This window comes from Juglans microcarpa x Juglans regia, chromosome 6D (genome assembly GCF_004785595.1).
Source record: "Juglans microcarpa x Juglans regia isolate MS1-56 chromosome 6D, Jm3101_v1.0, whole genome shotgun sequence".
NCBI lineage: Eukaryota > Viridiplantae > Streptophyta > Magnoliopsida > Fagales > Juglandaceae > Juglans > Juglans microcarpa x Juglans regia.
The window spans coordinates 33,161,785-33,233,873 of NC_054604.1; the positions used below are offsets into that span (position 1 = coordinate 33,161,785).

The window sequence follows — 72,089 nt, forward strand, 5'->3', positions numbered from 1 at the left end:
ATATAGTGATTTCCCCATTGGCTTGAACCTTGAACTAATATCAGATCAGCTGATCTCAGAGTAATTACCAAGATAGATCTGAAAAGTCCAACCATCCAGGATTTCACCTGGTGGTTGGATATATTTTCAAGCATGCAGCGTAACTGCATCAAGAAAATATACGAGGCAGCCATCCTCAGCTCCCAGGTTGAGCTAAGTGCAGTTCGGGGGCGGGGGAGATACTGTGTGAATTTGACCGCCTGAAATTTATATATTTCAAAACTTTATCTGGGTTTAAATACCAACAAGAGGGCGATCAAAGTTTAAGCATATTATTATGATCCATGGATGGTGGAACTAATGAACAAGAAAAGGATATATGTTTGGTCGCTTGAACTTAATTTGACCTTGGAGGCCGATCTTCTTACTTGGGTTGAAGTCACGCTTGAAAATCCCTTTTACGCAATGAGAACTAAGTTGGGGACATAACAATAATTGGGCGTGCTCTCATGAACTCATAATGCATCCACTCTTACTTGGGGAGAGAGAGAGAGAGAGAGAGGACTTCTCATAGAAAAAAGGTAGAGGAAGTCATAAATGCTTCTTTCTCACCAAGTTTGACATGCAATTCTACGCATGCTTTCTTCTTGCGCCACTTGCGATTGAAGGAATCTAAAAAACGGCTTCGATTATATGCCAGAAGCAAGGGATCAGGAGAGACAGGTGGATTCACACTGTCCCAGCAAAGCCCAGAACAAGCAGACCATGCGTATTGATGCGGTATGGGGGTGAATAATTAGGTTATATATATTAATAATATCGTTCGCAGACCAAGTAAGCAATATTGATAAACTTGCCCTAAAATAAAAGATAATCAATAATGACCAGGCATGTGAAACAGCTGCATGTGAGGCAGCATCATTCACGTGCTTCCTAATAAGCTCCTCATATATAATATTCCCGTCTCAACAGTTTCCGGTGTCCCGCGATTTCATGTTTTTCTTATCATTATATATATGCTGTCTCGTTTTCTTATCTGAAATCAATTTCTAAATGGGACATCTGAGTGCATGCTGCGATTCAAAAATCTTCATGATAGAATATAAAATCTCAAGTCAATCCTTTCCATATATATATACTTTTTATTTTCTTTCTTTTCACTACATGATTCCGTATGCCGACGAGTTGGGGTGGTTGTGCAAAACACATAAATCAACAATTGCAAACAAATGAAAGCAAACAACAATCAAAATCACACGACACACAACTTACATAGTTTGGCAACTTACATACGTTTACAGAACTGTATAAATCTTATTAATCCAGAAGAAATTACAATAGCTCAATCTTAACTCATTCGCTCTAGGACTTTTGCTTCCTCACACAATATGCACTCACACTTAACTTTTGTTCACTCTAAAACTACTGAAGAATCATACACAATAAGTCAAATATTATAAATTTATAGAAAATGGTGTTGAAACCTTAATTTGACAAAAATACGTTCTTCGCTTGAGCGAACAGCCAATGATCATTGGCTCAAGTGGGATGTCGAACGTAACTCGAGTGAATACTCGAGTTTGTGTCTCATTCGAGCTCATTGTCGAGCGACAATTGAGCGAACTCTTTGTTTCTTGATTTCCTGATCACATACCAGTCTTCATATGCAACCCAACAAGCGTTTTTGTAGACTAAAAGTAGTACTTCTTGATCTCACCTGCTGTAATATATATTATATCAACGTACAGAATTTATTTGTCTAAGTGAGAACACTATACAAGCGAACGGAAAACTAGCTAGTGATATTTGCGCTCTATTGCTTATAAAGGTGAATTGCATATATCTAGTGCGAAACCAAATGCAACGCCTTCGTACGTAGACTAGTCCATCCATTAATATGACAATTAACACGTCTTTTAACATCAGTTTTACATCCATGATCTACACTGGCTAGCTGCAAATGGCGTAATTAGGTTCACTGACATCTAGCTTTTTTTTGTAATTATTTTCTCCCCTGATCTGTGCAGAACATTTGATTGTTAGTTTCCGGCCTCTGTGTCGAGAGTGTTTTAGCGGGCAGGGCTTGACAGGGTACTGACAAGGAGGATAAGGGAGGAAAGAGAATTGACGGGCAAAGAGGGTACATTCCCTGATGGGAAACAGTACTGTAGGTAAGCATAAAAGGAGACAACGGATTCTTTGCTTGTTGATTGATGTCTCAATACCTTTGTTGTTAATTGAGTGCTTGTGCTTGTTGGTCCACTTTCAATAAAGGAGAAAAGTAAAGGCTAAGCAACTTTTGATTGATCATTTCTTCAATGTCTGGTTTCAATTAAACTTATCTTCGGAGTAGTACTGGGGATAGGGTCCACAATTTGTTTGTGGGCTTTCATATTGAGAGTACTCCACTTGCAAAGGCTGTATACTGCTCTTTTACCACCCTCTCTTAATTTGTACTTCCGACTTCTTTTTAGTTAGTTGACCAGAAGCAATTATGTGATCGATGTCCTTTAATTTGTTGCTCTGAAGTTACTGTATAGTAGCGTTGATATTTAAGTTCTAGCACCAATATTTCCGGTTAATAAATTCTAAATTACTTTAAAATCATATATAAACGGATTTACTATATATCGACTATTATTCACTCTTACATCTTATATCTATAATTTTTTATAAGGTGTGTAGATATTTTTTATAGATAAGATGATATTTTTCATAATATGTGAAGTGTGAGGTGGTGAATAATGGCCGATGAGAAGAATTTTTCATATATATATAGTTTTTTTTTTTTTTTTTAAAAAAAAAGAGGATGGTACCCCAAATTTATTGATAGCCTTCACTTGTGCCGGAAGAAAACCGTGGTTACAGGCAGACACCTAAGAGTTACAAATAATCATAAAGCTGGACCAAAATCTAGGCATCAAAAGAACCTAACATAAAGCAACAATAGACAGATATCCAAGGGTTACAAGTCAATCAACATTAGAGCAAACCTTAAAAAACTAAAAAGAAAGACAATCCTACAGATAAACGTCAGCTCACACTAAGAAGAATAATAACAAAGAAAAACAGGTGCAAAGTAACAAATACCTCACTACATAGTTTGCAAATAAGGAATTTCAATTCTGTCCATGCGAAGAAGATCCCTCAACTTACTGGGAAAAAGAATATATATATATATATATATAGCTTAATTTAGAACTTTTGTATATACCAACTGGTAGCTATTTTTTCACCAATATGTATTATAAACTATAATACCTCGGATTGATGATAATGGGGATGTGAATAGAAATACCCCAACAGTGTCTGAAAGATCAAGTCAAGCTCTTGCACCTTATAATAATTTCAAAGGACTTCATGAATTTTAATCTTAGTTGATACTTTTGAAGTATAATTAAGTCCAAATATAATTTGAATTTTCCTTGCATCGTTACATAAACAATCACTTAATTTAAAAGTAGTGTAAATTGATCTATGATGACTCGAAACTCTAAAAGATCTAGTCTAATAAATAAATAAATTAATTTTATTTTGGCAATTCACAAACTCTGAAGCATATATATGTGTATATGTATATTCATTGATCATAAAATTTAGAGGAGTGCTACTACTCATGAGTATGCTAGCTTCTAATTAATCTAGAATTGTAATTAACCGACCAATATATATTATTATAACCAAAAGCATTACTATCAAAAAGTGTGTACGTGGCAAAAAGAAAATTTTCTGCTCTGCTAGGTTTTGAACCAAACTTGCGATGGCCGCCGAGGACCCCCTTATAGCCTGCTGGTCCCCGCTCCTTTGCAGAGCTACTGCAAGCTCCCTAGCCACTCCCAGAAGTGGAGATAGCGATGAGACCCCTGAAAATCATAGATGGAGAGTTTTGTTTCCTCTTCTCTTGGGAGGAAATCGACAAAGCTGCTTCATCATTCAGGTTTTCCATGGTCATCAAGTTCCTGCGCAAGAGGCCTTCTTTAGACAGGATATGAGCTTTCACCAGAGCTAGATGGGGCCTCTCTGGTACGTGTCTGGTCTCCTCGATGAGGAAATTTCAAAATGTCTTTGTGAGTAGGAGTGTAACGGGTCCAGTTTTGGACAAAATTTAGAACCGAACCGGTATGTACCAGTTTTTCATTTTTCAAAACCGATTACCCCCAGCTACCCTCCTAAACTGGTACATCCGGTTTTACCGGTTTCCGGTCCGGTCCGGTCCAGTTTTTTGATTTTTTTAAAATGTAAAAAATATATAATAAATTATTACTTCTTATAATAAAATGTTATTAATAATTTAATATATATATATATACGTTTAAAGCATATGATCAATTAAATTTTCATCTTTAAGATTAAACTTTTATTTTATAAATTATAATAAAATTATCTTATATATAATTATATTAATAACATATGATCAAAAAAATTACAAATGTTCATATTTAAGATTAACATTTTATGTTATAATTTATAAATTATAATATGAAATTATTTCATATATGATATATAATTATATATTATATATAAAACTTATATATATAAATATTTTGTATAATATACAAAATTAATTTTTATATATGTATTTTTTCCAACCGGTCCGGTCTGGTTCCGGAAACTACGGAACCGAAACCGGACCGGTTCCGACCGATTTTCATAATATAGGAACCGGTTCCGGACCGGACCGGTTCAAAACCGGACCAACCGGTCTGGTCCGGTTCGGTCCGGTCCGGTTTCCCGATTTAAATTTACACCCCTATTTGTGAGAATGACAAACGAAGAAGATTTCAATAAGGCATTTTCGAGAGAATCTTGTGAGATGGATGGGGTTCCCTACCATGCGTTTCAATGGTCTCCTGACTTTAACGAGGAGTCCGAATCTCATTTGGTCCCTGTTTGGGTATTTCTACCAGGATTACTGCCGCACTTCTATCACAAATCAATGCTCAAAATTCTTACGGCAAGGATCAATAAATTTATCAGACGAGATAGCTCCACTAAATGCATCACACGCACGGACGGAGCTAGAATCTATGTGGAAATGGATGCCTCCAAAACACCACTCAAATCCTTTTGGATTGGTCATCCAGGAATACACTCAAGTCGATTACAAGAAGTGGTTTATGAGACCTTGCTCACTTACTGCACAATATGTAACCAACAGGGCCACAACCACAACACTTGTAGGCAAAACAGAAAAAAAAAAAAAAAAATCACAACAGAGGATGGGGAATCACGGAAACGCACCCGGCAGAAGTACTGTGTCAAATAGCCTATCATTTTGCCAGAGGAAGAGCTCGGTGAACGAGAGACCCAGCGGGAGGGACATCCTACCAAAGACGAAGGGGCCTTGGTGAAGTTCTTGGAGGAGGCACGGGATTTGGCAGCCAAGATCAAAGTTAACGAAGAGGGAATTTCAAACTCGGGAGCGACCCATGAAATCGAGAGAACTACTGAAGATCTAGAACAGGCCCATGAACTACCAGGAAATGTTTCTTCCACTTCAATGGTGGAAACCGAACCATCCCTAGTCGAAGATACAAGGGAGAAGCTACAAGAGCAAGACGAGGAGGGTCTGCAGCTTGTAAAATCGACTTACCCAGTGCTAACCCAGTCTGTAGATAATCATGAATTAATAAATGTGGTTGTAGAGGAAGAATCAAGTGAGGATTGGGAAAGTCCCTTGAGAACTCTGAGGAAGAAATTGAAGAAACACAAATCACAGAGGAGCTTGGGGAACTTCGATTCTGAAAAGAGAATGGAGAAGCAAAAGGAAGTTGGGGTTCGAAATGAAGAAGGAGGAGATTTGGCAACATTGAGTTTCGAAATGTTGAAGGAGGAGATGCGAAGAGGAGGGTTGGGGGTTCCCCTGCACATTGCCCACGAAATGCAAAAAATAAATGAGAGTGGAGAAGATGGGTGGGTTAGTGTCGGCAAGGGAAAAGAAAGGGGTCTTGATGGGGTCTCCTGCGTTAGAGATGGTACACGTGGTTCACTATCAGATCAAGAAAATGGAAGAGATAAGCTCAAGGAGGACATGCGTAAGAACTACCTTACAGAGGCTGAGGAACCCAGGAAACTTCAGAAAAGAAGCTCTATCAGGGTGGTAACTCGACCTACTAAATTTAATTTATGATAAAACCTGTTATTTTTTGGAATATTAGAGGAGTTGGCACGTCTAATACGAGGCTGAGGAAAATCATTAAAAATTTTACTCCTAATATTTTAGCTTTGGCTGAACCTTTTTTGTTAGAGGATAGAATCCTGTCCCTTTTGGTTAAATTCAAATGCAATTCCTTTGTTACTAATGAGGTGCATGGTGGCAAAATTTGGCTGCTGTGGAATTCAGAAGTCTCGATACAATGGGTGGCAGTTTCAAATCAGTACATTACTGTGAAGGTTGAGGATAATGGCCAGGTTTTTCTTCTCCCTATCATATATGCGAAGTGTAGTCAAATGGAAAGGAGAGCGCTTTGGGCGGACTTGGAGTCTATGGGGAATACGGCTCTCCCGTGGCTTCACTGTGGGGATTTCAATATTATCAAAGACGACTCAGAAAGAAGAGGCGGCCGGCCACAGCCTTTCTCAGCCATGGAAGAATTCAATCAGTGTGTCCAATCCTGTGGTCTAATAGATATGCAATCCAAAGGCGCAAAAATGACATGGTGCAATGGTCAAGGCGGATTAGCTCGGAGCTGGGCTAGGTTAGACAGATGTTTTCTTAATACTAACTTTCTTAATCTTTTCCCTAATGTCTTTTACCAGGTACTGGCGCGCACTACTTCAGATCACTCTCCTCTGATTATCAAGATGGGAGCGGACCTCTTCAGGTATGGCCCTAGCCCTTTTCATTTTTAGTATATGTGGACTGATCACTCTGACTTCTATAGTTTTGTGGAAAGGGTTTGGAAAAGTGAGGGGTTTGGTTATGGGTTAGTAAATCTCTCCTTTAAGTTGAAAAAGGCCAAGGTGGCTCTTAAAGAGTGGAATAAAAGGGTCTTTGGTAAGACCAACTCTATTATCAAAGAATTAGAGGACCATATTGAGACCCTCGATAACCGTCTTCAAGTTTCCTTTAATGATGAGGATGATAAGGACCTCTTAAAATCCAAGTTGGATCTAATAACTTGGAGGGAGAGAGAGGATACTAGGCTTGCTCACCTGACCAAAAAGAGCTGGCTTAAAGATGGGGACCAAAATTTCAAAATTTTTCATGCTTTCCTGAATGCCAAAAACCATAAAAGAGTGCAGAATATGAGCTTGTCTGATGGGTCCCTTTTAACTACCCCTGCTGAAATTCATAGATCTGCAGTTGACTATTTTCAAAAATTTTTGGGTCAATCTGCCAACTGTGTTCTATCGGACCTGAATGACTTGGTCTCCCCTATTATTACTAATGAGGAGAACCTGGCCATTGGCAGAGACCCTACCATAGAGGATGTTAAGGATGCCCTCTTTACCATTCCCATTGAAAGTAGTCCCAGCCCTGATGGCTTCGGCTCTGGTACTTTAGAGGACGAAACTATCAAGTTGTCCGAGAAAGATGGGGTTAAGATGCTGAAAATTATATACAATTCCTTCTTGAAGAAGAACATTAGCAACTCGAAGCTTCCCTTCATTTTTTGGAACAAAAGTTACAAGAATTGGTAAACTGGACCATTGATGCTTATGAAATTAACAATTTGAATTTTGAGTAACACGACTAGTGCTAATGAGCATAGCATGCAGAAAGAGGTGAAGATAAAGCTATGGCCTTGAGACAGTTTGTTGCTTCTTAGAGTTGCTAATTTGGTAGAGGTTCTTGATATGGCTTATTTGGTTACATGGAATTTAGTAAGAAATTAGTTAAGCAATGTTAATGGTCATTGGTTGTAATAAGATTCTCTCTTGCTATAAATACATCAATGTAGATCATCACTGATTAATTCCATTCATCCAATACAATTTCAAGATTTCTTCTCTTTCTTTTACTGCTTTCATTCTTTTGTTTCCAAAAGCTTCCAATAAAAAATCCATGGCAGAATTTAGATTTTGTCATGGTATCAACAAAATCTAGAAAACAACCAAATTATTTGCAAGAAAATCATTGTCAACAAGTTTTTCATCAATCTCTCCAATCGGCTTTCGTGGCAGATACTTCTTCAGCTACATCTTATCCTCTCTCTCATTTTCTTTCTTGTCATAAACTCTCACCTTCTCACAAACATTTTGTTCTATCTATTTCTTCTCATATTGAACCCAAATCTTTCAATCAAGCCATTAAAATTCCTGAATGACAAAAAGCTATGCATGCTGAAATTAAAGCTCTTGACGAAAATAAAACATGGACTCTTACTTCTTTACTTGTAGGAAAGAAACCTATAGGTTGTAAGTGGGTAGATCATATCAAATAAAGGGCTGGTGGTAGTATCGAAAGGTATAATGCTCAATTGGTTGCAAGTGGTTACGCATAAGTGGAAGGTTTAGATTTTTAGGAGACTTCTACTCATGTTACCAAGTTAACCATAGTTCGATGTATATTAGCCTTAGTTGTTGCTAAAATGTTGCATTTACATCAATTGGATGTTAATAATGCCTTCTTACACGGGGAACTGAATGAGGAGGTTTATATGGATATACCACCAAGGTTTGCTAAGAAGGGTGATTCTCGTGTATGTAAACTTTCCAGATCCCTTTATGGGTTAAGACAAGCTTCGTGCCAATAGTTCTCTAAGCTTTCTACTGCTATTCTTGACTATGGCTTTACTCAATCCTCTTCTGACCATTCACTTTTCATTAAGTCTAATACTTCTTCATTCATTGTTTTGTTAGTTTATGTTGATGGCATAATACTAGCAAGCAATGACCTTGATTCTATTACTGATTTGAAGCTCTTCTTAGAAAACATATTTAAAATCAAGGGTATAGGTGTTTTAAAATATTTTCTGGGTTTGGAAGTAGCTCGATCCTCCAAAGGCATTAGTTTATGTCAGCATAAATATGCTTTGGACATTCTTCAAGACTAGGTTTCTTAGCAGCAAAACCTGTTCAGTTTCCTATGGAGCATAATATTAAACTTTCTTCTTCTTATGGTGATCTAGTTGTTGATCCTTCCAACTATCGTAGGTTGATTGGCAGGTTAATATAACTTACCATTTCTCTTCCAAACTTACCTATGCAATACAAGTTCTCAGTCAATATATGGACAAACCACATCAAGTACCTCATCTAGATGCAGTTCACAGAGACTTGAGGTGTTTAAAAGGTACACCTGGGCAAGACCTTTTCTTTCTTGCACAATCAAATTTTCATTTAAAAGCCTTTTGTGACACGGATTGGACGGGTTGTGTTGATACTCGAAAGTCAATCACTGGATTTTGTGTTTTTCTTGGTGATTTCTTGATATCTTAGAAGTCTAAGAAGCAATAAACTGTCTTAAGGTCTTCAGCTGAAACAAAATATAAAGCGATGGCCTCTACTACCTGTAACACCCCGCATTTTAGTGTATTTTTACTAAAGGATTATTTTTATTTATTTAAATTTTATTCTCGTATTTTAAAATTGGTTGGATTTTTAATGAGTTTATTTCTATGATTTTAATTGGTGAAAATTAATTTTTATGTGCTTTCTTAATATTTATTTATTGTTGTGCATTTAAATTATTTTTCATATTTAATTAATTACTGTGGGATTTAATTATTTCAATTTGACTTTACCATCACGTTTAAATTATTTTATTTAACTTGAGGTTTTGAAATCGTTTCCGTTGGATCATTTTTGTGACCCAAGTTATGAAGATTAGACCTCATTTCTTTTCCCTCCATTTTTCTTTCCTCTCCTTTTCTTTTCTTTCTTTTCTTTTTTTCTTTTTTTTCCTCCTTATTTCCCCTCCCCGCGCGCGGACCCAACTCCCTCTCCCTCCCTCTCTCTTCCGTCTGTTCCTTCTTCACCACCCAGCGCCGCCGTGCGTCGGCTGTGGTCGACACCGCCCAGCCCGCTAGCTTCCCCAGCCACCGGCGACGCTACCCCTCGATTTCCAGCTCCTCCATCGCCGCCGTTAACCACCACGAACCCATTGAAGCCGCGGCGTTCCATGCACCACTGCGCCGCCGTTGCGCCACCTCCGGCCACCATATTCACACCACTTCATCCTCGACTTCTTGGCAACCTATTAGACCCAACCCCAGCTCCGATTCGCCACCGGTGAAGCTCCACCATCTACATTTCTGATTTGGGTATTTTGGTCTTCTACCGCCCATTGCGCCGCCACCCACGGCAAACCACCACTACCACTAGCTTCACCGACCTCCCTAGGCTCTACCCTATCAATCTTGGGTCTTCGTTTGCCTCCGTTTGAAAGTTGGTATTTGTGACCCACGGCCACAGTGTATTTTACACTGTGGTGTTGATCAAACGTCGCCTTTTTCAACTTCGTGATCCTTCGAAAATTGTTATATTGCACTGTAAGTATTTCTCCAAAGAACTTTCGTAATTTAAATGTATTTTTGCACTAACCTATTTCACTGTATTTTTGACATGCCGGACTGAGTCCGAGGAGTTCGGGGGTCGGATGGATTTGTGATTGGAGTTGTTTGGTTGGTTTGGTTTATTTGGTTTGGTTGTTGATGAGTTGTTTTGATTGGATTTGTTGGGACCGATTATTGATGGACGTTGGATTGGTGTTGGTACATGTGCATTTCATTATTTCATGCATGATCATGTTTGTAAAGAAAACTGGGTTTTCGTGTATTGCATTCATGTTCATGTGTTTATGAAAACTGAGTTTTCATATGAGAATGGATTTTGGGTGCGTGTGTATCACGACCCCAAGCCGAGATGGGGTATTAACTCGGTGGAGCTCCTCTGGTTACTCGGGAGCGGAATATACTGAGTAACGTCCCCTGGATTGTCGCCGGGCGACAATGGGATCGGACGAGATGGTCTCGTGCCGACTCCGTGGTCCTTCTGCTGGCGGGGACTAGAGGATGTCTGGCCACGTACGCGCTGGGCGCGGAACTGGGCATCGCTCGTTGCGTAGTGTGGGTGCTTGGCCATGTACGCGCTGGGGGCGGAACTGAGCACCGCTATGAAGCCAGGACGTGCGGATGGTCCATAGGGGAGGCCATGGTGTATATGGAATTAATGCATGGTGCATTTGGAATTAATGCACTATTTTCTGGGAAAATAGTGCGAGTTGGATTTCTGGGTAAATCATTTTCTGGAAAAATGTTTTACGGATATTTTGGGCCAAAATGGGATTTTGGCGTGTGTTGGAAAATTATCATTTTCGGGAAAAATGATGTTTTGTGGAAAAATGCATATTTTTCATGTGCATGCATGTTAGTTGCATTTAATGCATTTTATATTACGTTGTTATTTTGGGTTATACTTACCTGCGATACCATTTTGTGGTAACGCAGATTTTGATGCAGATGAGGAGGAGGAGGGCGAGCCTGAGGAGTCGGCTCCGCCTGAGGAGTGATCTGGGATCACTCGTTTGTTTATCTGGAACTATTGTAAATTATTTTATGGATGACTGTATAACTGCTATTTAAATCTTTACTGATGTTTGATTGTAAATAAATTCTGGTACTTAGTTGACTATCCGCTGTGTTATTTTATTTGTACACTGTTGCATGTACACACACTGGCACTTCATTGGGATGTGTGACCGTGTTGTCACTATCCTGGTGTCTCAATCCCTGTATATTTATATAAGAGGGATTGGGGGCGCCACACTACCTATGAACTATCATGGCCACTTGCTTTATTGAAAGATTTTCAAGTTACTCATTCTCAGCCTGCACTTTTATTCTGCAATAACAATGCTGCTCTTCACATCGCAGCTAACCTTGTCTTTCACGACAGAATAAAATACTTTGAAATTGACTGTCATATTGTAAGAGAAAAGTTATTAGCCAATATTATCAAACCCCTTCACATTACTTCTTCTCATCAACTCAGTGACATTTTTCTTGGCTGCACTTAGTTTCATGCTTTACTTACCAAGATGAGAGTTTTGGACATCCACACTCCATCTTAAGGGAGGATCTTAGAGTTGCTAATCTGGCAGAGGTTGTTGATATTGCTTATTTGCTTACATGGAATTTAGTTAGAAATTAGTTAAGCAAGATTAATGGTCATTGGCTGTAATAAGTCTCTCTCTTGCTATAAGTACATCGATGTAGATCATCCCTGATCAATTCCATTCATTCAGTACAATTTCAAGATTTCTCCTCTTTCTTTTATTGCTTTCATTCCTCTGTTTCCAAAAGCTTCCAATAGAAAATCCATGGCAGAATTCAGATCTGGTCAGTGAGAAGCAATGAAAAGCGGAGTAGTCTCATAGATACTTTCATGTGCAATATGTGTCCCTCTGAGGCTCTGAGCTTAAGTACGTCCCAAGATTCTGAATTTTGAAATGTGATTTACATGAGTTATAAACGTATTCATGCGTAAGCATTAGTTAGATGATTTTCTACTAGGAATCGAAGCGTATTTATGAAGTTCTCAATCTCTCTATTATTGTATGTATCTATATTTGTTTGTCATTCATGTAAAAATCCAATGGAAAGGTCCTAGCCACACAGTTTATATTCCAAACAGACTAACTAGTCAATGATACAATTGGAACCTTATACAGAACAATTATAAAGAGAAAGAATTTCTCCTTCTCTAATGATATAGAACCTCATACACCACATATTATTATCACTTACCAAAACGGAATATCACGGATTGGACATGAACTAGAACCATTAAAATCAGATTCCCTTATATTGGTATGAGTTGTGAAGTAATTGCTCGTCTGAATCAGTCATTCATGAGATTGATTATAAACACGTATTTGCACTAGGAAATATCAAAATGGGGTGTTGGGGCTGGATGTAACAACTGCAGCAACTACCAATGCATGTAGTTGAAACCAGTTTTTTTTTATTTCTTGATTCTGAGTTCCCAACCGAGTCCCTTGTTTCAAAATAATTTTCCTTCGTAAGCAACATTCAGTTAGCTATGAATTACTTGTTGATAATGCGTAGTAACTTAATTGTCTAGAGCCTAGAGCAGTTGACGCACTCACTGCGAGAATAATATTTCTTCAAGCCTATTTGATTGAAAATGACAAAATTAGACTTTGTGACACACTACAGGGAGTACTTAACCCTTGAATTTAATGAATATATGCTAAGTGATTTTACAAATTGAGGGGAGATAGGCCGGGAAGAGTCAAGAATGCTGCCATTACCGATTTTCTTATGTCCCAAAAGATGCAACACATGAGACATAACAGGTGAAGGTGATCCTGTGACAAACAGATTGTTGAGGAATAATCTTACATTACTTGTGGATAAGGTATTGAGCATGTTTATAAGGAATGAACAATCATCTCTTGTAGACCCGGTTTTATGAGATGAGTTAGGCCCATAAATTTCTTTATGATATCAGAACCTGCCACAGGACGAATGGGGGCCCACACTACTTACCCCATGACAAGGACCAAAAAAAATATTAGTCTGCATGTGAGGAAGGGTGTTGAGGAATAATGTCACATTGCTTGTGGACAAGGTCTTGGGCATGTTTATAAGCAATGAACAATCATCTCAACTTGTAGAACCGATTTTATGAGATGAGTTAGGCATATGAATTTCTTCACGGGTTAAGGTATGGATATCTATTAAGTACTCCAAAATAAGATATTCCTTTTTTCACAGCCTTTATCCACTTATTTTTGCAAGCAGATCTAGGATTGATACTGGAGATGAGCACACATGTTCTTTGAGCTAGCTTAATTTGGTTATGGCTATGCCACTTGCTGCTGCTCCCTGATCGAAGTCTTTGCAATCTCATGGAAAATAAGATATGATACATGAAGTACTACTCTAACTTAGGGACAGCTTCCAAGTTCTATCTCATTGCAGCTATATATATATATATATATATGTATATATGTTGTAATTAAGAAATGAGCTAAAATAATTTTTGATTTCAAAACAGAGTAGTAAAGGCTAGCTAGCTGAAACTTCCAGCTCCTATTCTTATGATTTCTTACTATTTATAATAAGAATCTATGTAGGGCATTATTTTAATCTAGGACAAATTATTACACGAAAAAGAATCTATGTATGGACTAATAGAATGAAATATTCTATGAATTCTCCCTGACTTTCTCATTACAATGTCAAGGGTATTTATACACAATATTCTGTACAATATTCCAAGAATAAAAAGGAATCAATTCAGTTACATAACTTGAGACAAAAAACGGATTATACAATGCTATACAATGCTTACAGCCCCTTTGTAGTAGCTATTGTTGGTGCATCAAGGTCTTCTATATTAATACGCCCCTAGAGTCCAAAGGTGTGTCAGCAACATTGAGACTCATCTTCAACTTAGAAAATCTATCAGCTACCCAAGGTTTGGTAAATATGTCAACTAGTTGGTCTTTGGAGCTGATGAAGGAGATGTTTAGTGTTTTTGCAACAACGCGATATATGAGAAAATGGAAATCAATATCCATGTGTTTTGTCCTTGAGTGATAGACAAGATTGGCAGCCAAGTAAGAGGCTCCAATGTTGTCACACCATAATGTTGGGGCTTGACTAAGTGGTAAACCAAGCTCAGAAATAAGTGTTTGGAGCCAGATGAGTTCAGCAACTGCTGAGGCTACAGATTTATACTCAGCTTCAGTACTTGACCTTGCAACTGTGCTTTGCTTCTTGGAGCTCCAAGAAATGAGATGTTTACCCAAGAAAGTACAAAAACCACCCGTAAATTTTCTATCATCAGGGCATACAGCCCAATCTGCATCTGAGTAAGCTTATAATCAAAAAGAAGATTGAGAAGAGAAAAACAAACCCTGGTTGATTGTTGCTTTCAAGTAACGCAGTATGCGTTTTACTGCAACCCAATGTGGCACTTTTGGTGTAACGCCCATCCTTGTGGTGGGTCTTTTTATAAAATATTTTGAGAGAGGACAACGAGAATTGCTGTCCGATTTAAAACTTTTTACTTTCTTCCCAGGGTGCAAGACTCTACGTTTATAAAATAAAAATGTACTTTTACAATAAAAGAGGTTTACAGCTGAAAACATCAATTTTAATAATAAAATGCCTCTCTTACATTTGAACCTAGTGCCTAGACTTCCGTACTCTTCCCCATGGGCCTTGTCTGTCCCGATGCGTACTTCATTTCCTTCCCTGTGGGGGAGAGGGACATGCATAAAAACTAAAATGAGTCGAAGACTCGTAAGCATTACTTCATGCAGTTAAAATATAACAACGTAGGTTTTCATTCATGCATTCATCATTCGTACATACTATACATACATGCATGCGTGCATACGTGCGTTCATTTGAAAATGTCACTGGATGGGATTTTCCTTTCTTTTCGTAAAATGTGTCACCCGTCAGTGCCTTCATTTCTTAAAGTGCGTTCGTGCATGCATACATACGTACATACATACATTCTTTCTTTTCACTTTCATAGGCCGGTACACACTGTTATGCTCCGTGTGTTAGGGTTAGCGGCCCTTTGACCTGGATTCCGCCCGTATCCACAGGTTGGGAATCCCTTTTCATAGGGGGCAGCACTAGGTGCACTACCAGTACTACTTACCCGGCATTGCAATCTGCCCATTCATTGGTACCCTTTCATTCATTCATATGGCCGTTACGTGTCTTCATACATTTCATGCTTTCATTCATTCTTTCATTCATTCATTCATGCCAGCTCTACAGAGCTGGAGCTTTCATTCAGTTCTTTCTTTCATTTAACATGAGAAAATATTTATTTTCATGAGAAAACATCATTTTGTAAGCATGGGCTTGAACGTCCTCTTTCATGACGTCCATGAGCATCACCTCGCGGCCTTCACAAAAGTGTCAGTTCGTACCGTCCATAAAACATAAAGCACGGGCTCAAACTTCGCCTTTCGCGGCATCCGTAAGCATCACCTTAAACGTCAGCCTTCGTGGCGTCCACGAGCATCACCTCGTGGCGCTCGCGACAGAGTCGGTCTGTGGGATCCACGAAGGCGTCGACTCAAGCTCGTCTTTCGTGCGTTTACATCAGTTCATTTTCTTTGAAAATACGTACAATAGATACATCTTATAGTCATCCATTCGCATGCGTATAATTAATAACTTTGGGTGCGTAAAAAGGGACTTTCATGGAAGGGCCGTATGTACATATATGTTTGAAAGCTTGGCATCTTCTTTCGTAAACATTTTCTTAAAGATAAAAGCTTTTCCTTTTCGTTTCGTAATTTCTAGAAAACTCCAGAAGGGCATGAACGTAATACTTACCTAGACTCCATGCTACTTTCATACCATGCAGTCCATTCATGCGCGTGTCAGCTGGCAACCTACATGCATACATAACCTTAACGTCATTCTCTATCTAATGCATGAGCAACTTAAACTATAAATAGAACTATGCTATACTTAGAACACTCTCCTTCTATCCTGTGCACTTACGTGCCCTTTACTACGTTAAAACCTCATTCCCATCCATACAAGCCACACGGCTCTAAGCCAACTCTGAGGCTTAAGCACCATGTAACTATATTTAAGACAGATTACCCATTACATATGGTGAATCCGTCTGGTACACTTGTCTCACCAGATTACATATGTACCTTACTCCTTTTATCACCTAAGATCAACATATAACATGTTGATCACCTGCCTGTAGGGATGAGAGCCATATTCCGATACCAACATTCTCTTAACTCGGCTAGCATGACTCTTCATGATATCCGTCCCTTCTTACAGTTCATCCCAACACTTAGTGCGACAAGGCTCCATTCACAATCACGCCTTGTGTCACGTCACATAGCTCAAGACTACTCTCAAGCTACATCGTGACCTTGTCACGTCACTTGACATCCTGTTACGTCACTTCTACGCCAACTTCTAACTCATCACGAGTATGTGAGGACACGTACTCCCGTCACATCGTGACATCTCATCACGTTCCCGTTATGTCATTTCTACAATAACTCTTCACCCATCGTAAGCCTGACTATCAGGAACCACGTCACTTCGTGACGTTGCTTAGTCATGCTTTCGCTGCATACTCTTACACTTATTCTACTACTACACCCATACTTCCAGCTGTAAGTCAATTATAGTGACACTTGTCACCTTAGACTACAGGCTACGCCATAACTATTTCAGGACATTGTTCCATAATTTTTGATACTATTCACCACGTTCTACGCCCATCAACCGCACAACCATCCTTATCTTTACGACACGCCACACGGAGTGTCGCTACCTCATGGATAGTACACTCCACGTATACTCCCTTCACATATGCCACATCACCACTATGGCGTACATGCCATACGATCCATCACTCCATCACATGGAGTACACTCCTCGTATACTCCATTCATACACGCTACAACCTCTCATCAATATGGCATATCCGCCATACGATACATCACTCTGCCACATGGAGTACATTCCTCGTGTACTCCATTCATACACGTTATGACCCATTACCGTTATGGCATACTTACCATATGGTGCATCTCTCCACCACATAGAGTACACTCTACATGTACTCTATTTACACTCGTTACGCCACATTACCATGATGGCCTACCCGCCCATATGGTGCGTCACTTTACCACATGGAGTACAACTCCCTTTACATACTCCATTTACATGCACTACGCCACATTACCCTTATGACATACTCGCTATATGGTGCATCAATCCACCATATTGAGTACATTTCACAAGTACTCCCTTCATACCCATCACGCCACATCACCATTATGGCATACACGCCATATGGTACATCACTCTTCCACATGGAGTACATTCCACATGTACTCCCTTCATACACACCACGCCATATCACCATGATAGCATACCCGTCATATGGTGCGTCACTCCACCACATGGAGTACACTTCACGTGTACTCCATTCACACACCACGCCATACAGAGTACACTTTACGTGTACTCTTTCCAATTCACAATACGCCAGGAGAGTATATTTCTACATATACTCTCATTATCTCACACTACACCGTACACAGAGTACACTCAGCGTGTACTATTCTCACTCCACATGCCCCACAACTACACTGCACAGCACAACCAAGCAATCATTACAACACAAACTCCACAATCATACTTCACCGCACACTTAACAACACAGAATGCCCAACACTTCATATATACGGCACATCACATCACCACACTACACAGATATGCCCAACATTTCACAGCACACTACATAGCGCATCTCAATACAACCCAGTCATTCCCCTAATACTAACAGCACAGCCCACAACCTAATCAACTAATCAATATCTAACATAATTAACGAGGGATAGAGAGTTATACCATCGATGGGATAACCCGTGCGTTGCTCGCTGATCGTCACAGCCGATGACGTTGGAGAGGTCGTACGTGGCGGCTAACCCACGTACTTTGACTGTTTGGGCATTTGGATAGCTAAGTGTGGTCTTGGAAAGGCTCATGATGGCCTCGTGATGGTGGTGAGGGGCATAACATGGCAGCTCTAGCTGTGTACAGTGTCGGTCAGTCACATGCAGTGACTGTCCATCACGTGCAGTGATTACCCACCACGTAAAGTGGTGGTTTGGACCAAGGGCTTGGCTAGGGGAAATGTGGTGGATCTCGTGGTGGCGTCGAGGTGGCGCCACGGTGGCTCACGGCTGCGGATCTGGCCACACAATGGGTGAGAGGCTGTGGGAGAGTGAGAGAGAGTGCGTGCATGGGTGGCAGATCGGGGCCATAGGAGGTTGGGTTTGCTTGGCGGTGGCCTGAGGAGGCTGAAGAGGGTGGTTACCCGTCGTGGGTGGCGACGCACGGCGGTGGGGGACGCACAACCCGTGCTTGCGTGAGGAGGAGACCCGAGCATGGAGGAGAGGCCATGGGCCTCGGGTCCAAGGGAGGAGGAAAGAGGAGGTAAGGGGAGGTCCACGGTGGTGCCTAGTGGCCGTGGGAGCTGCACACGGCAGTGCAATGAGGAAATGGGTTCTTGCCGTGGAATGAGAGGGAGGGCTGCGCAACAGGGGCTGGCTTCGGTGGAGGATGATGGCCGGCATGAGGAGAAGCTGCCGTGGGAGCGGTGGAGCCGTAGGGCGGCGCGCGGCGGTGCTACGTGCATCAAGCCCATTCGGGCTTTGCACTTCCAAGGGAGAGGAAGAGAGAGCGTGAGAGGGAGAGATCAATGGGGGTGTGCTCGCCGAAAGAAGGGGGAGCTAATGGTGCAGGCGGTGAGGGCTGCCGACGCACGGCGTCGCTGGGCTGAGGCATGGAGCATTCTGCAAGGGAGGAGAGAGAGAGGGCTGGAGAAAAGTAAGGGAAAGAGAGGGGGGTCTGAGTATTTAATCCAATCCCTTCATCTTGGGGGTCCTCAAAATGATCTAACGTTGAGATATTAAAATACTGATTTGAAAATGCGAAACGTTAACTTAATTAAAAGCACTTAGAGGAATTAAGGTAAATATTATGTTAAACTAACTTTAGTTTATAAAATAATATTTCTTCATCATTAATAAATGATGAAATCTTATTTAATATATTTAAGAGAAAAAAACCATTTAATTTAATTAAAGCTTTCAACATAATTTAAATAACTGGAATCATTTTAATAATTAATATTAAAATGATCTCCAACAATTATAATATTTTGGAGCTCTTCAAAATATTATAATTGTCTCTTTTAAAAACAAGTTTAACCCAACGATACTAGAAACACCTCATATAAATATTTTCAGTACATTTAAAACACTGGGCGTACCTTAAAAGTCACCTAATATCTCGAGAGTCACGTCGTCATGGTTCGGCACACATGACGATGCTCGCAGTCGCCAGAAAGAGTGGCAGACTGTTGCATAATTCCGTCATCAAAATTTGCTTACGTCAGAAAGGAGGAGTTTTACGTAAGAAAGATAGAAGGTTACGTAAGAAGAAAGGAGTGGGGGTTACATTTGGTGTGTGCATGAATTGACAGACCTTATTGACCGCATAAGATTTATCGGGTCTGGTGAGGGACAAGTATTGTAACCCTCCAACAATACTTCTAAACAGAGTAGTATCATCAAAACTAGGTGAGTCAAATTTTGACAGTTTAAGGTTTACTGCCATGGGTGAGGTAACGGGCTTTGCATGTAACATTTTACTCCTAGTGAGGAGATCCTTAATGTACTTTCTCTGAGAGAGTAATAAACCAGTGCTCAAATGAGTTATTTCTAGACTGAGAAAGTAGGATAGAGCACCTAAGTCTTTAACTGGGAATGCTAAGCTCAAGTCAGAAATAAAGGAATCAATGGCAGAGGCTTTAGATACGGTGATTATAAAATCATCAATGTAAACCAGAATATATATAAGCAGATCACCTTGACTAAGCACAAAGAGAGATGCATCAGCCTGAGATGTCCGAAAACCATAATCAAGTAACCATGAACTTAATTGGGCAAACCATGCCCGTGGAGCTTGTTTTAAACCATAAATTGCTTTTTGCAATTTACAAACATATTTAGGATATTGAGAATCAATAAATCCTTGAGGTTGATGCATATGTACCTGATATGTGAGTGTTTCATGCAGAAACACATTTTGTATATCAATTTGTTGCAAGGCCCATCCACGAGCAACAATAATTGAGAGGATCAACCGAATAGTGGGTGCCTTGACTACGAGACTGAATGTCTCGTTGAAATCAAGTCCAGGTTGCTGATGGTAGCCTTTAGCTACAAGCCTTGCCTTCCTCCGCTCAATAGACCCATCTGCATGTAATTTTGTGCGATAAATCCATATGCAACCAAGCACATTAAAGGATGGGTTAAGGGGAACTAGGGACCAGGTTTTGTTTTGTAGTAGGGCTTGGTACTCCTGGTTCATGGCTTCATGCCATTTGGGGTGTTTGGAGGCTATGGCATAGCTATTGGGTGTTTTGGGGATGACTGTGGTAGCAAGATAGTGCCTAGAAGGATAAGAAACGGTTCCATCCAGTTGAATACGGGGCCAAGAGGAATTTGTCTGTGCTCGTGTGATGATGGGTGACTGGGGTGGTATGAGAAGAGGAAGATTAGAGGAGTTACGGGAAGAAGAACTAGGGATTTCAAATCAGGAAGAAGAGGAAATTGGGGAAAAGTGCGTTGGTGGGCTTTAAGAAGAAGACGAAATGGAGTTTGGGCCTAGACCTAAAATTGAGGGCTGCGGATTGAGAATAGGTAAACTAACATATGAAGGAGAGGAAGATTGGGAGTTAGACGATGAAGTGGGCTGATGGTTTGAATAAGGAAATTTATTTTCATGAAATATGACGTCTCGGGAGAAGTATAGCCGATTTGTTTTCAAGTTTAAGCATTTGTACTTCTTGTGAATCGAGCCATACCCAAGAAAGAGACATGAGGTGGAGTGAAAATTTAATTTATGTTGATTGTAAGGGTGTAAGTTAGGAAAACACTCACACCCAAACACTTTTAAAAAATGATAATCTGGATCATGATTGTAGACTTTAGAGAATGGTGTTCTGTTGTCAATTGTTGAGGAATGTAAGAGATTAATGAGATAAATTGTCGTATCAAAGGCATCAACCTAATAAGAGAATGAAAGGGAAGCTTGGGCCAAGAGGGCAAGCCCAGTCTCGATTATATGCCTGTGTTTTTGTTCCACAATGCCATTTTGTTGGTGGATATGTGGACACGAAAATCGATGATGAATTTCAAGTTTTTGACATATTGGTGTGAGTGGTTGAAATTCACCACCCCTATCGATTTGGAGAGTGATGAGTTTTGCATTAAAAAGGCGCTCAACAAAAGGCAAATTGAAAAAGACATTAAGAACATCATATTCCAATTTGAAGGGATAAAACCAAGTAAACCGAATGTATTGATCCACAAAAGAGACATAGTACTTATAGCCTTGTCTAGAAACAAAATGGGTTGAGCCCCAAACATCAGCACAAACCAAATCTAATGGTTTATTTGAATGGGTTGAATGAGAAACAAACGGCTGTTGATGATTTTTTGCTAAGGGACACTCAGTGCACTGGAAGCTGGAGGCATTGGGAGGAACTTTCAAGCAGGTGGTGCGCAGAATACGCGAGAGAGTTGAGTGATGGGGATGGCCCAGCCTACGGTGCCACTGAGCTACAGAAGCTTTTTCACCTATGTTGACAGATGGAGACGAGATGATGAAGGAAGAGTCTGAATCCGAAGGGAAGGCATAGAGGCCGTTACAGATTGGTCCTGTGAGGAGGATCGTCCCCATCGATGTGTCCTTCACAGAGAAGAAAGAATCATGAAACTCGAAAAAGCATGAGTTATCCTTGCAAAATTTTGAAACGAAGATGAAATTCTTTGTAATTTTAGGAACATGAAGTAGATTTCTAAGGAGAAAGGAAGAGGGAGAAGAAGAAGAAGATAGGGAAGATTCACCCGTATTCTGAATGCAAAGTCTTGAACCATCTCCTACTAGAATCTGTTCATTACCACAGTAAGGCTCCAAGGCAAGATTCAGGTTGTTGAAGGTGTGGGTTATATGATGGGTTGCTCCCGAGTCAGGATACCAGGTAGGATCTGGGGAGGGGCTAGGCTGGGTGAAGTTTGCTGAGAAGGAAGTGGGTGCACCAAATTGATAGCTATGATCAAAACGATGCCTGCATTGTAGAGTTACATGGCTTACTTTTTGACATACTTGGCAGGTTGGACGTTGGGAATTTTGTGGATTTAAGGGATTTGGTTGTGTAGCAGGGAAAAAACTACGGCCACCTCTGTTTGGATAATTGGATCTGCCTCGCCCATTTCTCCCATTGCGTCCACCACGATACTGAGTGGAACCTCGCGCACCAGTATGTGTAAAATTGACAGAGGGTTGCTGGGAGATAGAACTCCGTGTACTATGAGCAAGTCTGCTTTCATGGACAAGAACCAACTGAAACAGCTCATGAGAAGAAATGGGTTCTACCCGTGTTGTTATAGAAGTAACAAAAGAATCATATGTGGAACCAAGTCTAGTGAGGAGATATGAGACAAAATCAGGGTCAGGTACGGGAGTACCAGAGGTAGCAAGAATGTCAGCAAGAGATCTTACTTTACCAAAATAGTCAATGATGTTTTGGTCACCTCGAGTCAGATTAGCAAGTTGGAATTTGACTTGAAAATATTTGGCTTAAGAGTGAGAGGCAAACAGTGAGGAGAGAGACCTCCAAAGCTCACAAGATGTTTGAGATGAAATAGCATGCCCGAGGATTAAGTCTGAGAGGGATGAGAACAATATACTGAGAACAAGCTGATCAATTCTTTTCCAGGAGGCATAAGCTGGATTAGGTTGAGACTCAATAAGGGCAGGAGGAGATTTTAGTATTCCATCAATGTATTGATAGAGATCCTGACCCTTTAGATAGGCAGAGATCTGCACATTCCATAAAGGATAGTTATCGTTGGTGAGCTTAGTGGTGACTAGATGCGAGAAGGAGGACATGGCTGAGGAGCTTGGAGAGGGAAGGGAGGGAGAAGAAGTCATGGATCAAAGGACTGTTAGTCGTGGGCTCTGTGATACCATAATAGAATGAAATATTCTGTGAATTCTCCGTGACTCTCTCATTACAATGTCAAGGGTATTTATACATAATATTCTGTACAATATTCCAGGAATAAAAAGGAATCAATTTAGTTACATAACTTGAGACAAAAAACAGATTATACAATGCTATACAATGCCTACGGTGCCTCTGCAGTAGCTGCAGTAGTTAAATCAAACCGACTCATTGTAATGGCCCATATAACACATTAACCCATATCATAATACACATATTACGTGAAATGTACAACCCATATCATAAGACAACATTTTTAATTCTCTCTAAAAAAACGAGTGCTTCCACTTCTATTGCTTCTGATCTTCAAGTTGAGCCATCAATCAATGCCGCAGAATGGTCCCTCACACGTACAGGCTCCTTTTCATGGGCCATAGCCAGGACCAGATCTATTGCAGATCATACATTGGAGCATCATTCGGGGGGCATTTCTTTAAGAACCTATACAGCTTTTGGGGATCAGCGAATTCTTTATATCGATTATCGCTTTTTTTTTATGGGCGTTGGTGTGAGGGACCATCGGAGGCATTGATTGGGCTGACCATCCATCGGAGGCAGATGAAACGGGCTACCATTTCAAATACAAATATATCTATCTCATAAGTACTCTATCTGCCGCTGTCCGGTAAATTTTCAAACTCTCAATTAAATGCCGACCTTAATTCAGCCTCCGAGGGCTGAGCTCTCAGGCGTGATGCCATTGCCAGCTTCCTACTTGCCAACTTTCTGTATTACTGTTATTTCTTCTCCTTTCAATCTTTTCTCTGTAATTGGTTCAAATTACTTGCATGCTTAGGTGGACCATGAGCTGATCTTAATTGGTATTAAGAAAGACATACTCAGATTATGTTATTTGACATTGTACATCTTAGATTTATTTTAAGAGCAGTAGCTAAAAGTGATATATATTATGTACGAAAAATTATTTTCATCAGTCATTATTCACTACTCTATATCTTATGAAAAACATCTTCACACCCTATGAAAAATACCCTTACACCTTATGAAAAAATTATAAGTGTGGGATGTAAAAATTAATAGTACGTAGCTGATGTATAACATTACTCGTTACGTAAACAACCCAACAAGCTTGAAACAAGACTCAAAGCGGCCAAGACGATCTTTTCACTGATCTGTTCAAAGTATTCTACACTTTAAGATATAATATTTAAAATAATTAAACTTATCGATTAAGCTTTTGGGATAAAATTATGATTAAACATGATGGCATTAAAGCAGATCAGATAATGGATATATATGAATTAACTTAACTCTAAACTTAATTTGCCCTTATTATATTAAAAGTGATCATATAACTAAACTTAGTTAACTTTCCCTCAATTTATTTTTTAATCACGTCACTTGTACAAACAAGTACTCAAACAAATCCGGTCTAATCTCGAAATTAGTCAGGATAGACCAACAATTAAACTCATTCTGTTGGGAACCAAAAAAAAAAAAAATATAATTGATTCGACATATCATATCTCTTTAATAAATTTACGATGTGTACGTTCGTGATCCTATACTATTTGGAAAATGCTAATTTGACACTTCTTATATTTTAATTTGTTTGTTTACTTAATAATTAAGAAAGTAACTATTAATATATTAATAATTTTTTTATATTTTTTAAAAATGTTTAAAAATGATAATAAAATGTGAATAAAAAATATAAATAAAAAATAAAAAGATAAATTTATGTTAAGCTGCTCACTAGTCAATGCTGGCCGGCAGCCTAAGCACTACTCATACTATTTATCTTTGTCCTTATTATACGGAGCACACCTGATCTCTAGAATGACAAGTTGGATATATGGAAATTAGTAAAACACTTGAATATATACCGGCCTCCAGCTCCTTCACGCGGCCCCATGGACGAGTAATGAAATTAAGAACCAGTAAAAGACAGTCCGTCTAGTACAGGTCCATTCAAGTTGCGTCTTTTGTCCTGTCCCGAGTGGAAGCAAAGTATAATAGGAAGACTGATTCAAAAAAGTAGCTAGGGCAACCTCTCTGCACCCTCTCTAATCCCATAACCCTTTTGTGGGGCATGCCAGTCCTTTTGAAGTTAAAAAGGAACAAGAAATCCCTAATGTCCATGCAACATGATGCATGTGGGGTTTGGTATGCAGCTATGGTACTTAAGCTAAAGGTGATCAACACCGGCCTCTCACCCTCAAAGCTCGTACCATGCATACTTGTCTCGCCGAGATCAGGCAAAGATAACCCACCGCTCAGGTCGAGAAGCCAAAGAAATATCAGACACCAGAGCAAAATTTTTCTGTTTCAACTTTATCGGTTTCTACCCATCCACACCACCATGAGCGGGAGAGAGAGATTGAAAGATCCACATATCCCCACAAACAGCCACAAATAGCTCCTAGCAGGCTTTTTGCAGTGATTGCTTTTCCTCTTTCGTACATTCAAACATGATTAATGCATCCATGCATCCATCCTGCCACACCATGAATGCATGACAGTATTATTATATATTGGATGCATCATGACTCATGAGAGATAAATATGTACGTCTATATTGAAGGGCGACACTCGTTTACGTTTTCTTTTTATGGAAATAACCATTCTTACTCAAATTTTCTTATTTCCAAGATATACGGCATTTTTTTTTTTTTTTTTTTTTTTGCAGTAAGACATTTGGTATAGATTGTGGGACTTCAAACTTATATCTTCAGTATTCCTTTCTTTGCACGTACGTACGATTTCATTCCATTAATTATCTACATAGAATGGTATATATTTAATTATGGCTTGCGATAGGAAATAATGTACTAAAATTTTCTGTCCTTTATTTCCGTAAGATTATTAATTTTTTCAGGTAATTTTAGTAAGATTAATTAGAGGCACTATAACATCTTTGCGTGATATTTAATATAATTATTCTCAAATATAGTAGAAAGGCACATAGATATATATATATATATGCATATTTTAAAGAATATTGCCCTAGGAGAATATCCACCATTAATCAAATCATCTCCATAGCTCTGAACCTCTGGTCAATATATATCCCCCGGTTCAAATAAAAAAATATATATATACGTGTATTGCAATTTGCAAAGGCTATATATATATGGTTGTCACACGCTGTTTTTCAGCTGTTTCACTGGTCAGATGATATTATAGTCAGACAAAATGAACACATGACGACAGGATGAAGCTAAGCTTGAGCAAGGACTTGTACTATTTCTTCAAAAGCAATTAAGAACTAATTACAAAAATTTAAAACTGTCCTAAGAAACATAGATATTCTAGCTAGCTGGATTATTAATTGATAGCCAGCTGTATTCCGATAGTGCATTTACGAACAGTACTCGAGAAGAGTTACTAATCAGAAGTCTTGGAAGTGTTAAGACGAGTTGTGTATAACAGTGAAAAAGTATAATAAAATATTGAATAATAGTAAAAAATAGTGAATAATAGTAAAAATATGTAAAAAATAATAATAAAATAATAAATAATAATAGATTATTCTAAAAATATCTGAAGTATTCTTGATACCCAAACGTATTAAGAACACCTACATACGTTAGTTTTATTCCACAACCCGATGATCTCGATCTTTGATGATCTTGAGATTATGGATATATATATATACACACATTAATATAATGTGTGAGGGATAAGATGTAAAAGTAGCACCTTTATATATATATATATATATATATATATTAATTATATCAGCGGGCTACTTGTGTACAATGAGGGCGAACCTTTAATTTATCTTCCTCTTAATTGATAATTAAGGTTGTCTAGCTGATAATTAAGGTAGTACTACTTATAAAACCATTTGTACTATTAGATAGGAGTTTGATTCCAATTGTTACAGTTTACAATAAAGATGTTATATAATTATTTATCTATGATCGATGTCGAGCATGTACTGTTACGCATGCAAAAAAGTAGTTGCAGTGACAGGCCCATGCAATTTAATTACTATAAGCTAGCCAATTCATGATCATGAACAGAATCTAATATTTCTTGGAACATGATTAGCGCAATTAATATATAATCAATATCCTAAACAGATACGATCGAGTTCTCAGTTGTATGGCACTGATCATTTATAGGACATTGGAGGGTGTCATGTTCGACGTCCTCAATTACTTCACCGTCAAAAGCATATATACTACTATTCAATATTCTATCATTATTTTTTCGTTACTTTTTTATTACTATTCACAGAATATCTGATAATACCTCACTGTTCAAACGCAAAAATCTTTATTTTGGATATCAAGACATATATAGAATATTATGCTGCTTATTAATACTGCAGACAATTTGGATTGAATAAAATTTTAAATTTTAAACTTTCTAACAAATGAGCCCACACTACAAGAAAATTATTTATTTAACTGTTTTATATTAAAATGAGTCTATTTTTGTCATAAATAATCATTCTCGCCGCAAATAATCTATCACAAATGCTCGTTTTTCTTGTAGTGCCATGTACGTATATCAATATTTTGTACCGATTATATTCGACTTATAAATAGAAAAAAAAAAGAAAAAAAAAAGAGAAAATATTGTCTATGGTACTTATAATTTTACTCACATAATCATGCATGCTGAAGTGTTGACTATTGAAATTGTGAAATTTTTTAAATATCAAATTCAAAATTTGAATTAAAAAAACTGATAAAATGAGATAAATATTCAATATGCACACGTAACACTACTCAAAAAAAAATATTTAACATAATTAATTCATTACAGTACTACAACATATTTTATATCCATTTTCCACGTGATTTTTTTTTTTTTTAAGATCTACAAATACTTGGCTGATGGCACAGACAGCCACTTTTAAGAAAAGAGAACCGCTTCTAAGTGGTCGGTCCCACTTTTCCCCAAATAACAGCCCTCCACTCACATGCTGTCACCTCATAAATTACACCAAATTCAATATACACTCATTCACATGAGAGATTGGTAGAAAGCCACCCAACAAAGAAGATCTTCGTCCCTCCCTCTCTCTCTCTCCCTCATAACTTATTTCCCAAAGAATTTCAGAGACCCCACTTACATATATAACACCTGCAGATATGCATCCATAGATTGAGTTCAAGATCACAAATCTCTCTCCCCATATTTGTGTTCTAAAAATACACCACTGCTAATAAAGATTGTGTTTTATTGACAAAGGGCATCAGTTGTGGCTACTACAAGGAGGTTTCCTTCGAATTCTGGAGCCTTCGCAGACTGGGCGGCTACGTTCTCTTCAATCGTGGGTTGTGCCGCCTCGAATGAGTTCTCCCTTGGCTTCAATGCCGCACCTACCGCCACAAGATCCAGCACCGGACCCACCTCTGGAATGTGGTCTGCTACGCCCTCTAGGAAAATCAATTATGGCCTTGCTTCCACGGAGATGGGCATGGTGGGCCTATGCGACCTCTTTGTCATCGCACCTGCCTCATCTTTCCACCACCACCACCATCAGCATAACCCCATCATGTCCGATCCTCATTCCATCAACGGCTCCAACCCCACCACTACACTTGGCATGGGCATCGGCATGGGTGTCATCCCTCTCCTCACTGCTACTCCTTGCCTCTCCCCATCAAACATCGATGTCGACAATGAGAACAATATGTTGAGTAATAGGAATAGGGGTGGTGAAGGAATTCAACTCTAGCAGAATAATCAACATACTCAGCATGGGCATTATTTCAAGAAACCTGCGATTCTTGATCATGGTGGCTATGGGAATCTGGTGCAACAAAAAATACAAACCTTATTTGGGAAAACCAGAGTGGGTGCGAAATAGCAAAGGGGAGGTTCTGTGCAGTGCATCTACAAGATTATTGTGGTAGATAGCCTACGTGTCAGTACATTATTGATGGGCTGTTATTTGAGTAACATCAGCCCGACCGATCTGCAGGATTTCTCTTAAGAAAAAACAATGAGTTCCGGTAAACCTTTCTTCTAACCTCATATAATATGGTGCCACTCCCAAAAGACTAAGCTACTATTGGATTGAACCCCACTACTTTTCCACTTAGTTTTTATTTTTTTATTTTTTTTATCATTTGTAAATTTTTATTAGCTCTTCAATTTTTATTTTTATTTTTTTGAAAATGAACTCTTCTGTATTCATTCATTGAGCTATAACCTCATTACAAAAATTTCTCCTTACTGATGATACTCCTAATACAACTTGGAGTCTCTTCTATCCAAACTATTTCAGAATGTAAAAGTAAAGCTTCTTGTGCTAAAACATGAGCTGCCACATTTGCTTCCCTATGTACAAAGTTAATACTCCAGTTCTCTGTGGTTTTTAACAGCTTCTTTGCATCTTCAACAACCCTACCATAAGTGGAAAGATCCTCTTCCCCTTTATTGATAGCATTCACTATGACTTGAGCATCACCTTCAAACAGAAACCTGTTGAAATTGAGATCTCTATGCACTTCCATGGCTTTCCATAGTGCAAGGCTTTCGACTATTGCAGGATTTGTCAAAAAGCTTTTCTATTCTCTAGCAGCAACCAATAACTCGCCTTCCTCATCTCTGATAACCACCCTGAGCCCCACCTTACTTTCTTTTTTAGACACAGCTACATCCCAATTTGCTTTGACATAGGACTCTCTTGGTCTACTCCACAGAACAACTCCCTTTCTACTCTTGGTACTGGGATATGTCCTGCATTTTGTTGAACCAATTGGAACACTCTCAACTAATCTCTAGCTGCTTTTATCACTTGACTTGGACTTTTAAAAATTCCATAAAAAAATTAACTCATTTCTTCTTAACCAGATGTTCCTCATAACTATTGTTATCTCCTCTAAAACTTCTTTGCTTACCTTCTCCACCAATCTGTCCCATAATGCTAATAAATCATTTTCATTTGAACTCCACTTCTGTATAACATTGGTTGATTCTGACCAAACATTTGCTGCTGCTGGACAGAACCAAATTGCATGCATCACCGATTCATCATCATTCTTGCAAATTGGGCATTTTGAGCTTTCTGTTATTTTCCTCACAGACAGGTTATCTCTTGTTGCTTGAAAGGGAGGGATGTATGTACAACAACCCTTATTCCCTTAGATAGGACACCCATCCACTTCCATCAACCAGTGTCTCCACTTCCAGAACCCTACCAATAGTCTCTCCCGTCACCTCTCCTCTATCCTTATTCATACATGCTAAAGGTAAATCATGTAGTTGAACCCACATCCTTTCTCTACTAAAATCTATCTTCTATGGAGGGATGGACCCATCCAGCTGCATTATCACAAAGATCTGGTTGACAAATAACCATGGACTACCCTGTAGAATACATTGCTTATCAACTTGGTTAGAAAATGTTATCACAAATATATTTGTTCCCACTCCTAGAACTGAGCTTTTCTGCTAATTCTCCACACTTTTACCATTGTATTTTCTATCACCAGCTTATTGATGCTTCTCTCCACCCAAACTTTCACTACCAAACTGCACTCTTCCTTTTTTTTTTCAATTCCTCTGGTATCTCATCATCCAAATCGATGCACTTGGTTTCCTCCTCCATCAACTTCATACTTTCCCACCTCTTCTCTAGCTCATTCATGTTTTGCCCCACCTTTTCCCCCTTGCTAGCCACCCTCACTGTCAGAAACTATGGGAAAATCCAGCGTCACTCCACTGCCCACCACCTTCCTACCACCTTCAGTGTTCCCACTCTGCTGTAACAAAAACCGCTATGCACGTCCCTACACCTCTTTGCCACCTCCAATTCTATTAGAATATTCATGGACCCTACTTCACCTCACTCCCCTTCCCAAGAGAAAAAAAAAAAGAAGAGAGAAGATTGTCAAGTCTTATTAGCTCTTCAATTGATTGGTAGTCCAATATTAGTCCTTAAGCCAAAGATCCAAAGAATTTAATATTTTTTTATCAGCATGTATGTAAAAAGAAAAATTATATACACTACATGATCACCATCTCATTTTCATCTCACTATACAAAATGTGGCACATTTTTATCATCATTCAATGATTCTTTATCATCCAATGGTGATAAATATAGAATCATCCAACGGTGATAAATATGTCATATCTTACATAGTGGTCATGAAAGTGGGATGGTGGTGTACTAGTGTATAACATTACTCACGTAAAAAACAGCCAATTTTCCATAACTTGAAACAATATTCATGTCCAAAGACTAGTATTAGAAACACGAGAAATGATAGTTACAGTCGTGAGTGTACAAGTGTCATGCAATCACTTTGAAAAAAATGAATAAATATAAGACCTATATAAAAAAAAAATTAATTTTTTAATAGTAGACACCCACTCTTTTTCAAAGCGACTACACGATGCTTATGCATTCCACGACTTTATGTAGCATTACTTAAGAAACACCTCAATCCAGTACTAGTTTCTGCTTACTCAATCTTCGCCGTCAAATTAATGTCTGTCCATCCCCATTACTTGACTTTCTAGGGTAGACTCGTCCAAGTGTCTCCCATATTCCAGGCCCACTTCCCTTTCTACATTTTTAGGAATGGTTTTGGCGAATGTTAATTGTTATGGTCTGGAAAAGGGTAACAGACTCTTATCACTTTTTTTCTTTCTCCGATATCAAGCACATTTATTTTTGCATAGGAGTTACAAATCAAGGATCCATGCCAGTTTGCGAGTGAATGAATGAGCACTTCTCTTTTAGGCACTTTTTGGTAATAGGTTACCCATAGGAGGCTTAGATGAATATGGACTGTGATGGTTCTGGTTTTTGGAGCATCAAATTAGCCAATAACATAATTAATAAGAAAATGGGGAACCTTCTTTTTCAAGGTTAGGTCATCTTTGCAAAACTTGCAACGAAAACCCTAGAGACTCGTGGATGAGAAAAAGGCACGGTAAAAGATTCTAGCCAAATTAGCTAACATAAGCCAGAAAAGAAATAGTAATTTAGGAAAGGACAAAGGTGGTGGTAAGACGGGTAAGTCTGCCCAATGAGATGGGTTTTCCTTGTTTTCTTTTTCTTTTCTTTTTTTCTAAACATAAATACGTATCTGTCTGTGTGTAAGATGGGCGATATCGAGAGGTCAAATCACAAAAAGTACACACGTAATATAAAATATAAACAATAAAATACAGTCAGTAAAGAATTATATTGGTATGATTATGCTATTATGGAATTTGGGTTTCACGAGCAGACGCAGGTGATGAAGAGAAGAGCCCTAGGGAGGGGGAGGTGGAAGCGGAAGGTGAATGGGCTTATTGTCCGGGAGTTACTTGGAAGAGTCGTGGGGTCTTGGGTTCGGAAATTGAGGTAAATTTAAAGAAAGGCTTTGAAAGCACAGCACAAGCAACACCCTCTTAACTTCTGAAAACAACAGGTGAGTGTGTGAAAGCTATATCACCCCATGCACACGTCCCTTTCTAGCTCCTCTCCCCCACATCTGCCGCCTCTCTTCTCTCTCACTCTGTCTCTCTCTCTCTTACACATTGGGACTGCCAACCGCACGTTATGTTATTATAGTTAGCACCATGCGCAAGTTAGAAGTCCCCCAGCCTGGCTATACATGATCATGGTGCATGTATATATATGGCACATGCATGGATGCATGGATGCATCAATGCATGATGATGAATCCTGCATGTGCATACATTTCAATGACTTATAAACAGCACAAATAAACAGTGAGAAGAGATCGTTCTCTTGCTTCCTTGCCCGTCTTGTATCTGCTAGACCAAACAGTGCGCCCTCTCTCTCTCTCTCTTTCCCTTCACATTTCTTTTGTAACTCACAATCAAGAAAAAGCAGATCCAAGGTGGTGCTGGTGGTTAAGCTGTCAATCCATCAATCAATCAATCAACCTGACCAATCATCAATCAATTTTTAAAGGAAGAGAAAATAAAAATGTCCTCCTCTTCTACCTTGTCTTTGGACCACCTTCCGCCCTCCGAGCAGCTCTGTTATGTCCATTGCAACATTTGCGACACTGTCCTCGCGGTATCATATACATTTCAGTGGACCCTTGAGTTTTTTCTTCGTCACTTTTAATTAGATGATGTGCTTACCAGAACTAGAGGGTTTGTTTTCTTTTCTCTCAATTTCTTTTTTTTAACATTTTATCATGTGGTTCTTTGGTCTGGTTTAGGTGAGTGTTCCCTGCACCAGTTTGTTCAAGACTGTTACGGTAAGATGTGGGCATTGCACCAACCTCCTGCCAGTGAATATGCGCGGCTTGCTTCTGCCTTCGGCTAATCAGTTTCATCTGGGTCACTCTTTCTTCTCTCCTCCCCATAATGTTCTGGTATACGATGATGAAAAGGGTTTTTAACTTGCTGAAAAAAAAAAGTATTGCAATAATTATTTTAGTGATGACCTTGGTAATTTAAAAGATTGTGGTTCTTGATTGATGCTTTTTGCAGGAAGAGATACCGAATCCAACCCCAAACTTCTTGATTAACCAAACCAATTCGAGTGACTTTACTATGCCTGTTCGGGGAGGAGTCGATGAGCTTCCACGGCCCCCAGCCATAAATAGACGTGAGATCCATTACAAACATTCCTTTTCAAGTCCTTCTAGGAGACCCAGCTTCCTAGCTATTTTATGAATTTTTCTTGAAAGTTGAAACTGTTTGGGCCAAAACAGATTTCCCCTCCCTTTTGAGAAGTCTTTTTGGCACAAAATCTTGAACGTTGGCATCTTCAAAATATAATTATTTCTGTGGAACAAAAAAAAAAAAAAAAAAAAGAAAGAAAACAACAGGGAGATTTGCGTCGTCATGGTAATCTATCAAAGCATTTGCTTTTTTGCCCACTTGAAAAGTACTCTTGATGAAGATCTTTTGATGAGAGCCAAAACCCCCTCGTCCCTGTCATTCGAGCCCTAAAAAGCCATTATATGATGCCGGTTTTTATACATTAATCTGCTCTTCTGTTAATTTGTTAATAGCTGTTTCCTTGCATAAACCCTAACCGTTGCATATCAATCCGGCCTGTTCTTTAAAAACTTGCCAAACATTATAGCAGGTCAACTGATAATCCTTTTTATTCTTACTTATTCGGCATATATATCCGAGCCCGAGTATGCTAGCTAAAAAGAACACAAAATTGCAAGGCCATTTTGGTTTCTTCAAGTCTAATTTTTTTGTCGAAAAAGATAGAGGGTGGAATAGAATATAAAATGGACCTCTTTCTCCCTAGAAGTTATAATAAATTAACTCAGATTATTGATCTAATATTGGTCATATATATTTAGAGAGAAATAATGACAGAATTATGTTAGAGAGATACAAAGAGAAAAATAGACGAAATTCATTGAAACTTGTCTAGGCGATAGATCTCAACGTATACGTGTCTGTGTCTGTCTGCCATGTGCAGCTCCAGAGAAGAGACAGAGAGTCCCCTCCGCCTACAACCGCTTCATCAAGTAAGTAATGATGACAAGCTTTCACATAGGGCTCTCTCTCTCCCCCATTTTTGTGCAAATCTTTGTTTCATTTATAAATTTGCCAAATATGAGGCAAGATGTGAATGGTCTGTCGACATTGAATCTGCAGGGACGAGATCCAACGCATCAAGTCTGTGAATCCCGATATATCTCACAGAGAAGCCTTCAGCGCCGCTGCCAAGAATGTATTGTCACCGAGCAACTTGAATATTTTATTTTTCATGAGAAGCATTTTTTTTTTTCTTTCTTTTCTTTTAACCAAATTAGCTAGCTAGGGTTTCGATTAATTTCTTCAATTTATTTAACTCGATCGATCGTGAGATCCTTTCACAAACCCATTTTGTGTTCTGTGTCAGTGGGCCCACTTCCCACACATTCACTTTGGTCTCATGCCTGACCAGACTGCGAAGAAGACAAACGTGCGTCAGCAGGTACTTAATTAGCCTAGTCATCTTCGTCTGATACCAGTACTACGTCATGTGAAATTATATAGTCTAACGTTTCTCTCGTTGAGTCCTGTGTTTGAGTAGGAAGGAGAGGACGTCCTGATTAAAGATGGGTTTTTCGCTTCAGCTAATGTGGGTGTTTCTCCTTACTAAAGAACCAAAGTCTCTACAAGCGTACAGCAGTAGTGGTGGGAGAACAATTTTCAAGTTCAGATGTGTACTTCGAATTTAATTCTATGTTCGATCTAATTTCTTGATAACCTATCTGCAAATTAAGGCTTCGATCTGTTAATGTTGACACGTCTAGAATGTACATTTTAGATCGATGATCTCAGTTTCTACTTCTCTTGAAAAACCTAATGTTGGAAGAACCTAATCCTTCGAGTACTAATTATGGCATCTCTCACCAGTACTGTAGGCTTTGTAGTTAGCTAGCTGCTACTTATGATCAACTAGTTCCCTAATTATTGATATTTTGAACTCTTCTTCATGGTACTTAATTTATCTAATTACTTCTGTTTATTTTCATCGTCTTAATTAATGTTGTACGTGTGCATGTTTAGCTTGACTGGCCATATCCCAATATTATATATATGTCACATGATGCAGTTATAGATCATATATAGTACTATTGATCAATTAATAGATATCAGATTATAATATACATATAATTGCTATGTACGTAATACTAGGATTGAGTTCAGAAGCTAGCTAGATGTTCAATGAAGTCTCGATCAGATTGCGGCCTAATTGAGAAAAGTTCTTCCGATAATTAATTATGATTCTATATGAAAAGGGATCTAATTATAACATTAATTAGTTCGTTTAAATTCGTATAAACCCATGTGCTTTTAAATATATATGAACTATATATATAGCTAGCTAGAAGAAGTAAATGATTTTTAATGAATCATTTAAATCTAATAATTAATGATTATCTGTGCGTACATATTAGTTTCTTTAATATCTCCTTATACTACAACAGAAACTGCAATTTCCCATTAATGAGTTTTGTGGGAAAAACCCTATTCCCATAAAATTTTGTTGTGGGAAGCTCGTGGGATAAAACGCACCTGAAAAAGTATCATAGCCCACAAAAGGTTTAAATCGTGGTCAATACCTATTTTTTCTCATGACACTTCTCACGACAAGAGCCAATGAAGTTTGGCACAAAAGCATGTCCATTTTTGTTTATGCTCGTCTGAATAGGAGCAATTACAGCGAGAGGTACTGGTGGGTATTAGTATTACCCACTAGAACATTTGGTGGAAAAAACTTCTTCCGGCAAAAAAAAGTATTTTTTGCAAGTTGTTTTCACGGCAAATACTTTAAGAATTCAAGAAAACAATAATAATTGTAAAAGCAAAAAAATATGACAATGAGCCAAAAATGATCATAAAAAATTGTCTAACATAAACTAAAAAATTATATACAAAACTTGGAGATTCAAATTGACACTAATAACAATTTCAAAGAAAGAGCTAAAATTGTGCTAACATGTTTTAAAGAAAAACTCCTAATGAGAACCCAAGAGCAATAAAGAGTTCAGTGCTTTGGCACCAATAAGAACATTCAAGTGAAAAAAGAACTATTTCAGATTTCTATTTCCAGAACTATTTACCTCAGTTCTTTCATCACGAAAACACCCACAAGTGGCAAACCAAAAATACAACAAAATCACAAATCAAAATAAAGATAGAACTCGATATGAGGAAAACAGAAAACTCAAAATGCATGCAGGTTCTTCTTGCTTTTTCAGGAAAAAAAAAAAAGAACTTTTAGTACTTTTCCCCCGTTTTGGATGGTCACGGCCATTTGGAATGAAGAAATATCAATCTACCAAAACTTGTTCAATAGTGGACAACATTATTTATTCTAAAGATGGAGTACATAATTTGTCACAATAAAAGAACAAAATATGTTAGCAATTAAGGATTTCTTGCCTATCTAAATTCAGCCAAACAAACACAACATTCAACTTGCATGTGATAAATAAAATTAACACTAGCACTTTCCAATATCTATCAACTTATAAGTTCCTTCACCTAGCCACATTTGGTGCAGCTTTCTCAATGTACTCTTGTTGTCTTGATAATGATAAAGGACTTATGTCCTTCCAAGAGTATCCTTCTACAATTTTATGCTACATTAAGGGATTCTCTCGAATGAACCGTAATGGCAATATGAAGTTATCTCTCTGCTTCATTTTTACAATCACCTGCTGTGCATTTTGTTAATTCACTGCATTCATTATCAACAACCATATGCACATCTATCCTTTCTTACAATCAGTACTCAATACAATTTCTATATTTATCTATACACACATATAATAGCAGAGTCATAACATAAAATAGCATGCACAGAAAATAATCCTCATTAAAGCACTATGGGAATTGATGAAATCATGATTTCATAAGCATGACAAGCATACTCATGATTTCCTAAAGCACTATGAAAAGCATACTCATGATTTCATAAGTTCAAAACATCAAGCCTAGTAGTGGGTAACATGTGAGCAAAAATGGAGGTGACTGGTGAGGGCCCATAAAAGGGTTTTGATATGGAAAATGCTTTCTATCCTAAAATCCATCTGCTACATTAGCTTGCCTTGAAGTCAATAAATCTTTAACACAAGATGACTATCAAACATAAATGCAATCATCAAAAACAAAGAGGAAAGGCCATTAAAAAGTTTCAGAAATTGAAAAAGGATACTCCATGCAGTATATAAGGCCTCCATTAGGACCTAGTCCAAGTTCATCCATAACATCATCAAAGTTGATGAGTTCCCTTATAATTGGGAAAAAAAAAAAACACAACTTTCCCAATCAATAGAATCAGATAAAACTAACAAACGGTCAAGCAAGCATTCAAGTGCCAATAACCAATTGTGCACACCCCATGATGATATATTTGGCGAGTCTTCTATTTGTTTGTGTGTATTCAGTTTTGGGTTTTAACTAATTACTAGTTAAGATTTGGGCAAAGGAATTTGAAGAAGCGTAAAGAAGTGAATCGTTTAAAATCATAAAACCTACCTCAAAGTTAAATCTAGTCTAAATACTACAAATAACAAATTTCTTGCACTACTGAGGCATCAACAAGAAGTTAAGAACCCAGCAACAATGACTTAAATATATGAAACACTTTGCGCATCACAGAGCATGAGATTTAAAGCTTACCCACAATGCAAAGGGTCAGAAAAACTCAAACTCTGGTTTGAAAGAGAAATAATCAAGCATCAGACAAATAAACAAGCATCAAGCCTTCTTAGCTCTTTCCCCTTGAGACGAAAGTCTTGACATTGAGAAATAACAACAGAGAGAAGGAGAGAGGGAGCTTACCGTGGATGGTGGATGGAGTTGGACTGCTAGGTGGGTGGTGAGATACGAAGGAGCTGTGAAACTCATTGGTTATGCATTGACGACGGAGTGGTGGAGAGAGGTGGCCGAAGCGTGAGAGGAGAGGAAGGGGGAGAAATTGGGAGATAAAGAGAGAGATCTACGGGTGAGGGTGAAGCCGAGGGGTAGGAGGGGGTGGTTTGTAGGTGACTGCGTGCTCGTCGTGGCCAGAGAGGTTGCCGGTGACAGCGCTAAGTAGCCATTGCATGCGTTAGGGAGTTTTCGGCTTTCGGGGGGCGTTGACGATACTGAGAGAGAGAGAGAGAGAGAGAGGGTGGAAATTAGGATTTTATTAAAGTTATCTTAGGTGTACATTCTAACAGTGGAGATTAAAAATAACTCTTTTGTAACGGAATATATGGAATATTTATTTGCAGTGACAAAAAGACGCCGCAAAAAGTTAATGTATCCTCGCTAACTCTATGATTTAAGCATATTATACGGTAGGCTTATTTGCGGCGACTTATTGTCACTGCAAAAATTAGTATTTTATCGTTACCTCTGTAATTAGTGTCTTATCCCAGCGACTTATTTCCGGTGATAAGAAGTCGCCGCAAAAAGTTACTAATACTCAGGAGTTTTTGGTCGTCGAACGTGATTTCGTGGCGAAATGTTAAATTTTTTTTTTTTTTAACGGAAGTTGTTTGTGACATTAGGTAAGTATTTTCCACTAGCTTATGTCTTGGAAAAAGAACTCATGGGAAATGAGCAAATATGTTGTAGTGTTAATTTGTGGTTTTATGTCGAAATTCTTCGTGCATTAATTAATAATTTAAAAGTTAAAAATTAAAGGATGTATCTTGAAGGAAAGACTATTACAACATCAAAACATTATAACTAACAAGTAGTACTACTGTAAATTATTTAATTCGATAAATAATTATTGCAATCAATTACTAGGCAACTAAGCGCGCGACCATGATCAAGCTGGAATGATCTGCATGTATTGTTTTTCTAAAAGCAGTAGCTGTTTGCGCTGATCTCTGATCTAAGGATCAACAGGAATATTTATAATTTTGGTGGAATTAATGTTGACATATATATATATATATATATATATATATATATATAAAAGTAGTGTGGTTGTTTAAAAGGGTTAAGTAGTGATCCTCATGAACAATGATAAGAGTGCTAGGTTTACAATTTTTGGATCAAACCTAAGACTTTAACATCTCATCTCATCTCATTTCATCATTACAACTTTCTCAAATTCTCATACAAAAATATAATAAAAAATTCAACTTTTTCAAATTCTAAAATAAAAATTAGATTAAAAATTTATATTTTAACAATATTTTATTCAACTTTCAACAAAACATCTCATCTCATATGTACTGTGTATCCAAACCCACCTAAGAGTTGTAATTAGGATATCCCACTGTGTCATATATATACGTTGGCCCGATCACGTGAAGATCAATTCCCATGCATCATGTTAATGTTTAACTCTTACAACTTACTTATAAAAAAAAAAAGGTTAATTTAACTCTTACGGATAAATAATACTCCTACTTGAAATACAATTTTTCAATATAATTTTGGAATCAGGAGAAAATCCACGTATATATTATTATGAAAAATTCTATTAACAAGTCGGTATATAGAACACACATAGTAAAGTACTTATATGGAATAATTTGATTTAGAAGATAAATTTTAAAATTTAAATTCTACAAATCAAATCTTACTATATAAGTGATATAGATTATATGCTCGTAATACTTTACACACAAAATAGTAAAACTTTATTAGTATATATTCACCACCATATCATTATATATTGAGATATTCTGATCAGTTACAGGCTGGGTGGGTGAAATGAGCTTTTTAAGCTTGCCGATGGACAAGAACCCGAGTGTTTAGGAAAAGAAAAGCGACTGGCGAGGCGAAGGACATGGTCAAATCTCGATTCCCCTGTTTAAATAGTTAACGTCATTATAAGTTTTTGTATGATCGATCAAGCGTGACTCTTAAAAGTTGAATTAAAGTACTGTGAATAGGATGCGACCCTGACCCATTACCAAAAAGGCCGATAGCTATATATATTACCACTGTTTGTAATCCAGAAATAATGAATTTTTTTTTTTTAAATAGACTTTATTTCGTTAAATGAAACTTGAATTTATAGGTGTGACCGATAAATACATAGAAAACTCATATTACAAGAGCATTAGTATTGACTTCATCAAAGTTATTTTTAAAATTTGATGAAAAGTACATGATTTCTATAAATCTAAAACTTTCCTAGCCATAACTCCATATTGAATTAACTATTGAATTCATCAAAATAATAATATAATATTATTTTTTTAATAAAAATATTTTTATTTTTTTCATATTTTACAATTACGTTAATCATATGTTAATTAATAATTTAATTTGATTCTTACATTATTATTACAAGACGGTTGGAGATTAAACATGAATAAAAAAGACTTTTGGAGATTAAAAGTGAATAAAAAAGAGATTTGATGAGTGAATAGTAACCCTTCAAATTTGAAGAAACCTATCCATTTACTGTAGCTCAAAGTTTCACACTTATATCTTTGACTAATCCAATGCAGCCCTATTTTGATAAAATTCATTAAATTTTACATTTAGCTAGATTTTTGATGAAGCCAATGTGAATGCTCTTACAAGCCAGAAATCATGAATATTGATTGAACGACAGCCCCACAAATAATGTCGTACCTCTGCAAAAGGGTGCCATAATATTGAAGATGTTGCTGATCCATTTTTCACCTCCAAATTAAGAGCATTGCATTAGTTTCATCTAAAACTTAGCCAAATACAAAATATAACTTATTTCTTTCAAACACAGCTAGCCAAAAGATAAATTGAAAACTTTGAGCTATGGTATAACATTTTTTTCCTTCAAAGTGTTATTGTTCACCAATCAAATGTGTTTTTTATTCCGGTTTAATCCCACAACCGTCTTTTATTTTTCATGTACAGGTATCAATACAGATAAACAAGTACTTGGCATATAGTGATGGAATGAGAGTCATTGAATTTGGCAAGCAATAATTATAGTAAACAAGTAATAGATGATGAGGCCACAGAAGTATGATGTGATTAATTAGGTTGAGGAAAAAAGTTAGTTAGAAAATAATAATTTAAGTATCAAATTAAATTATTAATATACATATGATTAGTGTAATTGTAAAATATAAAAAATAAAAATAAAAATATTATTATTAAAAAAATATATTATATTATTATTTTGATGAATCCAATAGCTAATCTAATGTAGGGTTATGGATAGAGAAATTTTAAATTTATGAAAAATATGTATTTTTTATCAAATTTTAAAGATAACTCTGATAAAACCAATGCGAATGCTCAAAAGCTAATCCAAATAAATGCAATCTTCATTGACCCCATTTGATTTCAAGTAATACTTCTCTGGATGATATGTATCCATGATTAATATTTAATATTATTTAAGTGTGATTTGAAAACAATAAATTTAAGAGGAATATAAGCACTTCCCACTATTCACGCCATCGAGTTAATGGACATGATAGTACAACAGGCAGCACCCAACACAAAGGATGGCAAAAGCGACCGCAAAAAATTGTATTGGAGACATGATGTCCACTAGAGACCATAGATAGGACTTTTCCTCCTCTTTTCTGAGCAAGAACATTGAAAATGTAGGGGCGGGCAGGCCCTGCTTGTGCATCCTGCCTTTCTTTGCAGGAACTGTCACTTTCAAGTTTGAATGGCTAATTTTGTTTGTAGCTTTAGATATTTCCTCAAGCTCGTGCACTGATCATATATGGGCATTTTCAAATAAAGCCGCATGGGAGACAACATACATCGCACGGTGTCACTTTCAAGTTTAAATGGAAAATTTGTTTGTAGCTTCAGATATTTACAGCAATTCGTGCATTTGATCATATGAATCTTCAAATAAATAAAAAAAGACACATCTTTACATCTTGTCTTCAGCAATACAAAATTCTACAAGTTCTCAAAAACCATCACATAAGTAAGATGTATTGCAACTTGATGAATTGTCATCAACATAAATTGTAGACATTAAAAGAATGACAAGTCTTTATAAACGAAACGGGGAAGCTGGCCAACAATTAGAACATTGAAAAAAAAAATATGAAAGTCAAAATCACCGAAGATTCATATCAACAAGACTAATTTTACAGAACGAAGAACTCAACCACAAACCTCACTAAGAGAAACCAACGTAGAGGTGAAGCTCAAAGGAACACGCTTAGCGGAAAATGGGAATTACAGCACAGATGATCATCAGCAGTGTTAGGAACAGCGCCGTTCTACTTCCATTGATTGAATTTGCTGAAGAGATATCTTCTGGCCTGCAAAATTAGTAAAAACTGAAAGTCAGGTTTGCCCTCAGATGAAATGAAGAATATTTGGCACAAATTAGTCAAAAGTACATACTTCTGCAATTTGCTAAGGGCACCACAATAGAGGGCATTGTCTGGTAAGGGTAACTCAGTTTTGTTAGTAGCCTCCGGATTGACAACTCGGACATATGTTTCTTGGCCAAGATACCATGAGTCAAGGTTTTCTGTTCTAATGTTCCAGACTCCAACATTGTCAAGGGATATCAAGATTGCCGTCCATGCTCCAGGATAAACCTAGACAACCAAGAGAGGGGTCATAATCAAGTGACTGTTGGTGACATATAACAGGACCATTCTGAGCATACACAAAATAATAAATACTTAAAAGGTCTTTCAAAGGAAAATGTTTTCATTTGTTTACTATGAGATAAAATGTCATGCTCATCAAGATAATTACCCAATTCAGTTTCTACTATCAAATGTCGCGACAATCGATATGAGGCTTTTGGAGTTGACAGAGTGATCTGTCCCTTAACAACAGATAATCCAAAATAATTAAATTTCTGAATTTGACAAACTGTGACATGGTTAAAATATGTTAATCTCAACTGACAGTTTGTTTATAACCTTTTAATTATAGTCCACAACACGGGTAATAGAGATCCATCCTAATCCCTCTGGTCGTTTAAATGATTGGACAACCAGTATTATTTAAACCTCAATGATGATTTTTTTTTTATCGGTAAACCTCAATGATGATTTTGATAACAAGAAATGGAAAAACATGATTCTTAACACTCAAATATGCGTGCCAATCCTTGACCGACTAGTTATAGTTAGAAGATCACAAATCAAAACAAAAACAGAAACTAGATGTCAACTCGTAAAGGTTTTAATGTTTAGAGGAACCAGGGCTCGTTTGGACACTTGGAGTATCTCAGAATTATGTGAATAGTAGTGAAATGGTTTGTGAATGGTAGTGAAAATGATTTCTAGTTCAGCTGGTTTTTTGGGTTTTGGGAAATAAAAGAGAAATAGTTGAATAAAAATATTATAAAGTTAAAAATTGTTTAAATATTATTTTTTAATATTATTTTTGTTTTAAAGTTTGAAAAATGTGTATTTATTTTTCTGTTTCGTTTTGAAGTTTGTAAAAGTTGTAATGATTAGATGAAAAGATTGAAGATTTGAAATTAAAAAGTGTTTTGTGTTTGAGTGATCTTTGAGAAGGAAATTGTATGAAGTTTTGATAATTTCTCATTTCATCTCATTGCCCAAACATGGCCTATGAGCACAATAATGCCAAAAATATACCTGTGTTGTAGAGCGGGCAATTCCATCCCACTTGTTATACGTGCCCCTACTATTCTCGGTCCACTCACCATAATCCATCCTGCAATATATTAATCAAACTGCAGGGTTAAAAGCATTGTAAAGAGAAATCCTTACCTAGGGATGTTAACATAATGAAGCAGAACAAAAATGGCAGATCCCTACCCCACAACAAAAAATGCATATCCATTCATGTGATAGCTCTGCATCTTGGTGTCATTGTTCTGTAGTATTATTTCCATAAATCCTCTAAATGTCCCATTAATAACTGATGTTTCCATCCGAGATGGTCCTGTAAGAGGCCTAGTTGGGAAATCAAGCTTGTATACTCCCTTCACTTTGAACCAGTCAGCAAGCCTGATTGGTGTGGATGGATTGACAAATGAGATTCCACTCAGTGTTGTCCGTCGTTTCCCATTAATCGTCACTGGTGGCTTGTTTTTCAACACATAAATCTCAGTCACGTTGATTGAGCCATATCTGAAAGAACCCTGTGGATTAGGGCGAGCACCACTAGCAGATACATTCCATCTGTGGAATTTAACAATAGAATCCTCAAAAATCAGTCACAGAAAGAGATTCTCAGAACTGAAAGTTTCTAGTCCTAAGTTTGAGTTGAACTATTATTTGTTATGGCCTTTCCTGAATTATCTGGTGTTTTTGTACTCTTCCAAATGATTTCAGAATAACAGAAACAGATATTATTAAACAAAGAATTCATCCAAGTAAAAGAATCCCAAACCAGGTACTTGTTAAAAAAGTTGTCCCTGCGATAAAGACATGGGAAGACCAGAAAACATTAAACTAAACCATAACAAACCTGATGGATCTTGCCTGGTTCATTGAGAAAGTCTTGTCAAATTCGTCATTTGGTGGGTCTGGAAGGGGACCTTTTGCCTTTCCTTTGGAATTTGTGTAATGCAAGATGCCAACACCAGTAACTCTTTTCCAGCGCGATTCATTCACAAACCTAGGGCTTGCTACAATGTAGTAATCGGTACTTGCATTCTGATCCATGGTCACCAGAAACGAATAGGATTGTCCGACATGAATATCTAAGCTAGTGTAGTTTTGTTGCACTGTATATGATCCCTCTGTCTCAGCTAGAAGCAGATTATGGTTCTGGATCCTGAAATTGAGACTAGTTGACACTCCAACATTGTGTACTCGAATGCGATAAGTTTTCCCTGTCAAAAATTATGAATTTGTCATTTTAGGAGTTTGAATGACTCAACCAAGGCAAAATTCAAAGAAAAAAAAGGCAATAACCAAATAAAAAGTGATGGCATCAGGCAATGAATAATGAAACACACTAAAATAGGGGTAAAACCATCATCATCACTCCTGCATGATGGAGAATTTGAATGGCGAATTGTACATTCAAGGTAAAAAAAGATTCATCTATACATTTGGAATGAAACAAATGGAACAGATCCAAAAATGCTAAAGAGAATTGCAACAAATCTGATCATGATGCTAAAATTAAGCCAAAACCCATTAAAACATGGTAGAATTAACATGCATGCCCTCAGAGATCATACTAATTAAGAAGGTTAAAAAACAAGTCCATCGCAACACCTCATAAGAGGTTCAGCTTTAAAAAGAATACATTCTGTTGACACTGACTCAGTCATACGGGCATCAATCAAATATCATGATCGGATTTGCTTGCATTTCCAAACATTGTATGAACAGTATTAAAACACTTTTCATCCAGTACAAAAATAAAAATAGATTCTTTGCTAATCATGTCACCTGGGTGGACTTCAATTGTTTCATAATCAATGCCATCTGGGACAAGGGTATCATTATATCTGAAAGGACCTTTCCCATTAATAAGAACTCCATCTGGCATTCCAAGATCTTTCCCAGCATCAAGAACCTTCCTTAAGGCCTACATTAAAAAAGAAACAGCTTGAAATCACATAAACTCGTAATATCTACCCGGCACCAATTGGGATATTCCGATTATCCAATAACACTAACCGTATGATTCTGGGTGTACCAATCACCAATAAAAATGACAATGTCCCCATCTGGGGTTGCAAAAGGAATTGGAATTATGGCCCTGTTATTGATGATAAAGCCACCATACCCCCCGGAAGCTCTCTGGAAATTGAGAGATGGAAAATAGAAGAAGCTCCCAATCTGATCCTTAACCTGAAATTGGTAAGTCCAATTCCACTTTGGAGGGATAGGACAATTTGTTCCCAGAACTCCATCCTGCCATGAACTACGCCGCTGTTGAATCCCGGACCTGTTACACCACCAAATTCCATACAGTGATTTCCTAAAATCTGCAGTTTTTCCTATCTAACTCCTGAGAAGTTACAATAAATCCTACCAAGAAATGAGGAGATTCTCGTCCAATTTGTTCCGGACATTGACAGCGACGTTGTTATTAGTAGTCACATTAATAGTAGGACCAGGAAATTTTCCATTAACAGCAATAACCTACAAAATAATCCAGATATTTGGACATAAAATTCAAACCTTACAAGCTGATAGCACTAAACAGTATAACTCTAGGCTCAGGAAATGAAAATGCAAGAACATTTTGTAGATCTGGAGATAAAAATTTGAACTTTCTTAAATCTAAAGCTAATCCATTTTGTCACCCACGAATATTAAACAGACCCACATGAAAAAGATTACTGAAAGCAGTGAGAGAAAGTAGGTACTCCAGAGTGAAAGAGATCTGAGAGACATACCTGTTGGGGGACACCCAGAGGGGAGGCAGTGATGTAAGAGACTTCAAACTCATAGCTCACAAATGGATCCGCAGCAAAACACGAGCTCACAAATAAGGTAATGTAGATGAGGAACACTGATAAAAAGCTACACAAAGCCATTTTGAGACTTTTGAATTCGTGCGCTTGAAATTTAGAGCCAATCTTTGTCTAGCTTTTCTGTGATTTTTACATTATCAGAGAGGGAGAGAGAAGTTACCAGAGGCTCAAAGCAGAGTATGTGTGCGCTTGGGAGGGGGAGAGAGAGGACGAGTGTGAACGGCTCTATATGTCGCTATCGTCCGTGTGCTGTTCTTTGTGCAGTTTTTTTTTTTTTTTTTTTCCCCTTAAGATTATCTTTAGTTAAGAACGTAACTTGGGTGTATAATTAAGAGAGAAAAAGCACTTTGGATGGTTTTTTAAGGTTGATTCCAAGCCTTTGTCGGTCCCCGGTCGTCATTCATACGGTACGAGCATGGGTGAGAGAGAGAGAGAGGGAGTTTAGAGAGAGAAGTGACAGCGATTAGCCAGTTCACACATCGAGTACATACACGCACCATTGCGCTTTGGCCAAAATATCTACGCTTTTAATTTGACTGTTGTCTGCTCAGAATAAATTTTAAGAAGAAAAAAATTAAAAAAAAAAATACTTGACTGTTGTGTGTCTCAAGATCTCATAAGAAAATAAAAAAGAAAGAAATACACGAGTTTCAGATCTCTGGGAAAGCACCAAATGATTGCCAGCTGAGAGCCCCATTGTCCACGCGTGGACCCCTACCCATAAATACCAGGATGCCTGCTGATTACAGTTACATTTTAGTTGGATTCATTTCAATTTATTTTATATTTTATTGTTATAAATTTTTTTAAAAAAAATAAAAAATTCTATTTTAATTTTAAATGAGAGATTACGTGTATGATCATATTATTATAATTTTAAAATTTTTTTAAACATAATTATATAAATTTGTATAAATAATTCCTATTTAGAAATTGTATATAAATTAATTCTTTTTAAAATTTTCATATAAAATATAATAAATAATTTAATTTTTTTAAATCTTAACATAATAATAATATTAAAAAATAATATTTTAATAATACTTTATTCAACTCATTTAAAACACCTCATTTCATTCTATCACATGGCCATACGGTACACACCAGAAGCGACCCTTGTTCCAAGATTATGATTTTCTGAAATGCACGGATAAATTCGTTCCTTTATCATAAAAATCGTGGAGAGGATAATGGATTTTCTTTTTTTGCAAATTATTAGCCTCGAGATGCCAAAGGCAAATAATAAGCATGCTGTCTTCATAGAGGGAGTGACTTTTCATCAGTGGTGGGGAGTGCAATGCCCTGTAAATTCAAACTTTTACAGACACTTTTTGAAGGCAACATCCAACGGATAAGGTAACGATTTGTTTTGAGCTGGAGGGTACTCGATTACCCACCTGGATTGCCACGTCATTAGTTTATTTTAAACAAACTTCTACCTCTTAGCTGAGTTGGCAATAAGGTGGATATCCCATAGGAATCTCATCTTAATTAATTTTTTTTGAATTGCATAGTTTATTAATGAGAACCTCAATAAGGAATGGTCTAAGATTGCTTTCTAAATATGTGCCGAACAATTAATTATAAAGATATAATTTTTATAAAAGGTTTACAAATTAATTAATGTCTATCTAATCTTACCATCTCTTGTGTGAAAAATGCCAAAAACCAAGGTGTGATAATAATTAAGCCAATTGAGCAAACACTATTGTAGCCACAAGCAAGAGATATGAGCAGCTCAATTTTAATCCACATCTTGACTTGGAGATCCACGTCAGCAATATTCAATATAATATGATATAAAAAAATGAAAATGAAGAATATATACCATGAATAATTTGAAGGGAATAAACGAAGAATAATTATGTTTGCAGTCTCCAAATGAGAAAATTTTCGATGAGTCCTCTCTAAAGTGGAAAAATAACCTGTAGAGCTAAAACACATTTGGGGACTGAACGGAAATTACAAGGAAAATGTAGATTTAGATCCCTGACCCAAAACCCAAAACATCTCTAGGGACTTGAAACAATGTGAGTTTCACCTAATTAATGCCGACAAGAGATTCATCAAGAAAGAAATGAATGCAAAGAAACATCGGATAACTATAAGTAGGTTCAGTGGACTTGTTTTATGCTATCTTTATTTAACCAATGTAGAGACTTCGGTAAGAGAAATATTGGATTTCTAACAAAACAAACAAATTCCTTTTGTGGTCGGTTGTCAACGATGGTGCAGAAGATCGAGTCAAGGCTAGCAAATGGAGCTCAAAGTAGATTGATCGGTGATTGAACTGTTGGTACAAAAGGGGCTTGCAAAACAATAAATAGTGAGAAAAAGTTTGCTTCAAGGCGCGTTACAATGTCACTTTTTTTAAGACAATATTCGCCCTACCAATAACGGTATGCACACGGGTTACAAGCGAATTTACCTCTAAGATACAATAAAGCTCATAACAAGTCTGTTTGTCTAACTGCATTATGCACACACAAAATTAGATCTCGAATACCCTCAGATTTTGTTATTCAATCAAGAAATTAGAATTCTGTTCTCTCGAAAACAAACAGATTCTAACAAGTTCTAATAAATATTGAAGAAGTGAAAATTTTGGGAGAGAGAGAATTCGAAGTTCTATTCTGTGATCTTCAAATGACAGGCCAATGAGTCTATTTATAGATGACTAAAGGTTGTGAACGAAAAGTTATTACTCTTCGTAAATCTGAAAACTGTTCGGAATAGGTACATATATTATGCCTGTTGCCATATGAGTCCAACGGTTGCCTTGCTTCCGTTTCAACTAGATGGCACCAGTTCGAGTCGTGAGGTGCACACTTTCGAAGTTTTATTTTCATTTTCCTAAGCATTGCAGCACCTCGCTACATGTGCCTTGCTCGCGCATCCCATGATCCCCAAGCGTTGAGCGCCTATGGTCTGGCCGCATGCCTCTTGGAGCCCTCTTCATAAATAAACAAAAATCCTTCCTTTGGAAGAGGTTTGGATTGAACCCAATCCATGGGTTTACATGGGAAGCCTCAATACCACTAAACCAATTAAAGGCTTATGGCACATGATTACACACAAAATAGTATAAGTCTCATACACTTTCCATAACTTCTCTCTTTCTAAAATAATTCACAACTTCCAAAATCAATCCAAAAATATTATTAATATATATAATATATAATTATTTATTTTGAAAATATTTCTAACATGAACTCAAAACGAACACAAGAATGAATAGATGGTCGATAGAAGACGATGGTGGTGAAGGACACAACCCCTGCAACTCCATAAAAAATTGATGAGAGGAAAGAAATTTTACAAATTTTAAGTTACAGCTCCTTACCATTTCTCGCTATTTTATTTCTTTTTTACAAAAGATAAGAATCAGAAACAATATAGTCATTCATATGAGGAATCGATTTCGTTTGCCATGAAAGTAACAAACGTTGGGGTAGATGAATCTCTCTTGATCTGGGTTTGTTCATTATTGTAAAAGACACCGAGATATATAAATCTCTATTAATCTAAGTTTGTAACTTGTTCTGGTATTTGAGTTTGTTGTAATCGATTGAGGGAGCTGGAGAGAGGGGCAGGGGCAGACGGATAGAGGTCCATCCCCACATCCTGTGCAACAAACGAGGCACCCTGTCCCGCATGAATGGAGGTGGATTACGGGAAAAAGATTCCCATCCCTGCCCATGTGGAAGCAGGGAATGGGAAGGGATGGCCCCGTCCAATAAGAGGCAAATAGCACCCCTAATATATATTCTTACCTAACATTACCTAAATATCATGATTATCCAAAATAAATAATATAACCTGCAGAGTGCAGACGTGTATTGTTGGTGCATTGGCCTGGTCAATGATTATTGATTATTAACTACACGTAAAGGTCCCCATTGAATTGAAGTCCTGAACCACAACAAATAATGGATGTCTGTACAAAATGATCTGTGATCAATTGTGTGTAAACACGCCATATATCATATTTTTTCAAGTCTTCAATATCATGTAACACAATTAGATTAAGATTTTTTAAAAAAATTTTACCCGAACGCACAAAATGATAAATAATAAATATTATAAGATTATTTTTTATATATTTTTTCATTTTAAATTCTAAAATTCAAGTATGAACTTTATAAATCCCGTCACACTTCTTCCCATTAAATCGAAAAAGTAACTTTTATACTCGATTCGACTCCTTAGTTTTAACCAGTTAAAGCTCGTTATGTATTTATGAATGTGTGTGTATATATATATATATATATATTAGTTAATAATATAACTATATAATCTTTTATAATTATATATATAACACGTAACTGAATATACTCCATAATTATATGTTATTTACTCAAATACTTAAATCATTAAATTATAGTAATTATTTTATAATTCCTACAACAATAAGTCGGTAGGATTTAATAATCTTACATATTAGTATGTAGGAACCATATATGAAATGCTTATATTATACTATTATTATAGATCCTAATACTAGTAAATTATGCAGACATATAATATATAGTTGAGTTCTGCTATAGATTAGCAATTGTTCTCACCCTATACCTTACACTTGATGTGGATTTGTTTTTTTGTCAAATCCCTTCATTTTCTCTCTCCTCCCCCTTCAGCCGACCTCTTCTCTCTTCTCAATCTCCATCTCTTCCCAACGTCCCAGTCACTACCCACTGGCACCACCCTCTCGACGTCGTCGACCCCCTCCACCTTCAATCCCCTTCCTCCTGCGGCTCCTCCCCAGCCCACGCTCGAAGCTTCTCTCTCCATTTCTCTTGATTTCTCTCCACGAAACCGGCCAGCGCCGCCAGCTGCTCCACCGCGAACGGCTTTCCTTGCCGTCGAGCCACCATAGGTCTTTTCTCCCTCAGCCCTTACACCCTCCCATTGACACTCTCTCCCTCCCTCCCTCCCTCTCGGATCCCAGCAGATCTGTGTACCTCCAACGTGCACTGCCTTCCTCCACAGCGCAACACCACCGCAAGGCCACCCCAAGCCACCACTCCATGCCATGACACCATCCCTCACCCAGCCTTCCCCTCTGAGTCTTACCCCTTCTTTTCCTTTCAGTCAACGCCACCCTTGACCACCCCCACAATCACCGTGAGCCACCACACGACAGCAAGACTGTGAAGCCCAAAGCCCAGTCAGCCGCTACCTCTATTCCTGGCATGCACCATTGAGAGCCACTGCTACCCAGCTCAGCTCCTCCACCTAGGGTATAATTTATGAAGGAAGGGGGAAATTGCACTTTCGTGCTTCAGGGGGGTGGACTGAGAGAACCGGTTCACTTTAGTAAACCTGGTTTGATACGTAGGGTGCGGGGTGTGGGATTTGATAATTAACTAGCTGATGAGCATATTTATTCTATATAGTTATTAGGGATAAATATAAATTAGTTATATATTAATTATTTATAAAATTTTATAATTTTTTAATTCAATAGAGAGTATATTTGTTAGTCATAAAAATTCCATTGAACTTAAAATTTGTATTTTACAAATTATGTAATTTCTTAATTACTAAATTTTATTTAGAAATAAAAAATAAACAATTCAAAATTAAGCAAACACAGCTCGAGCTCGAGTTGGTAGCTCAGCTCCCTAAGTCGAGCCTGAACAAAAATAAAATAAAAATCTAAAATTCAAGCTAGACTTTTGTAAACAGAGCGAAACTTGATAATCCAAAGACCATATCGACTTAATTCGATTATAGCCCTAACATAACATGTTTGTTGGGATTTAGAATTTTTAGTGTTACGTATAGTAGCATAGATTTTAAGAAATGAGATTCAAGGTGGAAGTGGACTGTGCAGTGATGGAAGTCTTCAATATCATATGACACAATTGGAATAAGATTTTTTAAATATTTTACCCGAACACAGAAAAAAAATAATAAATATTATAAAATTTATTTTCCATTTTAAATTTTAGAGTTAAAATATAAACTTTAACTCCATCATGAAAGTTCTACCCAGACCTAGTTAAATTGAAAAACCATCAAACCCTAGAAAAAGTACGAATTATTTTGTTCCCTATAAACGAATTATTTTCCATTTTAAAAGATCGTCAATATAATTGCATTAAAAAAAAAAAATGTTGTCACGTTAACGTCTTGCTTGGACTGTGTCGACAGCTTTATCAACTTGATTAGGTTGCCTATAAAAATGGGTCGTATTATAATAATTGGATTAGGTTGCCTATTAAAATAACAAGACAGAGATTCAGTTGCACATAAAGATGGGTCATAGAAATAAATAGCTTTAACTGAGATTAAATAAAACATTTATTACCTTGCAGTTGTGGTAGAAAGGCGCAATTAAATGAAAAAGAAAAAAAAATATTTTTTTTTACTCATCATGATTATATTACACATCTGTTAAGAGAAAAATAAAATAAAAAATAAAAAATAAATAAATGATATAAAAATGATGAGTATAATTTTTTAAAAGAATATAAGCTGCTTACCGCAAATCAGGCCGCGATTGGCTCCAATAGCAGTAGCAGGCAACTATTAAATAAGCAAAACAATTTCTTAAAATTAAGCAGCCATAGCCTTTTTATGAGTAATTACACATATTACGCTTTTTTAGTATCATTTCTTTATTTTATTATTTATTAGTTCGATAAAAGTACCAAGAAGCAAACAACCTCACCCAGGAAGCACCTTGCCTGTTGCCTTTATATATCTTTTTCTTTTATTTTTTTGCTTTTTACTTAAAATCTTGCATTAGAATTTAGTTATAAGAATTTTTTTAAAAATAAACACATAATTTGATATAATCTGTCGGATTATAAAATTATTTTTATTAAAAAATAAATCTAACATATTATATGAAATTATATCAACTTACAATTTTATTTTTTGGTACAGCTACTATGTCACTCCATTTTGACCACTGGGCGTACCGCTCAGTATAATTTTTTTTTCTTTTCATTTTTTTTAATATATTTAAATCTTTTTAAAAAATAAAAAAAATCAATATACTTAAAATTATTTTTTTAATTACTAAATAAAAAAAATCTTTTTTTACGACGCGGTCAAATGAAACAGTATAAAGGGATTGTTAAAGTAAATTTTCTCTTTATTTTTATGAAAAGTTACAAGGACTAGGCAGATTGGGTCCAAAAAGAGCATTCAGCATAGGCCTCATAAACTTCAAAAGGCCCGCCCGGATTTGAATTAAGGAAAGTTAATTTTGCACATACAAAATAGACGGGTCAATTACGTACGTGTATTTTTTCAAATTTTGGTAAGATTTGATAGACGGATCAATCCTTTGATGAAAGACCTAAAAACCAATTCTCGTCAAAGTTCTCATATCCTATCTTTCTTAGTTTTAATATTGTTATTTGTATTTTCCTAATTCTAGTCAAAGTTGTGCACGGAGTAAATTTCAAAATAAAAATTATATTTAAAAATTATATTATAATAATATTTTATTTAATTGTCAATAAAACATCTTATCTCATCTCATCTCATTTGAAGTGCATAACCAAATTAGGCCTTACACTCCAACGACAATATGGTACAGAATTAATGGTACAGACAGCACCAAACTGGGAGCTTCAAGGGCACCGATTGCGATGGTGATAAATGTTATGCTATCTCGCAACAAGTCCCTACATTTTTGTTCCCAATGTGATCAACATGATGATCACTTTCCCATAAGATGAATTGATTGGACTTGGACGTTTGATTCGTGCATTATGCAGATTGCAAAAGAAGCTCATCTTGTTTTCATCATCATCATCATCATCTTCTTTGTCTCTGCTCAATTCAATGATCTTGCTCAGGGCGGAAGGGGCGTATGAATGCAGAATTCATCTGCCATATCTTGAGAGAGGAAGTCACACTGGCTTCAGTAGCATTGTTGAACAGAAATATCCGAGCAGCTCCATAGATTGCTTTTGTTGGATAGACACGAGACGTGATGCAGGTCCTCCCACCTTGAGCAAAGCTTTCAATGATTGAATGATCCACCTGTATTACCATAAATGTACACGCAAATATAGAAGTTGATGCATGGATCTAGTTAATTATAGCATCACATTCATTCGTTTAGAACTAAAACCAAAGCTCTACTAACCAGTAATCTCACAGACAACTTTTCATCTTTTAGTACTGGAATGGTGCTCCCATAAATTTTTTTATCGACATCAGTTGCCTCAGAAGACCTGAAAGGAAACAATCAAGTATTTTATTTTTTGAGTGAATAATAATAGAGATAAAAAATCAAATCAAGATAATAATTAAACAAGGAACAGAATTAGAAAGACCATAGAATACCTTGTTTGATCAGCACAGAAGAAAGTTGTGAGATTGCCATCAGTTCCTTTGGCAATATAGAAATACACAGGAGTGTGCTCGTTAAGGCTCTCATCTGCAAGAACAAGAAGCCCAAAGGGTCCCAGTGCGCCACGTTCAGCAGCTCCACCACTGGTGCTGCAGCTGAATTCCACGTTGGTTTGGGCTGTCCTCTCTAAAGCCTCCTTATCTAACTCAAACTCGGCGACAATATCTACCTGCGTGGCTGTGCCAACATCTAGAGGAACGACTGATCCTGCCTTGACCTCCACCTTGTCAAACACTTTGCTGGTCAATCTCAAACTGTCTACCTCCTCCACTGGCCATTGAAGCAAATTGGTACCAGTCTTTGTATCAAGCAACACTGTCCTTGGAATACTCTGCAGAGGATCATTACAAAAACATGAAAATCTTGTCAGGGAAAGTTAATCACGCAAGATATACAAGCTCATGGTATTTCTTTCGGTTACGTTACTCAAAAACAAAATCATGATAACCTATATGACTTTGAGCTAGAAAGAAATCAGCATACCTGAACTGAAGCCCAGCCCTTCTTCACATCAGCAATTTCACTATCAGACTCCTGAATCCAACCCCACAACACCCTCCTTCCCTTATGCAAATCATAGAACGATTTGGATGCGTAAAACATACCATAGTCATACCTCAATCCAAGACCAATCGTGGTGTTATCGGGAACCCATTTACCTGCCTTCTCATCATAAGTCCCAACTGCATAATAATCGTTTCTAGCCTGGTCAAGGCTTGTTTTGATTACATGCTTCACTCCAGGGCCCTTAACCGATGTGTCCAAACCCTTTATAGATGTATTAGACACAGGAAAGAAGTCCACACACTCCCACATTCCAGTGCCAGGGAAAGAATATAGCACCCCATCTAAAAGCTCGAAGTTCTTGAAGTCCTCAGTGCTGTAGATCAAAGTAATGCCCGTTTTGTTAACCTTGGACCCTATGGCAATGTTCCATTTCCCATCCGAGGTGTACCAAGCCGTTGTTGGGTCACGGAAATCCTGCGAATCAATGCCTGGTGGAGGGTGAAGGACCGGGTTGCCAGAGTACTTGACCCAGTTTATGAGGAGGGGATCAGACAGGTTGGCTGGATATGCAAGATTTTGAACCTGCACTGATTCATTTGTGGATCCAGTGTAAAGCATGATAACTTGGCCATCAGGAAGGATTGTAGCAGATCCGGTCCAAACACCATTCATGTCATACCACTGATCAGCAACCATTGCTAAGGGGAGGTGAAGCCAATGTATCAGGTCCTTGGACACAGCATGACCCCAAACTATGTCACCCCACACTGCTCCATTAGGATTGTATTGGTAAAAGAAGTGGTACCATCCCTTGTAATACATAGGGCCTGTAGTATTTTGCAAGTAGATTGTAAGAGTTAGCAAATTATGGATGAAAAAAATTACAGAAATTGTTAAATGATTCGGCTTAGTTTGGTGACGGGTTTTGGAATAGTTATAAGACTGATTCTTGCCTTGCCCTGGAACTTTTTTTTTCCCTTGATACTCTTATGAGAACTCATTATATTAGGTTGTTGAATCAAACTCAACTCATCTCAAATCAATCATTAATGAGACCGTCACCGCCAACCAAACTTAAGGTAACATGCCCGACTTTTCATCGCCTACCAACAGGTACCAAGCAACCCGATGCATCATACATAAAACTATGACCAAACTGACTTTTGAACCAGCCAGCTCAACAAGTTAATACCAACCTGAATTTCAAATTCCGACTAAAATTTGGCAAGCAGTCGTTTAATATTTTTCATTAAAGTACTTTTCTATTTGGTCTAGCTTGCTGCCTGTCATCATTTTGACCCACAATTCTCATATGATTATGCTATTGAACAGTTGTAACCATCCACTATTGTAATAGATTATTGAAATGACCTAATTTCCTGAAATCTCATTTCCAAAGATTTTGATCATCATAATACCGAAATCATAAATCCATTCAATCGTCTAGGTGTTCAAGATGGGGGCCAATATATTATAGCTATGAAAATAAATAGATAAACATCTGCCAACGTTTTATCTTTCCTTTTTCTTTTTCTTTTTCGCAAGAGTAAGTCATATCTGGCGACCTAAATTGGAGAGGAAGGTCTTACCGTTAGGATCTGAAGCAGAGCCAGCCAGATTCCCGCATGATAGTTGCAGCACGCAGCCAGAAAAAAAGAGAAGGGAAAAAAAAATAAGCGTTTGATTAATGTTGTAAATTAATAAATTCGTCAATTATTGCTTAAAACACATATTGACATTTTGATTGTCGTCAGTGCCTGTATCGTCACTATCCGACAACGTGGAAAACATGGAACTCTGCAAACCAGTTGATAGCACTATTTATCTATTTTTTATTTTTTTTATAAGTAAAGTTAATAGCACTTTTTGCCAGTTATGAATGCCTTTTACACTATTCTATGTCACTTTTTAAATGTTAATGCGGGCTGTCTATTGGATGACCTTAATACAATAGAGAACTTTTAAGACCAAAAAAAAAAAAAAATTACTCTAACCATAAAGTATTACTTAAAAATAATTTAATCATAAATTAATATGTTTTGATGTGATTTATTAAATTTTTATTATAAAATAGATCTAACAGATCAAATGAAATTATGTTAATTTATATAATTATTTTTATATAATCATTTTATTGCTAGAGTATTTCTCAAAACCATCAAACAAATAAGGAGAAAATAAATGATTACATTTACAAATTAACATACCGTTCATCCAATTCTTCTCAGGCTGGAAATGATAAGCAGTCCTCTGCCATGACAACATGGTATTGTTCCATGGAAACGACACGACATTGACGCAGGCAAATACCCGGTTCGCCTTCTCGGACACGCCAGCGGATACCCCACGTGACACCAGCTTCAAGGGCTCCGACGCCATCGATGATCCCGACGTAGCCAATGATACATTCCCATTTGCATGGACATCTGAATTCAGATCAGCAATGAGAATGGCCAAAAATAGTGCAAGCAACAAGAAGCCAAAAATGACCACGAGGGCAGCCCTCTTGGGTGGCCAGCGCCTCTCCAGATCCAATTCCCCGGGGCGGGGTTCATAGAGGAGAGGGGTGGTCGAGCTAGGTAAGGTGGCGGCGGGGTCCTCATGCTTTGATGAGAAGGACCGTAATAGGGTAGACACCACCATGGTATCAGGGGTTTTGTAACAACAGAGAGGGTAAGCAACCAGAAAATGTGATTAAGAAAAAGAGATGGAGAGACCCTCTGTTTGCTCTCCTTTCGCTCGTTGTTCTTCTCTCGTTAAAACCGTTTCAAATATGGATGTTTGGGCGAGCTCTCTGTTTCTTTTGTGCTCAGGTTGGTTTTCCTGCAATTGGTGTGGCAGGGAGCGAGAGAGAGGGATTTGCGAGGCTTTGAGTCATACAAATTCCAGTACCACGTATATATAGGCATTATACAGGTAAGGATGTTGCAGAAACGAGGTTGGACATTCCTTGTTCGCTCCAAACGTATTGCAACGAAGTTTAATGCTAACCTGTTCGGTTGGTGGAGCCTCTTTTTTTCGGGGTCATTGATATGGGGCAATGCTTTATTGGTCCTGAAAGCTTAGTGTCATAAATAATGCCACCCTCTACATTCCTATTGGTTTCTGCACATTAAGTTTAGGAGACCAATTCAGACTATGACTTCCAACCCCTTAACTTTTCATCAATAATATCCTTTGTCACATGTTAATAATGCAAGTTAGGTTGCCATTTTTTCCCCATCTTATATCAATTAGATCGAGCTGAGCTGGCACATATTCCGTCAACATGATCAGTTAAGGACTGTTTTGATCCTAAATGACATCTACACGTCAAGAACTCAACCAGGAAACCTTTAATTAATTTTCTTAGAAAACAAATATAAAATAAAACGGTAAATTTTGATTGATAGAGAACCCAAGATTAGATAATGAGATATAAAGAGATATTATCTTAAAGAAAGATTCTAAATATGATAAACCTCACATTCCTGCATACCACTTAAAAATATATGATTTTATTTTTTTATTCTCATATAAAATGAAATATAAAATATGAAAATAAAAAAATAAAATCATATATTTTTAAGTGATGTATAAAGTGTGAAATTTCTGTATAACATCATCCTATCTTAAATATTGAAAGAAGAATATATATATATATATATATATATATATATATACGTACGTGTAATAACTCAATCTAAGAAGCAACGCTGATCTATTACAATGCTCCATTATTAGGAGCCTACATTTTTTGGGGCTATTATTTCATTAGAAAAGATAAAATAATTCAGAGTTGATGACTCGTATTTGAAAGGGACTGCCGGCTGCTGAAGAACCATTAGTCTGTTTACCTGATCAAAATTATAATTACGTGGCCTTCCAATCTGAATCGATCCCATGTGTAGTTTTGACAGAGTCGTCAGAGAGAATGATTCCAGACACGTAGGCAAGAGATCATGACTGGGCGCTTATTAGGACCTACTTTTGTAGGTCAATAATGGAGCTTAAAATAATAAGAATAGTAATAATAATTGTAGCTTTCTCCGTTGGTTATCATTATTGACAAGAGACAAAAATGATGAAAACAATACACATGAACCAGATCATAATCTCCATTTGCTAGCTCATATTCCCAGTAGCCTCTTCGTTTTTTCACATGCTGACCCACATGCCACCTTTATTTGTCTCCATGAAAATTAAAGGTATAGAAATTATACCAAATTCGTAATATATAATTATTGTCTCTTGGGTCCCTACTGCAATGATGCAAGAAAGTCGATTACTTTGATCCTTGAAATTTAATTAATTAATTAATTATATATATAAATATTTATTTTTATATTTATTTTTAATAAAAATGAAGACGGTATATGGACACCAAACCCAATTTATCTAATCTATACAAACCTCTCAAAACTTGAGAAAATGACCAACGTCAATAAATAATTTATTCTCTCCCAAAGCGTCAGTTCTTACTAGATAATCCGTCACTTTATTTCCTTCTCTAAAACAATGTTTAATAGAGGTAATATTTATTGTTGTATTATTTTCGAATAATCTGCATAATATTTTGAAGAACATGGTTTACTTGAAGCAAGACAACACGTTACCATGATTTTGTGTAATTCCCCGTTAAAGAGTTGTCATATATATATACATGCATTGTCCTACTATTGGATGATTGTTTTAACCAACACTAGATGGTGACTAGTGATCTAGCTAGCTTTTCTCTGTAGCAAATGATCCACGTGACCAGCGGCTTTCAACTTTTTAATTAGGTTTATTTTTTCCCAATTATGACGTGGAGGAACACAGACCACGAAAGAAGAGCATCTTCCCAAATTAATTTTTCTTTTCTCCTCTCTGTTTGGCAAAGTTGTTGCAAGGATGGCACGCATATAGTACCAAGAAAAATGTCTCCAAATTAACCAGGTCTAAAAGGATTACTATCTTCTATAAATCATTACAATAGAATTCTAGGTCTTTATGCTTAAAATACCATTAAAAAAAAAAAGCAAACCTTAGGATTCGATCCACTGTAATTATGAAAACTAACATAGGTAAATTAAAGAATTTTAAATACAATTAATCAAAGAAAATTAAGGAGCGTTTTATGTATGTAGTGACTCCGAATTTATCACAAAGCAAGCTTGTTTGCTTACGATCTTCTGATCCTTATTTTCTTCACTATGCACGTTGTCCGGTGCCAACGTGGCGACACGTTTTTCGAGAGGGTGGAGGTATTGTGATTTAATTTATAGAGTAATATTATATACAATCATAAAATATATAAATATTATACAATCATTTTAAAAAATAATAAAATTTATTATTTAAAAATTATTATCTTTTATATAAATTTTATATTTATTTATTTTTAAAAAATAATTAGACGACAATTATATTTCCACGATTATAACAATCATCTCTCTCTCTCGGTAAAGTCATTTCCGGATGACACATTTTATATGGGGCCTCTGTCTGTTCCAATTTCATACGAGTCATTTCCGGATGACACAATTTATTGGGGCCTCTCATGTCTTTTCCAATTTCAGAAGTCTATGGATTTGGAACCCCCACCACAATCACGAATAAAAAAATGAAAATTAATACTCAAAATTTAAAACCTACCAATCAGTACTCGTTTAATTATAGAGAAATTTTATTTATAGTTCTTACTTAGAGACTGTATATACAGACATTTTATTAAATAAAAAATTATTTTAAGAGTGATATTTTTATAATTTTAAAAATTTTAAAGATAAAATTACCTAGACTTGCACTGTAATCTCTAAATAAAGACTGTATGTAGCATTGCTCTTAGTTATATAGATGAGATGAAAAATTAATAGATAGTAGTAAAATAATTTATAAATAGTAATAAAATAATTTGACTTAAGATTTTTATAGAATTCTAGAAAATGAGAAAAAAAAGTTAAATAAAAAAATTATGACATTAAAAGAATGTTAGAATATAATTTTTATTTTAAGATTTGAAAAAGTTGAATTGTTTTTTATTTTTGTTTGGAAGTTTGGAAAATTTATAATTATTAGATAATTATTTGATGAAAAAAATTAAAAATTAAAAATTTAAAAATGTTTAAACTTAAATGGTATTTGAATATTGAGATGAGATTAGATTGAATTAAGGGTGTCCAAAATTCGGTCCGCATATGACCGGATCGAATACTCGAGGGGCCAGTCTCAGTCCCAAAAATTGTGGACCAAAGAAGTTTGGTCCAGTCTTAGGGTCTATAAATTTTGGACTGGATCGGACTGAACTATATATATATATTTAAAATATTTTTAATAATTTAATATATTATTTTTATATAGTAATTATATAAATTAATCTGTAATTTTTATCTAATTTATTATCATTGACCATATAAAATATTAAATAATATATTATAAATCATGTAATAATTTATGTCATTATATGTAAATAGACAATAGTAATGAAAAAATATTAGTTCCATAAAATATTTTTCCTAATTTTTAATTATTCATTACTATTTTTTTCCCGCATAGTACACACTCATATTTATAAAAGGTCCCATAGTGTGAGATCTCTAGTTTCCCTTGAATTTTTTAATCCTTATTATTTTGAGGTGTTATTTTATTTTAATGTGTTAATTAAATATGTTATTTGTTTTGGTATTTTATTTTAATTTAATTTAGAGAATGTTATTTTAATTATTTGTATTGTTTTTATTTTTGGACTTGTGTTTATTTTTAGGCTTTTTATTTGCTTGATTATTTATTTGGGCTGTGTGTGTGCGCTTTTTTTCCTATGGGTCGTGGGTGTGTGTGTGCATTTTTGGTGACTCGAGATCCGGCCCAGCCCAGCAGGGGGCCCAGGCCTTGTGCGGAACACGGCCCAGCCGTGCGGCCCGTGAGAACCCAGTCTCTTCATTGTGAAACGGTGTCGTTTTGATGGAGCCCTGCTCCATCTTATTCCCTTCTCTCGCGCCGCACTCTGCTACCCTTCTTCCCGATTCTTCTTCTTCCTTTTTCTTCTTCATTTCTACTTCTCCCACCGGATCTCCACGCAGCTGCTGCCGAAAATAGATCCCAGCCGAGAGCCACCTCCACCTACGTCTCACTCTCTCGTGTCGTTCGGCATGCACCCCGAAGGTTTGCTGTCAACCCGTGGCATCGCACGGTCACTTGCTCTTCCGCAAGCTCCTCGGTGGCGATGGGCATGGCTTCCGTGAGTGCCGCCGTGCCACGCGTCCGCGAGAGGACTTCTTTTTCTCCACGGCATGCTGCCGTTATTTCCTTCCTCCACCGTGCGACACGCACGCCATGCGAACTGCGATTTTTGGCCTATAAGTAGACCACGGCTTCTCATGGTTTGGGGATCTCCGTTGGAGTGTGTTTGGTTTTGCTTTGGATAAATTAATCAGGATTTTGGTGTGATCCGAGAATAATTTTCTCTTGAAATTTCTGGGTATTTGGTTTGTAAATCCGTGAGGTGTTGTGATGTTTGCCGAGCTCTTTGTGCTTTCAAAATCTTGTATTTTGGTTGGGTTGTTGTTGAGTTATCATCTGGTTTTGTTACAACCCGTGAGTTGAGAGAAACGGTTTTCAACCGTGAGACACCGTCGCCACTGTTGGCAGCACTTCCTTTCACGTGATCTTCCAGATTTTTATCAATTTCATCGTATGTATGTAATTTTCTCTTTATTTAAATATTATTTGTAATTTCTCAATTTTATAAATAAATTGTTGTATTTATTGGCTTTATAAACTGTTGTTTATTTGTACATTATTGGTTTGATGAAAATGTATTGTATTTGTTGAAGTGTTGGGCTTCAATGGTATTGTGGAAAAATGGGCCTTGGGCCGTCAAAGTTGTTGGGATTTTAAATGTAATTGGGCTTTGGGCCGGATTAGCGGATGGGACTATGCGTGTATTTATGAAATTGTGTTTCGGCGTTTATTGAGAACTTGTAAAATGAATTATTTAAATGCGTATTCTAATAAACTGTTGAAAAGCATAAATTATCATTTTGTTAAATTATGCGGTAATGTCACGAAGTCTGTTGGATATTGATACTGTTGCGTGGGTGCGTGTGTTTCACGACCCCAAGCCGAGATGTGGCATTATCTCGGTGGAGCTTCTCTGGTCACTCGGAAGCGTAACAGACTGACGTGACATCCTCTGAGTTGTCACAGGGCGATGACGGGAACGGACGAGACGGTAACGCTCTCGTACCGATTCCGTGACCTTTGGCTGGTGAGGTTAGAGGATGCTTGGCCATGTACGCGCTGGGCGCGGAACTGAGCATCACTCGTTACGAAATCTCATGCACAGGCGTTACCCGTGATGTGATGAAGAGAGCCAGGGTGTGCGGACGGTCCATAGGGGAGACCGTGGTGCATGCGTGAATTCATAATAAATATGAATGGGACAAAAATGAGATTTTTTGGGTGAAATAATAAAATGATATTTTTGGGAAAGAAATGTAAGTTGTTATTTGTCCACATGGGAACACGTGTTTGTATAAATATGTTTTAAATCTCTAGGATGTTATTTTGGTTAATTACTTGCTGAGATGTCATAATCTCATAGTGGTGTTTACCCTACGGTTCCGTTTTGTGGTGCCGTAGAGTTTGACGCAGAGCCCGAGTATGAACCTGAAGGACCGACTCTGCCAAAAGCTTAAGTCTTTGTTATGTTGTTCAGCGTTTTGGGACTTGTTTCCATTATTTTATTTGCTTTCTTTAAATTATCTGACGGAAGACTGTAAAATATTTGTAAAGTTATTTTGCTGTTTTATGAACAATTCTGGTACTTAATAAAGAAAGACCCTTTTATTTTCACCGCTGCGAAAATTACTGTACATTTTATGTATGTTGTATACACGTTGAGCACTGAGAGTTATTGGGGTGCGTGATCCGTGTGGTCATCATCCTGGTGTCACGAACTCCATAAAAATAACACGTGGGGGTCGAGGGCGCCACACATAGGGACCTTTGATTTTATTTCTCTCTCTTTCTCCCTCATTTTCTCTTCTTCTTGGCTTGAGTGGTATGCCAAACAAGGCTCCAGCAAACACTAGGGTTAGTGATTCGTTTGAGCGATGTGTCAAGCTCCTATCGAGAGAACTCATGGGTTGATCTTCGCTCGAACGCTAGCTCGAACGGAAGTCGAGCGAACTCACGGGTTGCTATGGATGTTTAGAGTGAAGTAGGATCTAAATCCTATGGACCTAACGGACTAACCAGACTGTATTGATAGGGATCGATTCGGTTTGATCCCTTTGGAGTTTCAGTCCAATCCAAAGTGGGAAAATCCTGGACTAAAGGGATTCGGTCCGGTCCAAAAATACCCTCCGGGACTGGACCGAATTCACCCTTAGATAGAATGATATGGCTTCAAAAGTTCGTAAAACCAAACCAGGCTTTAGAAAACCCAATTTAAATTCAAACCACCAATAGAAAAAAAAAAAAAAAAAAAAAAAAAAAAAAAAAAAAAAAGAAGAAGAACACAGCTTTTGAGAAAAAAAAAATCTCAAATGAATAGAAAAAATGATAATTTTGTATATGATATGTCCTACTTGGACCATCCCGATTGTTTTGTTAGTAAAATTTATGATTTTATTTATCATAAAAATTTTGCATATCCCTTTTGAATAAGGCAATCACGTTAGTAGACTGTTAAACAGTCAAATTAGTTGAGATGGCGTAGCAATCGATAGGGTGAGATGAGATGGAGTGGATTGGATGGAACACTTGGGATGCATTTTTATCAGTCCACCCATATGCTAAGCCATTGGCATTGCTAGTTACAACTCTATTGCTTATATGCCTTGGGGTATCATGACTTTTTGATGTTATTACTCTTGTTGAATATATTTTTATCATTTCTCTAGTTCTCTTCTATCTTGGCATTGTGGTGTTGAGTCGGTACACTAAGGGTGAGCCTTTGACTATGGGGAGATTCTATGGTATTGCTTCTATAGTAAAGATATTTCCATCTCTCTTCAGATAGTTTTTGGCAGCAATAAGGCATTTGATGACCATGATAAAGGTTGCTTTTCTTCATGCCATTGAACTTAGAGTGTTTCCTTTGATGTGTGGATGGTGGATAGATATCAGTACTATAAAGATGTTTGGGAAGTCCCTGGCTCAAACAGTTAAATTCTTCTCAACTTCTCCTTTTCAAGCTCATTGGTTCATTGGATTGTTGGAATTGTTTACATGCTACAAATAAGCCTATTCGTCCGCCTTCTCAGAGGCGTTTTGCATAATAGAGTGTTGTACTTTCCTTGTGATCCTGCTTATCCAAACCACAATCCATTTAGTGATTTGATTGATGACCCTATGCACAAGCATGTTTGCAGGGTTATGGTATCAATTGCTGCTTATGGGAGTTTGATTATTATGCTAGTGTTCTTACCAGTTTAACTTGCCATGTAGATGGCTTCCGCAATTTTTTCATTTGATATAATGACTATGTTTATCCTACTTGGCTCGGAAATGATTTCACTCGTCCCTTCCGTTACAACAGTTGTGGCATGTGTATTTTTAGGCAAAAAGAATATACTTATTTTTTTTATCCCGGTGGTTGGACATTTGATATTAGTATCCTGACAATGGATAATGGTTTTTCAGTGTCTATACTCTTCTCTTGGAGGTGTGTGACAATTGCACCAATGCAAACAACGTGGACAAGGTTCTTTGAGTGGGGGAGTTTGTAATGATGCCCATGAGGAAAATGTAGATCAACTAGGAGTCCAAGTATTTTACTGCAAGTTTGGCTCATTACCTTAAGCCTTGGAGTCAAAACGCAACGTGGAAAGGGATAAAGATAAGTGGCGTGATAAGAGAATGAAATGTTATGTTTCATCTTTTAAGTGTTCTGGAAGCTAGTTAGTTATTTTCAAAAATTACTTAATTACCAGTTTGCCCTTTTGTAATTCAGTATTTTACAGTACGCGTGTCTTTTGTTAATTAGTCTAGTTTGTTATTCTGAAGAGCATAAGGGAAGGGGAAAATGGTGGGGGAAGCTTATGAAATTGCTTGTAAGAACCTTGTTCATCTGGAGATTGGGATTTGCCTCGAACTATTTCTCAGTTATCAATTCAATTCTCTGCTTCTTTTTCTCAAACACCTTTCCTGCATTCCCAGTTTCATTACTTTCCATTGAATACATCACATCGCACCATTTCTTTCTGGTTACTACAGTTTACAGATAGACTAGAATCATTACATGGAACAGGTGTTCAAAAGATAACACTCTAATTCACATCGCTTTCTCGAGAAAAAGAAAGATCTGCATGGTAAGGGATGGGAGCTCCTCAAACATTTGGGGGAGGCCAAATCTTCCCAAATAAGTCTTCCACTCGCTTGGCTTGGTTAACATAACCGTCTAGTCCAGAAGCCAGAAGCGTCACAGCCGCCGGTCCCATGGCTGATGCAAGGCTTAATTGGTCCCACTTCACAAGCTGAAGATGAACAGTGGATTAGTTAACCATTTAAGAGCAGTTAGAGAAATCAAAGTAGGAGTCACTAGCAGCAGTAATGTTTTAGTAATCTGTGCAGGATTGATTTTTACCCATGCAATTTGGTGTTGTCGCATAGCAACTATGAATTGGTCAAGTTTTTCAGAGCAGGATATTATATCTCGGTCTTAAACAATCTAACCAATGAGAGAGAAATCTTCACAGTGGTCGTGCTACCCATTGAAGGGGAAGGTAGTGATGTGTCAGTGACAATGGTGACTGCAGAAATATGATAAAATTTTGAAGGAGAGGACCTTGACACCACATTTCCCTATTTTTTTTTTTCAGTTCAAGCACAGAAAATCCCGATGCTTAAGAGAATACATGATAAGAATATGAAAAGAAAGCAGACCTCTTCTTTACTGAAATTGTAGGTGGCAGCAGACTCTGGAGAGAGTCTCCTAACGAAAGAGTACTTCTCATCAGGAGCAGTAACAGACTCTTTGAGAGATTGCAATATCTTCAACGGTGCAATGATGTAGTCAACTCTGAGCACAGACAAACACAAACATCGGCGGTTATTCTGAAAAAAACTTCTCAAGAATTGCCAGGTATATATGTGATAAAAGGCGAGTCATATGATTACCCCAGGAGACTGAATAAGTCCTGCTTGTTCCGAACGGCCGCAGCCATCAACTTTGATTTATATCCATTCTTGTGAATGTAATTATAAGCCTTTGTCACCTGCAAGGGCAAAATACCGAATGTCTGATTTAGGAATATTTTGATCTTCGTGGGCTGTTAAGTGTATACCCAAGTTACTAGAGTGATCAAAAACAGCACCAGAAATCTATCCAACTTAGCAGATTTTTATTTCAATGCTGAAAGAAATGAGCTTTAAGATTTGTTTCCGAGATGATATGAAATATGAAGCATGCATTGAGTTATGGAACCACAGATGATGAAATAAAACGTTACATACAAATCAATTTACACCCCCAATTACAAATTTGTAACGTTAAGACACAAGTATTGGAAGACATGCATGTGGTAGTGGAAGTTGAGATCCCAATTTGGCCAAAAGGAGGGAAATCTGTTGTGTGACACTATGATCACATGCAACACCAAGGTCGCCAACCAATTACATCCCCTCAACACCATAAGAGGGCAACATGGTCCAAGTTGAACGTGCCAATAACTAATTAAAAGGCAAGAAGCATAGAAATAGTGAGGAAGGCATAATGGCATTTGACTTTGGTAAACAATTGAAATGGACTGGTGTATCACACACAGCCGAGGTGGAAATAACACCATCAATGAGGGTAAAAAGGTGGTTTGGATAGTGAATTGAGATGAAAGTTGAAAGTTGAATAAAATATTGTTAGCATATTATTTTTTAAATATTATTTTTGTTTTGGAATTTGAAAAAATTGAACTGTTGATTGTATTTTATTTGAAAATTTGAAAAATTTGTAATGATTAGATGAGATAGGATGAAATGAGTTGAGATGATTTTGGTATCCAAACCAAATAAGCTTTTTGTGGGAAAAAAAATGGCATTCCACAAAGTATTTCAATGATCTTGACAGCATTGGTTGAACAGTCAGGATAAGGGCTGGCAAAATACAAAATTAAAAATGAAGTACTAAATGAAAGGTCTACAACTCAATGAGAATGTCTCTTTCTTTTTCTCAAGTAAGAATTGTATCTAAAATCTCTACAAACCCTTACCACCTTATCCAATCCCCAGGGTTGTCAAAAGACAAGTTTGCCCGCAGTCCCAAACAACAACAATATCAGATTTTAATATGATAATTTGAAACTCATAAACATGGTTTTTTTTTTTTTATTGGTAAACTACACAAGACTATATCAAAAGTAATTTCACATCAGAAGATCAGTGTTGTTTAACTAACCAAAGCCAACCCTGGATCCTCTCCCCTTTTGATAGCAGATTCAATCTCGGGGTCACCGGAATGGTTGCGTGCCCAATCCTGAAGGACAAGGAATGCATTGTAATGACCAAACTAAAGGTTCCACAGAAAATGTCAATACATAACAGAGATGAAAAATTACCCTTATACGCCCGACAAAAATCTGAATAACAGAAGCACCAGCTTGGGCTGCTGCTGCGGCTTGTGCAAAGCTGAAAAAACAGGTCAAAACCATCTATGACTAAGATACATCACAAGATGTGAAAATCTAATAAACTAAGAATGCCAAGGATGTAACGCCCCAATGGAAGGCCCAAGCTACATGGCCTATACTCCAAAAGGACTAGTCAATGATACAATTGGAGTCTCACTGAAACATTATAAAGAGCAAGTACTTCTCATTTCCAAACAATGTGGGATCCAATACACCACCTATCCTTATCAAAATGGGGTATCACAATCTCCCCCCTTATATTCCCGACGTCCTCGTCGGGCCAGTCCGTCATAGGTGGCAAGGCTCAAGTCCCACATTTCTAGTTGGGATAAGCTCTTATACCATTTGTAACGCCCCAATGGAAAGCTCAAGCCACATAGCATGTACTCCAAAAGGATTAGTTAATGATACAATTGGAACCACATTGGAATATTATAAAGACCAAGAACTTCTCATTCTCAAGCAATGTGGGAATACACCACCTACCCTTGTTAGAATGGGGTATCACAAAGGATAACAGCAAAGCAACTTGAGACAAGCCAATGTACTTAAACAATGACTAGGGAAAAATCATTCATGAGAATTAACCATGTCTTTAATTGAACCTAATAGATTTTGTTACATGCCTGAAAGATATTTTATGAAATATCATGTTCTGAGAATAAACATTTTAATCCCCATAAACCTCAGAAATAGGTACCCCTAGCCAGAAATAACCTTGAGTGTACCTCACCATGGTGCAACACTCTTTAAATATGTTAAATTTAATAAAAATATAGTAGCATATAATACATTTTCTTAATTCAAATTGCATGACATAATTTTAAAATTGTCCCAAATAAAAGAAAATATAAAACTGTACCATTGTTTTAGAGTTTCAAGCTAGCACTAGTACTCATCACAGTGTGTACCTGTATACAAAAGTCAAATGAGTCTGTATGCCTTCAGATTCCAGCAATCTTGAGGCCTCTATTCCCTGTATACAGAGCCAATAAGTGATTAGAACAAAAGGATGAACAGATTCATTAGCTTCCATGAATCAAGTCTTTAAGGAAGGTTCCTAGGTGAAAAACAGAACTATCTTGCTCAAATACTCACTTGCCAAGTTGAGGGAATTTTAAACAGTAATCGTTCGGGAGGTACATTAATTTCGTTGTACAAATGCAACAAGTTATGCACCTGCAATATAACACTACCCAATTACTATTAAAACGGATAGAACAAATCTAGGTTGCCATTATCCAACCCAATTACTTGTGAAAAACAAACGCATAAAAAATAGATATTTTTCCCTCGAAAGAGATTGAATTATCAATCAATAAATGATTTACGGAAATTGAAAATCAATAGCCATACTATATACTCCGTTTCAAACATGAAAGTAAAGCATTTTCACTGAAACAATGAATCAACAATGACACATTAAAGAAACCAACCTTTCTGATAATGCCATGTGTGTCATAAGCAAGACGTGCATCCACTTCAGTTGAAACTCGGCCAGGGACTAGTTTTGCCAAGTCACCACCAACGTTCACCAAGGCCTACACTTCCATCAGTTGTTGTAAACCATTTTGTCAAGTTAACCAATCAAATTCATATCTCATAATTTTGACGTTTGAAATCAAACCTTATTAAAGAAACATGACAATCTCAACTCAGAGTTTTCTAGCCCATAACACCCTGAATCCGCCAAAGACATTTCAATAGCATTCTGAAAAATAAAAAGATTAATCAATTGAAGAATAAAAACACCATATGTTATTTCAATACCAATATGCAAATCAAAAATCTAGTTTTTTGCCCTTTCTGATAAGACTGGATCCTTACTCTGAATATGGTGTCTGGAAGGCTACATATACCCAAAAGTAGTGCCGAGCTAACTGTAGCTGCTGTTGGAGGAAACCTATTTCGAATAATAAGAAAACCATCAACAAAAGCACTAGCTCATCATTCTGTCGCTCCAAAAAATAAATAAGTAAATGGATTATATGTTATATGCTTCCTATTTTACTCGGTTATTAAAAAGAAACAATTAATTCCACTAAGTGGAGCTAGACTGAGCTTGATGAACATATTCATTTGGTTTCCATATTTTCTAATTAATGAGAGTCAATTTAAATAATACTTCCATATCCAGCTAACAAAAAATAATAACACTAATAAATTAAAAGATAGAAGAATAGATAACCTCTCGAAATCATCGAAAATGACGGTGTCCGGAACGATCTCGCTGAAGCTAGACACTGCATCCAATTCAGTGCTCGCACCTAAAAAAACAGCAATTATCTCAACAGGAGCAACAACAACGTCAAAATTCAAATACAATACGGTTAAAAAAAAAATGAAATTTTAGATTG

The 72,089-nt window shown here is 37.1% G+C and overlaps 4 protein-coding genes and 1 long non-coding RNA gene across 6 annotated transcripts in view; 2 read left to right on the forward strand and 3 right to left on the reverse strand.

Annotated features, from left to right (window-relative positions):
• The first annotated feature begins 33,160 nt into the window (after nt 1-33,160).
• LOC121235678 (protein YABBY 4-like) lies at nt 33,161-35,931 on the forward strand. 2 transcript variants are annotated; one of them, XM_041132041.1, is made up of 7 exons: nt 33,161-33,516; nt 33,665-33,820; nt 33,939-34,056; nt 34,894-34,942; nt 35,073-35,148; nt 35,320-35,394; nt 35,478-35,931. In XM_041132041.1, the coding sequence occupies exons 1-7, from the start codon at nt 33,424-33,426 to the stop codon at nt 35,487-35,489; spliced, it is 579 nt and encodes a 192-aa protein (XP_040987975.1). In that variant the 5' UTR covers nt 33,161-33,423; the 3' UTR covers nt 35,490-35,931. The 2 variants fall into 2 exon arrangements, with proteins under 2 accessions (XP_040987975.1, XP_040987974.1); XM_041132040.1 differs by having other exon boundaries at nt 33,166-33,516; nt 35,494-35,931.
• A 5,759-nt stretch (nt 35,932-41,690) lies between these two features.
• On the forward strand, nt 41,691-41,917 carry LOC121234167. The gene is made up of 2 exons (XR_005934336.1): nt 41,691-41,730; nt 41,790-41,917. It is a non-coding gene; the product is annotated as an uncharacterized LOC121234167 (long non-coding RNA).
• Nucleotides 41,918-42,832: 915 nt separating this feature from the next.
• LOC121235109 (monocopper oxidase-like protein SKU5) lies at nt 42,833-47,521 on the reverse strand. Its single transcript, XM_041131354.1, has 9 exons — nt 47,185-47,521; nt 46,818-46,927; nt 46,460-46,730; nt 46,229-46,367; nt 45,294-45,660; nt 44,639-45,004; nt 44,456-44,534; nt 43,236-43,435; nt 42,833-43,150 (listed from the first exon to the last, which is right to left on the reverse strand). The coding sequence occupies exons 1-9, from the start codon at nt 47,323-47,325 to the stop codon at nt 43,048-43,050; spliced, it is 1,776 nt and encodes a 591-aa protein (XP_040987288.1). The 5' UTR covers nt 47,326-47,521; the 3' UTR covers nt 42,833-43,047.
• Nucleotides 47,522-54,775: 7,254 nt separating this feature from the next.
• LOC121234834 (acid beta-fructofuranosidase-like) lies at nt 54,776-59,185 on the reverse strand. Its single transcript, XM_041130951.1, has 6 exons — nt 58,354-59,185; nt 57,736-57,744; nt 56,123-56,973; nt 55,573-55,970; nt 55,373-55,460; nt 54,776-55,266 (listed from the first exon to the last, which is right to left on the reverse strand). Exons 1-6 carry the CDS (start codon nt 58,787-58,789, stop codon nt 55,063-55,065), a joined length of 1,986 nt encoding a protein of 661 aa, XP_040986885.1. The 5' UTR covers nt 58,790-59,185; the 3' UTR covers nt 54,776-55,062.
• A 7,973-nt stretch (nt 59,186-67,158) lies between these two features.
• LOC121235743 (transaldolase) overlaps nt 67,159-72,089 on the reverse strand; it is a 5,358-nt gene continuing 427 nt past the window's right edge. Inside the window, exons 3-13 of the mRNA XM_041132123.1 lie at nt 71,921-71,999; nt 71,560-71,635; nt 71,360-71,443; nt 71,169-71,273; nt 70,831-70,911; nt 70,644-70,708; nt 69,661-69,730; nt 69,501-69,578; nt 68,231-68,328; nt 67,997-68,132; nt 67,159-67,587 (exon numbers count right to left, since the gene is read on the reverse strand). Coding sequence (XP_040988057.1) covers nt 67,441-67,587; nt 67,997-68,132; nt 68,231-68,328; nt 69,501-69,578; nt 69,661-69,730; nt 70,644-70,708; nt 70,831-70,911; nt 71,169-71,273; nt 71,360-71,443; nt 71,560-71,635; nt 71,921-71,999 — 1,019 coding nt within the window. The 3' untranslated portion in view covers nt 67,159-67,440. The remainder of the gene's footprint in view (nt 67,588-67,996; nt 68,133-68,230; nt 68,329-69,500; nt 69,579-69,660; nt 69,731-70,643; nt 70,709-70,830; nt 70,912-71,168; nt 71,274-71,359; nt 71,444-71,559; nt 71,636-71,920; nt 72,000-72,089) is intronic.

Coding starts and splice junctions, on each gene's coding strand:
- LOC121235678 (XM_041132040.1), top strand. CDS start 33,424: ATGTCCTCCTCTTCTACCTTGTCTTTGGACCACCTTCCGCCCTCCGAG. Junction 34,943..35,072: donor GCCTACAACCGCTTCATCAA/GTAAGTAATGAT, acceptor TTGAATCTGCAG/GGACGAGATCCAACGCATCA. Junction 35,149..35,319: donor TCAGCGCCGCTGCCAAGAAT/GTATTGTCACCG, acceptor GTTCTGTGTCAG/TGGGCCCACTTCCCACACAT.
- LOC121235109 (XM_041131354.1), bottom strand. CDS start 47,325: ATGGCTTTGTGTAGCTTTTTATCAGTGTTCCTCATCTACATTACCTTA. Junction 46,731..46,817: donor GAGAATCTCCTCATTTCTTG/GTAGGATTTATT, acceptor GTGGTGTAACAG/GTCCGGGATTCAACAGCGGC. Junction 45,661..46,228: donor AACAATTGAAGTCCACCCAG/GTGACATGATTA, acceptor AATTTTTGACAG/GGAAAACTTATCGCATTCGA.
- LOC121234834 (XM_041130951.1), bottom strand. CDS start 58,789: ATGGTGGTGTCTACCCTATTACGGTCCTTCTCATCAAAGCATGAGGAC. Junction 55,971..56,122: donor AGGGCTGGGCTTCAGTTCAG/GTATGCTGATTT, acceptor GATCCTCTGCAG/AGTATTCCAAGGACAGTGTT. Junction 55,461..55,572: donor TTCTGTGCTGATCAAACAAG/GTATTCTATGGT, acceptor GTTTCCTTTCAG/GTCTTCTGAGGCAACTGATG.